At 39.1% G+C, this 72,089-nt stretch overlaps 2 protein-coding genes across 5 annotated transcripts; one reads left to right on the top strand and one right to left on the bottom strand.

The window, feature by feature from the left end:
* The first annotated feature begins 36,317 nt into the window (after positions 1-36,317).
* ZNF641 (zinc finger protein 641) lies at positions 36,318-49,244 on the top strand. 4 transcript variants are annotated; one of them, XM_007502930.2, is made up of 7 exons: positions 36,318-36,741; positions 38,186-38,714; positions 40,548-40,758; positions 41,700-41,791; positions 42,966-43,095; positions 44,842-44,955; positions 45,210-49,244. In XM_007502930.2, exons 2-7 carry the CDS (start codon positions 38,310-38,312, stop codon positions 46,052-46,054), a joined length of 1,797 nt encoding a protein of 598 aa, XP_007502992.1. In that variant the 5' UTR covers positions 36,318-36,741; positions 38,186-38,309; the 3' UTR covers positions 46,055-49,244. The 4 variants fall into 4 exon arrangements, with proteins under 4 accessions (XP_007502992.1, XP_007502993.1, XP_001375345.2 ...); XM_007502931.2 differs by having other exon boundaries at positions 36,348-36,741; positions 38,186-38,710; XM_001375308.3 differs by lacking the exon at positions 36,318-36,741 and adding an exon at positions 36,748-37,061.
* Positions 49,245-54,418: 5,174 nt separating this feature from the next.
* LOC103100764 (testis-specific H1 histone) lies at positions 54,419-55,843 on the bottom strand. Its single transcript, XM_007502929.3, has one exon. It carries the CDS (start codon positions 55,741-55,743, stop codon positions 54,742-54,744), a length of 1,002 nt encoding a protein of 333 aa, XP_007502991.1. The 5' UTR covers positions 55,744-55,843; the 3' UTR covers positions 54,419-54,741.
* Positions 55,844-72,089: the final 16,246 nt, after the last annotated feature.

The following is a 72,089-nucleotide window of genomic DNA, read 5'->3' on the forward strand; positions in this document are numbered from 1 at the left end:
AGCATGTGAAGACTGCTTCAGCGGAACAGATGGAAGAAACCAACAAGAAGGTTCAACGGTTAAGATGGCGATGCAGCAAAACACTGTGGAGTGCTCGGTGCGTGTTGGAGCACAAAAGACAACATGGCCATCCAATGCAGCTGAGGAAGTCTCTAGGCATAACGATTTTTCGTGCCACTGGACCCAGGCTTCCAACGCCGAGAGAGTGGGACTGTCTCTGTGCATCGACTTTTCCTCTTAAATCTCCTTCACACACAAGTATCTTTGTGCACACTCATCTATCCTAACCCTGTCCACCCTCTTCAAGACCTGCGGCGATGGGGGAGTGGTGACACAACAGGTGGAGGTGACCACTGGCAGTTGTAGTCACGATCCTGCATGTAGGCAGCCCATGGACCAGTGGTCGCTCTCCGCAGCATCCTGGGCTACTGAGCAGCCCTCTCTAGGACAGCACTGCTCACCCTAATCAAGGGAGGGGACTAGAAAAGGTGTCCCAAACATTGCCTGCCCTACAAACACCCAGTCAGCACACCGCAGCTGGCGGGTCATCCCTTTAAGAGGTTGAAATAAAAAAAAATACAAAGAAACTCCTACTAGGAGCATGGAACATCAGGACATTACTTGACAGAGAGAATACCCCAAGACCTGAGAGAACAGCTCTAATCGGTAAAGAACTGGCGCGATATAACATCGACATTGCAGCCTTAAGAGAAACACGCTTACCAGAAGAGGGATCACTCAGCAAACCCACCACTGGATACATCTTCTTCTGGAAAGGTAGAGCCTCAAATGAAGACAGAATCCACGGCATTGGCCTGGCTATTAAGACCAGTTTGATCAAACAGCTGCCAGATTTGCCTGTGGGAATCAGCGAGAGGCTCATGAAGATCCGTTTACCTCTCAGCAAAGACCGGTATGCCACAATCATTAGCGCATATGCCCCAACACTGACCAGCACAGAGGAGACCTACTCTGTGCAGTTCTATTCTGACCTGAGCACCATCTTGCACTCAGTGCCCACAAATGACAAGCTGATACTACTGGGAGACTTTAACGCCTGTGTTGGCCAGGACCATGAAAGATGGAAAGGAGTGCTCGGCAAACACTGCGTTGAACAAAAGAACAAAGCCTTTATGGAGTGGAAAAATAACCCAAACTCTGATCCTAAAATGACAGATTCAAGTCCCTCCAAGCCACGGTGCAGTGTGAGATCAGGAAAATGCAAGACCAATGGTAGGAAAAAAAGGCAAAAGAAATCCAGTGCTTTGCTGACATGAAAAACTATAAACAATTTTTCAGTTCCCTCAAGACTGTCTATGGGCCATTAAAATCTGCCACCACCCCCTTGCTATCCTCTGACGGTGACACTCTCATAAAAGGCAAAAAAGGCATCAGCAACAGGTGGAAAGAATACTTCAGCCAGCTCTTCAACCTACCCTCCTCAGTCGACCAAAGGGCCCTTGACCAGATCCCCCAAAACCGCATCATCGAGCAACTTGACGTTCCTCCTTCGTTAGAAGAAATCCAAAAAGCCATTAAACAAATGAATACAGGCAAGGCACCCGGTAAAGATGGGATCCCAACCGAGGTGTACAAGGCCTTAAAAGGAAAGGAGATTCAGGCATTCCATATAGTGCTGACCAGCATATGGGAAGAGGAAGGCATGCCCTCAGAACTCAGAGATGCCTCTATCGTAGTCCTATACAAGAACAAAGGCACATGAGCAGCCTGTGACAACTACAGAGGCATCTCACTACTCTCCACTGCCGGAAAGATCCTTGCCTGTGTTATACTCAACAGACTCCTGTCATCTGTTTCAGAGCAGAACCTGCCTGAATCACAATGTGGCTTCCGACCAGATCGCAGCACCATCGACATGGTCTTCATGGTGAGGCAAATGCAGGAAAAATGCCTTGAGCAGAACCTGAGTCTCTACATTGTCTTCATAGACCTGACAAAGGCGTTCGACACAGTGAACAGGGACGCATTGTGGGTGATCCTCAGCAAGCTTGGTTGCCCAGCAAAATTCGTCAAATTGATCCAGCTCTTTCATGTCGACATGACAGGGGAAGTCCTATCTGGTGGAGAGACTTCCGATCGCTTCAACATCTCCAATGGCGTGAAACAAGGTTGTGTCCTCGCTCTGGTACTATTAAATCTATTCTTCACCCAAGTATTGCAACATGCTGTGATGGATCTAGACCTGGGCGTCTACATCAAATACCAGCTGGATGGCTCACTATTCGACCTTCGCCGCCTGACTGCAAAAACAAAGACAACAGAGAGACTCATCCTGGAAGCTCTCTTCACAGATGACTGTGCTCTCATGGCCCACCAAGAAAACCATCTCCAAACCATTGTGGACAGGTTCTCCACCGCAACAAAACTGTTTGGCCTGACTCTCAGCCTCAGCAAAACAGAGGTGCTGTTCCAACCCGCACCAGGGAGGCCAACTAACCAGCCATGCATAACTATCGACGGCACGCAGCTTTCTAACGTCAATACTTTCAAGTACCTGGGCAGCACCATCGCCAACGACGGGTCCCTAGACCACGAGATCAATGCCAGGATCCAAAAGGCCAGTCAGGCACTCGGGCAGCTGCACTCTAAAGTCCTCCAACACCAAGGTGTAAGCACTGCGACGAAGCTCAAAGTGTATAACTCAGTGGTCCTCAGCTCACTCCTGTATGGTTGCGAGACATGGACACTGTACCAGAAGCACATGAAACAGCTGGAGCAATTCCACCAACGCTCCCTCCGGTCAATCATAAGGATCCAATGGCAGGACCAAATCACCAACCAGGAAGTCCTCGACAGAGCCAACTCCACCAGCATCGAAGTAATGGTCCTCAAAACCCAGCTACGATGGTCTGGACACGTCATTCGCATGAACCCACAGTGAATACCAAGACAGGTATTCTATGGTGAACTGTCAGCTGGATTCAGGAAACAAGGCCGACCAAAGAAAGCTACAAGGATGAGTTAAAGTCAAACTTGAAGTGGGCTGGCATTACACCAAAGCAACTAGAACTTGCTGCCTCTGACAGAAGCAGCTGGCGAACCCACATTCACCATGCCGCCACCACCTTTGAAGATGAGCGACGTTGACATCTTGCTGCTGCGCGTGAACGCCGACACCAGGCCACAACCGCACCTCCCGTAACAACTGGCGTCCCATGCCCCATGTGCCACAGACTCTGCGCCTCAGCCTTTGGACTTCAAAGCCACATGAGGGTACATCAATAGATGATAATGCACAAAGACAATTGTCATTCTCGGCTTCCGAGAGACTACTACTATATTTATGCATACATATATCTATGTACATATTTATGTCTTGGCATTTCATCCTATACAATTTGTCACTGTTCCCTCTAAGTATAATTCTTCTAGCTACCCAGGTGATAATAACAATTTTTAAGAGTTATCAATATCCTTTTTTCTTGTAGGGATACATATCATTTTAACTTATTGGGTCCTTTATGAAAAGTTTGTTTGTTTATTGTTTTGTTTTTGTTCCCCCCCCCCTTTCTTAATTACCTTTTGTTGATTCTCTTGAGTTCTGTGTTTGGGCATCAAATTTTCTTTTCAGGTTTTGTCTTTTATTTGCAAATGCTTGGAATTCTTCTATTTCATTGAATGACCATACTTTCCCCTGTAAGAATATAGTCAGTTTTGCTGGGTAGTTGATTCTTGGTTTTAGACCTAGTTCTGTAAGGATTAAAATTTAGGGGAGAGGGGGAGACTGAGGCAGGTAGGAATTAGTTTCTCTCTGCAAGGAATATATATTTTTTAGAGGTTTATTAAAGGTTAAAGATTAAGAATATACAAGTAAGAAACATGTGCCTAGGCCAGAGGCCTAGACAAAATAACCTCACATCATGGAAGAGACGCCTCTGCTCCAAAAACGGAAGTCCAAAAAGCTGAGCCCTTCAAAAGCCTTTGCTTAAATATCTTCTCGATCTCGGCCCAGGTGAGATTACAAGGCATTCTGGGGAAGTGGAGCAAAGGCTCATGGGGATTGTAGTCCTGTATTCGAGTCTATTTTTTACAGTTCCCTTGCTTTCCAGAATATCATATTCCATGCCTTTCAGTCCTTCAGTATAGATGCAGTCAGATCCTGTGTTCTCCTCACTGTAGTACCATGGTATCTGAATGGCTTCTTCTTAGCAGATTGTAATATTCTTTACTTGGTCTGGTAGTTCTTGAATTTGGCTATAACATTCCTGGGTGTTGTCAGTTGGGGATTAAGTACAGGAAGTGATCTGTGGATTCTTTCAATCTCCACTTTTCCCTCTTGTTATAGAATATTGGGGCAGTTTTCTTGGATAATTTCCTGTAGAATGATATCCAGGCTTTTTCTTTTGTCATGGTCTTCTGGGATACCAATGATTCTTAAGTTGTCTCTCCTGGAACAGTTTTCTAAATCTTCTGTTTTGTGAATGAGATGTTTCATACTTTCCTCAATTTTTTCATTCTTTTGCTTTTGTTTTATAGTGTCCTGCTGTCTTGTGAAGTCACTTGCTTCTAATTGTTGTATTCTGGTTTTTAAAGACTGGATTTCATCCCTGGCTCTTTGGTCAATCTCCTTCTGGTCTGATTTTCTTTGGAGGTCATCTTTCATCTTCTTTGCCTCCTCTTTCATCTCCTTTTCCTCATTTTCAAGCTGATTAATTTTGACTTTCAAGACACTGTTTTCTGTTTCCAGATGACTTAGCTTGCTTTTAAAGTTGTCTTCAGCCTCTCTTAATTGTGTTTTGAATTGTATTTTGAGTTCTTCCAGAGCCTGTATCCAATTCACTGGGTTTTCTGTTTTTTTTTTGTTGTTGTTTTTGTTTTTGCTTTGAGTTCCCTCATCCTTCTCTGTTCAGTTTGCTCTTTGTTCATTGCCTGTATAGAAGCTATCGGTTGTAATTTCTTTTTTCTTTCTCTGTTGTTTGCTCATATTTACCACTTCTTTAGTCCCTGCTGTTGCCTGAGCTCTTGCTCCTCTTATTTTTTTTTTGTTTGTGGTTTTGGGTTTTTCTTTCCACCTTCACCCTTGGAGTTTTGTCAGGAAATCTCTCAGCGCAGTCTGTGGGGAAGGGGTGTTGGAGCTTGAGCTTCCTTTTCCTCTGGAGGCTTTGATGAGATTAAGTCCGACTGGGTTGCTGGATGTGCCCTGGGGCCAAAACCTTGGGAAAGGGAGGCAATATGGAGTATCTCCACTGCTGCAATGATGCCTCTGGCTCTGTGCTCTGCGTTTCTCCTCTATCTGCTTCCCCACTGCCTGTGTTGGATGCTCTGAGCCTGGAACAGCTTTGCCCACAAGGTACTCCCTCCAGACTAGCACCTTTGCCCACCCAGAGGTTCCAGCTGCCACTGGAGGCTTAGTACTCTGGGTGGGGGAGGGGTCCTGGGACCTTCCTTTTTCCTTCCCCTTAAAACACAGTGTTCTCTTTAAAACCAAGCAAGATATAGAAAGAATCACAAAATGTAAAATAAATAATTTTGACTACATCAAACTAAAAAGCTTTTGTACAAACAAAACCAATATAACTAAAATCAGAAGGGAAACAACAAATTGGGAAAAAATCTTCATAGAAACCTCTGACAAAGGTTTAATTACTCATATTTATAAAGAGCTAAATCAATTGTACAAAAAATCAAGCCATTCTCCAATTGATAAATGGGCAAGGGAAATGGATAGGCAGTTATCAGATAAAGAAATCAAAACTATTAACAAGCACATGAAGAAGTGTTCTACATCTCTTATAATCAGAGAGATGCAAATCAAAACAACTCTGAGGTATCACCTCACACCTAGCAGATTGGCTAACATAACAGCAAAGGAAAGTAATGAATGCTGGAGGGGATGTGGCAAAATAGGGACATTAATTCATTGCTGGTGGAGCTGTGAACTGATCCAACCATTCTGGAGGGCAATTTGGAACTATGCCCAAAGGGTGCTAAAAGAATATCTACCCTTTGACCCAGCCATAGCACTGCTGGGTCTGTACCCCAAAGAGATAATGGACACAAAGACTTGTACAAAAATATTCATAGCCGTGCTCTTTGTGGTGGCCCAAAACTGGAAAACGAGGGGATGCCCATCAATTGGGGAATGGCTGAACAAACTGTGGTATATGTTGGTGATGGAGTACTATTGTGCTAAAAGGAATAATAAAGTGGAGAAGTTCCATGGAGACTGGAACAACCTCCAGGAAGTGATGCAGAGCGAGAGGAGCAGAACCAGGAGAACATTGTACACAGAGACAAACACACTGTGGTATCATCGAACGTAATGGACTTCTCCATTGGTGGTGGTGTAATGTCCCTGAACAACTTGCAGGGACCCAGGAGAAAAAAACACCATTCATAAGCAAAGGATAAACTATGGGAGTGGAAACACCGAGAAAAAGCAACTGCCTGAATACAGAGGTTGAGGGGACATGACAGAGGATAGACTCTAAATGAACACTCTAATGCAAATACTATCAACAAAGCAATGGGTTCAAATCAAGAAAACATCTAATGCCCAGTGGACTTACGCGTCGGCTATGGGGGGTGGGGGGGGGAGGAAAAGAAAATGATCTATGTCTTTAACGAATAATGCTTGGAAATGATCAAATAAAATATATTAAAAAAAAAAAACACAGTGTTCTCGAATTCTGGCTTTTGGGGGCATACCTTTTAATTTGAGTCCAGCAGGAGGGTTCCTTGGCTCTGTCTTGTTGTTAGGTTTGATTTTTAGTCCCCTAGGAGTATTTAGTTTGCAATCAGTAAGGAAGGGTTTTCAGAGGTCTGAACATTTGCTACCTCTATGCCGCCATCTTGACTCCTCATTGTGTTCTTATATGCCCCCCTGTGAGTCAAATATTTTGTATCTCATGTTTGCAATGTTAATTTTCAATTCTCTCTCAATCTCTAGTATTCCCCTATGCTTTCTACTGTTTCCTCCCACACTCTCCATAAATTTCAATTCTCCTACCATTAAATGTTTGATTTCCTCCCTATGGTTTCATCCCCATTCTTCCACTTTGTGGTTATATTCACATGTTTCTTTCCTGTGGTTACTTCCACATTCTTCCTCCCTGGCATTTCTTGTATTTTAAATGAAGCTGAGTCCTGACTTCATTGTGTATACCGGTTCCCCTTAGCTATAATTTCTGAGTAATGGGATTTGCACCATAGCTTATGAGGGATTGCATTGTCTTTAAGTCAGATGTTGTTTCTTCCCTGAGTTTGCAATGGTCACAGCACTTGTTCTTATTCCCCTCATTAGCCTACTGTTTCCCATAATTGCTGTTGTACCTTCTACTTTGTGACTTCTGTTATTGATCATTTCCACCCCTACTGTATCCTTGCTCATTTTTGGCCTTCATTGGGCAAAAGCGAAGCACATGACTGATTTTGTTTCATAAGAAACATTTTCTATTGTCATTTTGCCACCTTTGCTGGTACTGTGTGTTTTGTCTTATGAAATATTTAATAGTTGCCAGGTTTTTTATTTCTTCTATCTCTTTCTGTCTCAAAGTTTCCTTGGTCTCATGCAATTTTTTTCCAGCTCTTCATGTTCCCTATCTTGTTCTTCTTGATTTTCAAACAGGTAAGTAGCTGAGTCCCTAACTTCTGATGAGGAAAGAGATTCATATTTGGGACAGTAATTCTGGAAAAAATGTCTAAGATGTTGGGCTCAACCTTTAAGGAATTGTCCTCTAACATGTGCAATGGATTCTTGGGAATCTTGGCTATAAACTAAGATGGCTTCTGCATTCTTGAGAAGTCTGTCAATGAATAGGGAAGGGTGCTATTTTTTCTCCTGTTGCAATCTATCAAATTTCCCCCCATGCATTTGGTCTATCACAAAAAGATATTATTGTTTGTAACAAATCCTCCCTAGCTTTTTAAAGATAACTCATATTTAATGGTCTTGCAAAGTAAAAATCTTCATATACTTCTGGCCAACTGGTAAGACTGTCATCTTCGTGAATTTTCTCAATGAATTTTTCATGTTCTTAAACCATGAAAAGTTTAGAAAGCAGGATCTCTACATCCCTGAAATCAGGTTCATAGAGCCTGAAATCTCTTTTCACACATGTAAATGGATCAGATATAAATTAGGGCATCCCACATTTCAGTGAGTCTAAGTCTTGTGTGGTAAAAGACTTATGCACCTTTTCATGCAGTATCTCTGAGTCTGGTGTCAGTTTGGCAAAATCCCAGAGGTATGATTTTGTGTATTCCACAGAATTTCCTCAGGTTCATAGCTAGTTTGTTTGTCTACCAGGACTTTGTTGTTGCACACTCCCACTTCCCTTGCTATTGTTAAGTTGGATGTCTCAGTGCCCTTGCTTATTTCTATGTAGTCTTTAGCCACCTCCCCAGTCACTGTCTCAGTTCCATTTCCCAGGTTCCCATTCTTTCTCATGCTATGTTCCTGGCATATCTCAGTTATAAGTGGTATTTGAGAGAATAATATGTCTAGCTTGTTGTCAATTATTTTGTTCATTGCCTTCTTTCTCAGGGTTATCCTAATCCCCTTTGTGATGTATGTATATGCTTTCCCAATAGCCACTAGAGCTATATATGCCTGTGGAAGAGTCTGCCATAATGTTGATATCTCAAATGGCAGTTTGTTCCAGTATTTGCTGATGTTAAATACTGCCCCAATTGTATCATTTATCATACCAGTAATGGTACTGTAAATAAAACAGTACCCCCAATATGCTAAGATGGATCCCACCAACATTGTCCAAATTATTTTTTGGATCATTTTGGTTCCTTGTTATGGCTATCCCTCTTTGTTGTTCACACTTGTTCTTCTTTACTTAGGAATCAACATGTTTGATCCTATGTAATGACTGCCTGTGTATTGTCCCTTAAGATGGCTGCCCTGCCCAGAGAGTTCCAACTGTCAAAGAATGGCAGTTGGTGATGGATCCTTCTAACCCCTGGGGTGAGTTGCTGAGGGTTGCATAATGATTTTACAAAGGCTTAGTAAGATTATGAAAACCATTCAATTTGAAGTTATTTTTTCCATCACAATGTTTCTAATGTATTAGATATAATTCACAGAAGAGGAATGAGAAATAATATTGTCTTCAAAAAAGCAATTAAAAAAAGAGGAATATTATTCATAGTTGATAAAAATGTATGGAGGAATCAGTTGACCAAAGCATACTCAATGTTTATGTAGGCTAAATAATCAAAATGCTCCTTAAAGTAAGAAAGACCATAATAAATGGCTGAAGGAATATTCAGTGCTCATGGCAAGGCTGTGCCAGTATAATCAAATGACAATGCTACCAAAGTTATTCATGTTTTTCATGCTATACTAATCAAATTACAAAAGAGATACTTTTCAGAATGCAATAAAATAATAACAAAAATCATTTGAAGGAACAAAAGATTTATACTATTAAAGAGAAATAATGAAAAAGTGTAGTAGTGAATGGGGAATAACACTAAGAAGCAGAAATCACCAAAATCACTTGGTACTCATTCAAAAATAGAAAAATGGGTCTATGGTAGAGTAGACAAGAAAACATCAGGCAGAGTGCAAGTCAATGCTCCAATATTTCATAGTCAAGAAATCTCTTTGTAAGATTTGCTGGTAAGATTTGTTGGTAAGAACTGCTGGAAACAGCAGTCTGGTAGAAGTTAAGCTTAGATAAATATCTTATATTCCTTAATACATTGAAAATAGACATGTAAACTTAATATTAAAGATCATACCATAAACATTTGAAAAGGAGCAGATCATATATATCTTTTCCAGGTATGGATTGAGTTGAATTTTTAACCAAAAGAGGAGAGAGACAATTACAAAAGATAAAATAGATAAATTTGATGACAAGAAATTGAAAAGCCTTTGCACAAATGATATTTATGCATCTAGGATAAAAAGAGAAGGATCTCAAATGGGAACTATTGCATACATTGTCAGATGTTTTTGTGATGTTATGGATTGGTGTGCTGATTTTATACCTACTTTTCCTTTAAAACATTCATTGATATCAATAAGTATTATATTAAAATTCTTTTTAGGAAGCATGGTGATCTGGGAGTGAGGTGGAGGAAGAGATGAAAAAGGAAACTTAGAAGTTATAAAAGCAAAAGGTAGTAATAAACACTTATTTAAAAAATTAAGAAACTAAAACTATCTTTTAACCCTGTTCTGACTCAGAAAATTTTTAAAAAGAAAGCTTAAAAAAATGCTAAACCATAACTTTAATGAGTTTTCAAGTGAATCCAATTCATTATTTTTTATGTAGCTTTAGGTCAAATGAGTTCTACTATGTTTGGAATTTCATACCTCTGTTGTGAGGGTGCAAAGTATGTAGATACCCCGTGCTCTCAACTTTGGCAAGAAAGGACTGATGAATTTTTCATTTGCTTATGTTTTGTGTTACCCTGTTCCACCCCCAGATACATGGAGCAATTACAAAAGGCAGAATTACATTCTTCTCCTTGGAGAAGAACATGATTTTGTTTGTTTTCAGCTTGATTTCTGAGATGGGCTTCTGGATCACCTGTATTAGGCAAATGGTTTGAATTATACTTCAATGGACAACATGTTCTATTTTTTGAAGGAGAACATCTTGTCCTTTTTGACTTTGTAGTCTGAGCTCCTTGAGTGAGAGAAGAGTTTACCCAAGTCCTTTTTGTCCTTTCTGTTGGTGATGGCCACTCAAGGGGTCTGCCTGATTATCAGTACAATAGTCTGTATTTCACATGTATGTTTCATAATTTCTAAATTTGTTCATCATCTTGACCTGAGATTTTCTTAGTTTTTTCTTCTCTTGATATTTTTGCCAATTTCATTCTTCTGTCATTGGGGAAAGGAATGATCTTATTTACATTTGTACCTCACTAGACTGGGAAATGTAGTTTCTTTATACCATGTCCCATTGTTTTCTGGTAGTAAGAGTCCTTAGGAAATTTAGAGGGACTTTGAGTCTGATTAAGGAGAAAAAGGAAAAGAGTAGAGCTCTGGGGTCTGTTGGTATCCATAGTAAAAAGAAGGATAATAATGGCATTTATGCTAGCAAGAACAATTCACATCTGTCTGCCTGTCTCTTTAAGAGGTACAAATCTGTCTATCTATCTAAGATTTATATGTTGGCAGGCGGGAAGAGAATAGGTTAAGGAATCTTTTGGTGATGGGCTCAGAGATCCTTTACATATACATATACTGACGGGATGGACATCATTTGTGTCATCTTGCTCATCCATCTTTGAAGTTCCTTAAGAAACATAGTTTTAATTTTTCCAAAGACAAATTTTGACTAGCAAACAAAGGAACATCCAAAATAAAATAGGAAAAGATGGGTTTGCAGAATTAAGCCGTGCACTGCACAGAGCAGAAATACAAATTAAATGTTTGCTGAAAGAATAGACACACCACTCACATAGGTCAGGGCCACCTGAGTGTCTCAGGGAACAAGGAATGTTGATTTTCTTGTACAGTGAAAATAAAAGTAGATTCTGGGAGCAGTTAAATGGCACAATGGATAGAGTGCCAGGTCTGGAGTCCAGAGGACCTGAGTTCAAGTGTCATCTCAGATACTTCCTAGCTCTATGACCCTGGGCAAGGTACCTAAGCTCTTTGCTTTTTTTTCTTAGAGTTGTTAAGACAGAAGGGCTTCAAGGACTATGAGTTGTTACTAGAGTTATTACTTAGAAAGTAAAGGGTTTTTTTTTAACTGGATTCTGAATAGGAAAACCTGAAGTGCAATTCTAACTCTTCCCTTAAGTATTTGTGTGAACTAGAATAAATCACTTAATCTCCTAAAGTTTCAATTGCAGACTTGGTAAAATCGCAGCAATAATATGATAATGAGGATAAATAAAAATTCTAATACTAGCCTTATCTCACAGTTGATTGTTAGGTTCAAGTGAGCTAATAGAGTCTTAAATTTCTTTGAGAGAATAAATTCAAGGCACAAGGGGAAGGTGGTATATACTATGAACACTGTCATCTCTTTGGTCCATCCCATTTCCGAGGCTATGAGAGAGCTGAAAGTATTCCTAGACTTGGTACTGAAAGTCACAGCTCTGATGGATTTCTCAGATTCTTCTTTTTTTTTTTGCTATAGAATTATATCAATTTTTATTCTTTTTATCTTTATTTTTAAAATTCATTTAAAAAAAAGTTCCAAGCACACTCCCTATCTCGCACCATCTTCTACCCCCTGAGAAGGCAAGCATTATGATATCAGTTTTACAAGTGAAGTCATGGTAAACTTATTTCCTTATTAACCATGTTGAAAAAATAAAAATAAAATGCAAGAAACATAAGGTGAAAAAAATATGCTTCAATATGTATGCTCCAAGTCTTTGCCACTATAAAAAGAGCTACTCTAAGTATTTTTGTATTTATAAGTTCTTTTCCCTTTTCTTTGATCTCCTTGGCTTATAAATTAGTAGTGATATTGTTGGGTCAAAGGCCAAAGCAAAGTTTTATAGCCTTTGGGAAATGATTCCAAATCATTCATATCCTTCTTATAAGCACCATTGCTGACTGAGTTTTTAATCAATAAGAATGAGAGAGGATACTTTTCTTTTCCCATATTTTTTTTATGGCGATTCTGACTTCCACATTCTTCAGACTATAGATGATGGGGTTTAATAATGGTGTCACAGTGCTATACTGCAGGGAGATGACTTGTTCCAGGATGGAGCCAGTAGCAGGGCTCAAATATCGGCCAACACCTGTCACGAAGAACAAAGTCACTACAATCACATGGGAGGAGCAAGTAGAAAAGGCTTTGCTTCTGCCTGAGGCTGAGCTGATCTTCAGGATGGCAGAGATGATTCGGGTATAAGAAAACATGATGGGGAAGAAGCAGCCAAATCCAAAGATAACCAAGGTGGTAAACAAAATCATTTTGTTCAGGAAGAGGTCAGTGCAGGAGAGAGGTAAGAGTTCAGGCATCTCACAGCTGTAGTGGTGGATGAGGAAGGGGCCACAGAAATGCAGCCTCAGCAAAGGCAGAGTGTTGAGCAGGGAGTTGATGACCCCAAGTAGACAAGAACCACAGGCCAAAAAGGCACAGAACTGTTTGTTCATGACTGTCACATAGACCAGAGGGTTGCAGATGGCTGAGTAGCGGTCATAGGCCATGGCTGAGAGGAGAAGGGCTTCAGATGATGCAATGAAAAACACTAGTCCAATCTGTATCATACACCCACTGAAGAAGATGGTTTTCCTCCTGGCCAGGAGTATTTGAATCAACTTTGGCACCATGACTGAAGAATAAAATAGATCAAAAAAAGATAAATTCACCAGGAAGAAGTACATGGGTGTGTGAAGGTGAGAATCCATCTTGATGATTGCCATTATCAGAAGGTTCCCAGCTAAGGTGAGAAAGTAGATCAATAGGAAGAGAAAGCCTAGGATGTAATGGATGTGGAGGCTGCTGGGAAATGGTAGAAGAATGAATTCTGGGTCTGTGGTCAGATTATCTGGCATCATTTTTCTGGAAAATCCCTCCCTGAGAAATAGAAAAGCACATCATCCAACTAACCAACCAATCAACCATGCACCCAACAAATCTTTATTGACCAACTGGTAGGTGTAAACTACATATATATATATACATATATATGTATATATATATGCCTAGGTATGTATATATGTATATAATAAACTATAAATCACTGGATACATCTTCCCTGCCATTTTAGGGGCATAATCTTTTGAGGAGACAAAATGGAGACACAGGAAAAGCTTCTGGAAGAAAAATTAATGCAAAATAGAAATTAAGCATTAACTTGTGTGTTCAAGACTGTACTGCAGAAGTAGAAAGGAATGGAGTACAGTAATGGCTGGAATGGTCAGGAAATATTGACATTATGGAGGAAGTGAGATCATTGGAATTAAATGTTGGTGTATGGTGTAATTGATATCATAGGTCTCTCATTACCACTGAAAAATCTGAAATAGAAAAAATTAAAAGAAGAAAAATGGTTAAAAAATAAAGCAAGTCAAAAGAGAATAAGTGAAATGAAGGAAACTCCTTTACAAAGAAGAAATGTGATGACATAATTAAAAAATGAAAAACTAAAATATCAGAAAAAAATCATATGAAAAAAGAAAGAAGGCATTATATTGTCAGAATTGTCTTCAAATTGAGAAATGATACAATTAAAGAAACTAGCTAAGAGAATGAAGTATCAAATTTAAAAGAAACTTGTAGAAAGTAAAAAAAAATCACAGAAAGAATTCAAGCCAGAATGAAAAAATATTAAAAAAAAAACTATAGAGACAGTGAAGAATATTGCCATTATTGGAATGGACAGGGACTATTGGCATCATGGAAGAGATGATTTGAATTCAATGTGAGAGCATGATATGATAGTAGAACATTTCAAAAAATCCATAAATACAACAAAGAAACCACTGTAGAAATCAAAATCATACACAATGCAGAATAGCTGGAACCAAAATTTTAAAAATAATGGGAAAAGTATCCAAAAAACTAGAAAAAATGGTGATTCAAGAGATGGAACCAGAGGATGAATTATTGCCTGATAATCTTAAGAATACAATAAAATAACAATGTTAATAAACAAATGACTTTCATTGTAGAAAATTTAGAGGAGCAAGAGAATTTAAACCTTATATAGCAACCTCTCTCAATTATTCCCTCAAATTCCATTCATAGTTGTGGTTTGTTCTCCAGAAGTTGCCTATTGCTAAGAGCCCTAAGAATAACCAGTGGGTTGGTACTATTACAACTTTATAGCTTAAAGGCCCCCAGCAGTGTACTTCCCAGCAACAATCAGCCAAAAGACACAATTAACTTTTAACAAAGGTTTTTATTAAGAGCTTAGTAATAACAGTAACTACAAAACATTCCTCCCATAAACTTGGGGCAGATTTCCCCCAAAATGTACACAATGTAAAGAAGTTCAGATATATGCAAGAGATATGGCCAAAATAGTCACAATGGCCATAATGATTGCTTTCAATGCTTTTTCTCTCTTTGTAGCTATTTCATCAAGTTCCCCTTTGTATGCAGCACCTCTTCATATTGTCATCCTGGGCTTGCTTCTCTCCATAGTTCAACTTCTCTTGCCAGGACTAGCTCTCCTTTGAGACTACAGCTAATTTGCATCCCCACTACCAGACAGAAGTTCTTTTTGGAAACTATTTCCTCAAGTAATTTTCTCTAAATTTGGAGTCTGTGTCTCAGCTTCTTGTTTGATGCAGTGTCTTTTAATAGTCCAAAAGCTGCTCTTCAATAGGACATGATGGATAATGAGATTGGATGGATAATGAGGTTGGTTAGTTGATCTTTGTACTCAAAGAGGACCAAGATGACATCAATATGTGGGGGTCAATGTAAAGTGTGTTGGACTGTGGCTGATCAGGCCAATATGAGCTTACTGGCTCTTTCATAAGTTGGGCCAAATAGCCTGCATTTGGCATGGGATGTTTCTAATTTTACGCATTTCATGTTTCTTTCTGTGAGAGCAAATCCTTCTTGTTTCCCTCTAATCCACTATGAACAATTTGCTTTTGGGGCTTCAGTTACACCTTTATACCTGCTTCCAAGTTTGGATTCTGTGCCTTTGGGAATCCTTGAACTTACACCAAAGGTTTAATTTAAAGCATTCTAAAAGTATATCCAATTTTTGGTTGTACAATGAAGCTTCTTCAATTTGGAACTATGCTATAAAAGTCACTAAATTGTTTGTAATCTTCAACCCAGTAACAGCAGTAGGACGCCCATGCCCCAAAGAGATCAAAGCAAAAAGAAAGGGAACCATAGCTAAACAAATAATTATGGTAACTCTTTTTTTGTGATGGCAATGAACTGGGAATAATAAGTACCCTTTGACTGGGGAATGGATACTACTTTGCTCTAAGAAATGGTGAAAGGGATGATTTCCCAGAAACCTAGGAACATTTATATGACATAGAATGTAGTGAGCAGAACCAAAAGAATTTATAAATATATAATATCAAAGTACTAAAAAATGAACATTTTTAATAACTCAAGAACACTGATCAACACAGAGGATAGATAATAAAAAAAATTTAGCCACCTTCTGATAGAGTGTTGATGGACGAAGGATGCAGAATTTGATGTGTTTTCTGAATATTGCCAATGAAGGAATTTACTTTGCTTGTCCAAACATATTTGCTACAAAGGTTTTTTTTTTCCTTTCTCCTCCAAATGAGGGGAATGTAGGAGGGAGAGAAATTATATTTTTGTGAATTGAGAAAACAAGATAAAAAATGTTTTTAAATGATGAGGTTGTTCCCTTTAATCCTATCACAGAAAGATATAACACTTCATACAGGTATCATGGAATGCCTTTTCAAAAACATCATTACCTTTTAAAACACATCAGCACCTCATTAATTTTGTTATTTATTCTTTGCTTTCTGTAATGCAATCAACTTAGGCAAGAAGACACCAGATTCTGCTCCTCTTAAAATTATACTTTTGAAAATCATCAAAGAAAACTTTCAAGAATTAGAAAAAACAAGCACAAAATACAAATGGAAAAGAACAAGTTTCAGTAAACCATTATTGCCATTTTCTAAGACTGAAATAAGGACAAAGTAATTGCAATTTCCAGATGGTAATCAGAAATTCATTAAGAAAATACAATGATCTGAGATGAGTTTTCCAGGAGAACAATGACTATTTAGAGAAAGTGGATTTATTACAAATAAAAGATGAAAAAAACATGTACCAAGAATCCCCACTTATATACTCTATATTGCATGGGTACCAAAGTCAGAAGGGGATATTTGTAGATAGTTATAGTAGCATGAATCTGACTTGAAACTAACCAGTTTATTCTCTAAGTTGAGTAGGAAATATAACTTAAATTGCAAAATTTTAAATTTATACCAAATAACAAATGGTAGTATTGATAGTTAATATTTAAGAAGTGTTTCCAACATTCAAGATACTGTGCTAAGTAATTTAGTTATTATCTCTTTTGATCCTCATGTCAACTTTGGGAGATAAGAACTATTATTATTATTATTATTATCCTCATTTTACTGAGTCAATCAAAGGTTACGTGACTTGCCTAGGGTCACACAGCTAAGTAAGTCTGAAGACAAGTTTGAACGCAAATCCTCCTACCCATTGCTTTTAATTATGCCCAAGCCAAGTAAGTCAAATTCCTCTCATAGCTGGATTTCAATAAGACAAATAACAGAGCCTCACAATGTCCTTGTAGATAAGATGCCAAAATCCAAAGAAATGGTTTGGATGACAATATGATTTGGGACATTTTTGAAGACAGTTCTAGTTCTTTTTTAAGGATGAGGAGGAGTTGGAAATACTTTGAATCAGTAGATGGGGAGAGACTGAAGAAATGGAAAAGGACAGAGGTAAAGCTTTCATGATGAGGAGTTGGCACTGGTGTGAAGGAGATAATGGATGGTAATGATTTAAAGGGGCATAAAAGAAGCTACTCAGCTGAGAGAGTGGCACACAGTATTGTGAGAGCTTGAGAGAAAAGAGGTTTAGTCTAGATGATGTGGGTAATAGCACAGAGAAGGAATAAAGGAGTAGTAAAAGGATTGTCTTGCTATAGTGAGGGACCAGTGAATATTAGATAATATATATTTGTAGATCCAGTCAGCATGGCTGTATGATTTCTTCCATCTTTGTTCAGCCACACCTGAATAGAAAGAGAAGAGCAGATAATAGGGTGGAGGATAACCTAGGGTTGTGTATGAGTAGTGAAAAGACAAAGTAAGGAGGGATTCAAGGGTAGAGGATAATGTAGAGTTGAATTGGCTCATGAAGGTACAACAGTAAGATAAAAAAGAGAGGATCAATACTTGGGGAAGAATGGACCAAACATGGTGCCTTATATAGAATAGAAGCTGAGCTTATGATGTAGAATTCTAATTGCACAATTTGGCAGTCTCAGTAGCATTCTTGAGTTACATGTGAGCAGACTTCATTAAGGACAAACAAGGAGCATAAACGCAGGTATATATGTTGCCCAATGTCGCCCAGATAACATCAATCCTCTGGAGTCACACTGCTCTGTATTGAAGGTATCTTAACTGACCCTCTGATGTTACCTCCACTGAGACAACCATCTTTGCACACACGGAGGTGCTTACTAGATCTCCCTTGTTTTATCTCTAATTCTCTGAGAACCTGTGAGTCAGGGAGAGGCTAACATTCTCCTAAAGGTCTAAGGAAAGCAGCTGCTGCCTTTGTGATCCCACATCTCAACTGTCTTGGCTCCCTGACTTTTAATATCAGGGAACTAAAAAAGGTTATAGATGTAATTGATGAATGGTAATTATCTTTAACAAATTATGAAGAATACAAGAAGTTTATAGGAATATAAAAGATTTATTTGTACAATGAATTTCTATATAAATTATATATTAGAAAAATAAATATAACGAAAAGTAAAGATAAATGTTGATATAATTTTCAGAGAAGAAGGTAGATTATTCAAATTATAGGCTAATGATCTCAACAGACAAAATAGCGTGGTTTATGACCTCTTAAGAAATTGACCATCCATAAACACCAGAATGGGTTGAAGGTTATTAGGTCATTACAGATCAAGCTCAATTACCTTTTTGTGTGGGCTAGTAGCCTGGCAAGTTGGAAGATTATTCTAGATATGGATTTCAATAAGACAAATAACAGAGCCTCACAATGTCTTTGTAGAGAAGATGCAAAAATCCAAAGAAATGGTTTGGAAGACAGTAAGATTTGGGACATTTAGAGCTGGCTGACTGCCTGGCTTTGAAGAAGAATGAGGAATAGATTGACTTCACCCTCATAGTTTTTTTATGCTAAATCTCAAGTCTTTGCTCTGCTCAGCATTTTTACTGATGACTTTGATGAAGATTTGTTTGGCAAATTCTCTAGCTGGTGGATTATCAAAGCTGGTAGTGGTAGTTAATACAATGGATGAAAAAAATTGAGGTCCAAAAAGTACCTGCCAGGTTAGACTGATGAAGAAAATGTATTAGGGTGAAATTTAATACTAATAATTCCTAAAGTTGGTGAGAAAGTACAGAATGACTAGACTTTCCTTTGAAAAAATATGAAGGGACATAAATGCAAGTTCAATGTGATGGCGTAATGTCACATGACTGGCAAAAACATGACTTTAGTCTGCATGAATGGAAGCCCAGTGTTGCAGTCAGATGTCAGTTAGAGAACTGTGGTTAAGTGTATGTACCCCATTTAGAGAAGAACATTGAGAGGCTGGGGTATGTTCCCAGGAAGGTATTGGATAGAGGAGGGATAACCTTTTGAATGCACTGAGGGCATTTAACCTGAAGGAGCCTTCTACTACACTTTCGCTGAGAGTGAGAATAGAGAGGTAGGTAAAGGCACATGCTCTTAAATGTTTATCAAACCGACTTTCTGGGGAAAAAACTGTGCACACAAACTTTTAGAATTTAATCTGCATTACTAACACTTTCCTAGGTCTAGACAATCACCAGAACAGTACATCAAGCCCTGATTTGTAGCCACAGTTTGAGAAGTGTAAATGCTCCCATGGAAAATCTCTCCCAAATTGTTAGAGCTGGCTTTGACACAACCCTGGACAAAAACTGGAGGCTTGTGGAGTATTTGTGGGCAGGCAGATAGATCCAGGGCCACCTGGGAACCACATAAATACCTGTATTTTCTTTTCACCTACTCTTCTCAATCTCTTGAAGCCTGGCTTTCCTCCTCTACTGAAACTTCTTTCTCAGAGGTGTGAGTACAGAAACTCAGTGCCCTTCATTGTTCCTTTAGTTTTTCATTCTTCACTAGCAGGAAGGTTAAAAGTTTTGGAAACCCAGTTCTACTAGAATCTATCCTTAAGACCTTGGGCAAGTGCTTCTGAATTACCTTCAGTGGGTCTCAATTTGCTTATGAGGGAGTTGGACTAAATGCCCTTGAAAATCTTTCTCAGTCTTTAAATTCTATGATCCTCTGAAAGGCTTAATTTACCCTCTGGTTGACAGATTTACATGGGCAACTCTTCCTAGTTTTCCTCAAGTGGCTTTTCCAAGGAAACTAGAAGGACCTAGGAAAGAAAACATCAACTTACCTTGACTCCATGTCATGTGATAGGCAGTGGCCACCATCATCACCACCAACTCCCCACAGGCATTGATTGAGCACCAGGTGGATGCTGGTCAGCCTGAGTCCTCTTTTATCCTTCCTCCTTCTACAGAATGACCTACCTGTCCACTCATATGGCAATCCCCAAGCCCTTGGAGCAATCAAAACATACTTTTCTATTTCTGTCTCCCTTAAATAGTCACAATCTCCTTCAACTTGAATTGCTGGTCTGAATGTTAGAATACTTGACTGCCCAGCTGCCCCTGGGAGAAGGTTTCATCATTATTCTAGAGAGTAATTTAACATTTTTTTTGGATTCAGTCCCAGAATATGGTTTTTTTATTTAGGTTGTTACTTTGGGGATCTTGTCCCTGTAGATTCTTTTGCCTAACAAGTTAAAACTTCCTTTTATGGAAACTATCATTTCAGTTTCATGGCAAGCAAAAACCCTCTGAGGAAGACGTCATCTTATTTAACTCTCTTACTTGGGGTAAGATGGACTTTAAACCCATGTGAGGTCATTGGTGGCTTCCAAATCTTATTTATTAACTATTCACATAATTGCCTTCAGTATGAGAATCTTAGTTCCACAATCATATTCTTTTGGGTCCTTTCTTTTTCGAGACTGTCCAAGCACTTTCCAGCAGATTTTCTCCTCCAGTTCATCAATTTCCAATGGTGCCTCTTAACCACCTCTTCTGCCACATCATCTCATCTTAATAAGAAATATTCTTCATTTCCTTGTCACATATCTTATTCTATCAGGGGTGCTGATCCATCACTCTCAAGCCCCATCATCCCCAACAGTAGCCTTTCTAGGGTTGGGAACCTGTGACCTTCTCCACACCACCCCTGAATTTTGTGCCACTTATTGCAGGTACATAATGGCTAATTAAAATTCTATATTCTATGACTTAGCTATTCTTAACAAGGCAAGGATCCAGGACATCTCTAAGGGACTCAGGGTGAAAAAGGATATCCACGACAATAGAAGGAAAAAAGGTCAGAATGTATATTTAAACTCATATTCTTTACTTTATTTCCTCCCTGTATTTTTCTCTGATTTAAGCATGATGAACAGGGATATATGTATTAAATGATGATATATGTTTAATTATATCATATTACCAGCCTTCTTGGACAAGGGGAAAGTTTGGAGGTAGGGAAAGAAAAATTGCCTCTACATATAATTGAAAAGTTATATAAATACGATTTAAAATAAATACAAATAAAAACTTTAAAATTTTTCTTTATTCTACCAAGTGCTGTTCATACTACCTTCAGTGTTCAAGTTCACACATTTGGCTTAGAAGTTTTTTCACTTCCCTTCTTCCATTAAGATATCAAATACCAATTAATGTTAGTACAATGACATTTGGCATCATGAGCACTGCTTCTGTCCTTCTGTCCACATGGTTTACTAGACATCTTTATTGCTCTTCTCGCCTCTATGTGCTAATCACTTAAATAGTATTTCATTTAATAGTACTGTTTAGACAATTAAACATTAGACAATTTGTACTAATAGACTCTTTAGATTTACTTGTAAAGCCCTTCTGGTCAAATCAACAAGTCCTCAGGCAAATACTTTCTCCTAGTTCTCATTAAATGTTCCCCTTCCCTGGTCAAGTGTCCATGATTCTCATATTCCCAGTCACAGTCCAGAGAAGTAGCTCTTATTCTCTGGCATTTTCTTAGATTTCTGGTCACTTCTCATATCATCCGTTCTCTTCTAATGTTTTTGATTTCCTTTTGAAGTATTTAGTGATGTAAATATTCCCAAAGACTTGAATTTCCAGGGCAAATCTTTGTAATCTCTAGAGATCATTTCCAGATTTTTTTCCTGTAGCTCACTATTCCTCCTAGCACAAAATTAAACTCCCTCAGTTTCATCTTTAAAGTGCTTTATAACTTGTTCCCACCTTACCTTTTAAGACTAATTTCATAATTTAAAAAATTTCATTTAATTTCATTTCAGCACTGAATTCTCTCCTTCCCATCCCTACTCCTCCAAATTGTAAAAATGAATTAAGCAAAACCCATTTCAAATGTTTGTAGTCAAGTAAAACAAACTTCCTTATTAACCATGCCAAAAAAGGCTTCAGTTTGCATTCCAAATTCAAAACTTTTCCCTCTGGAGGAGAGTAGCAGAAAAACCAATCAATCCACATTATAAAGCATCCAGGATATGCCAGACTCTGCATTAAAAGAAAAGAGCAAAAGGCAGTCAACTGCCATCAGAGAGCTTACAATCTTATGAAACCCTATGGCTGTATCCAAAACAATTTCCTCATTAACCAGGTCAAAAATAAGAAAAACAAAAGAGAAGAAAATACGCTTCATTCTGTCCTGTGACTGATAATTCTTTATCAATTCTCCTTCAGTATATCATGTCTCTGAAGGCTCAGTCTACCTGCAAGCAATGATCATTTCTCCACTTATTTCATCTGTCTTTATTTGCATGAAGAGTGTTTTTGTCATTGTGTTTCTATAGTTCTTGTGTGTGTCTTGGCAGGCAGACTTCAAGTAATTTAAACTTGCTGTAGTTATTTTCAATGGAATTACTCTTTCTATCTTTTCCTGCTTTTGTTTCATAATATGCAGAAGTGCTGGTGATTTGTGTGAGTTCATTTCACATTCTCCAGGTTTGCTTAAATTGTTCATTGTTTCAACTGGTTTTTTAGTTTGACTCTAGGAATATTTAAATCATTATACCATTTGCAACAAATGACAGTTTTGTTTCCTCTTCACTTGCTTTTTCCTTTAAATTCTTTTCTCGTAACTAGTATTTCTTACAGTATGAAATAGTAATGGTGATATGGATATCTCTCATCTTACTAGAAAAGTCTGTAGCTTATCTCCATTACAAATAATGCTTGCTCTTGGTTTTAGTTAGATACTATTTATATTAAAAAGTGTCCATTTATTTTTTTTTAAACCCTTGCCTAAAATCTTAGAATCAATACTGTGTATTGTGTAAGGGCTAGGCAATGGGGTTAAGTGACTTGCCCAGGGTCACACAGCTGGGAAGTATCTGAGACCAGTTTTTAACCTAGGACCTCCCATCTCTAGGCCTGACTCTCAATCCACTGAGCTACCCAGCTGCCCCCTTTCTGTTTTTTTTTAACATTATTTTATTTGTTCATTTTCACATATTGTTCATTGGAAACAAAGATAATTTTCTTTTCCTCCCCTCCTCCTACCACTCCTCCCATAGCTGACGCACGATTCCACTGGTTATCACATGTGTCCTTGATTCGAACCCATTTTCATGTTGTTGGTATTTGCATTATAGTGTTCATTTAGAGTCTCTCCTCAGTTATGTCCCCTCCACCCCTGTAGTCAAGCAGTTGCTTTTCATCGGTGTTTTTAATCCCACAATTTGTCCTCTGCTTGTGGATAGTGTTTTTTCTTCTAGATCCCTGCAGAATGTTCAGGGATGTTGTATTGACACTAATGGAGGAGTCCATTACATTTAATTGTACCACAATGTATCAGTCTCTGTGTACAATGTTTTCTTGGTTCTGCTCCTTTCGCTCTGCATCCCTTCCTAGAGGTTGTTCCAGTCTCCATGGAATTCCTCCACTTTATTATTCCTTTTAGCACAGTAGTATGGAGTGCTCAGGGAGAGGTAATATCTCTGGTATGGAGGGCTTGTTGTACCCTCTTAGGGAAGCTCTCCAGCCTCTGAGCCTCACCTGACCTCCAGCTCTCACTTGTGGCTCCCAGTAGCTGCTAGCAGGCGGCAGCGGCCACACCCCGGGCAACGGCTTTGACAGGCCGGCTAAACCTTGTGAGGGTAGCCATCGGGTCATAGACCCCTGGTGAACCAGGGCTTTGCTCACCCAGCATGTGAAGACTGCTTTGGCTGAATAGACGGAAGAAACCAATAAGAAGGTTCAATGGCTGAGATGGCGACACAGCAAAGCACTGTGGAGTGCTTAGGGCATGTTGGAGCACAAAGAACAACACGGCCATCCAATGCATCTGAGGAAGTCTCCAGGTGTGACGATTTTTCGTGCCACTGGACCCAGGCTTCCAATGCCGAGAGAGTGGGACTGTCTCTGTGCATCGACTCTTCCACTTAAATCTCCTTAATGCACAAGTGTCTTTGTGTACACTCATCTATACACCATAGATGAAAACGCACAAAGCCAATCGTCATCCTCGGTTACTGATAGACTACTACCATTCCATCACTAACATATACCAAAACTTGTTTAGCCATTCCCCAATTGAAGGACATCCCCTCATTTTCCAATTTTTGGCCACCACAAAGAGCGCAGCTATAAATATTCTTGTACAAGTCTTCTTCCTTATTATCTCTTTGGGGTACAAACTCAGCAGTGCTATGGCTGGATCAAAGGGCAGACAGTCTTCTATCGCCCTTTGGGCATAGTTCCAAATTGCCCTCCAGAATGGTTGGATCAATTCACAACTTCACTAGCAATGAATTAATGTCACGACTTTGCCACATCCCCTCCAGCATTCATTACTTTCCTTTGCTGTCAAATTAGCCAATCTGCTAGATGTGAGGTGATACCTCAGAATTGTTTTGATTTGCATCTCTCTGATTATAAGAGATTTAGAGCACTTTTTCATGTGCTTATTAATAGTTTTGATTTCTTTGGCTGAAAACTGCCTGTTCATGTCCCTTGCCCATTTATCAATTGGAGAATGGCTTGATTTTTCATACAATTGCTTTAGCTCTTTATAAATTTTAGTAATTAGACCTTTGTCTGAGGTTTTTGTTATGAAGATTGTTTCCCAATTTGTTGCTTCCCTTCTCATTTTGGTTACATTGGTTTTGTTTGTACAAAACCTTTTTAATTTGATGCAATCAAAATTGTTTATTTTACATTTTGTGACTCTATGTCTTGCTTGGTCTGGTTTTTTAAAAGTAGAAATAGTGTTTAATTTTTTGAAAAACTTTTTTTTGCATCTGTTGAAGTAATCATATTTTTGTTAATATAGTTAATTATGCATCTAGTTTTTCTAATACTTAGCCAGACCTGAATTCCTAGCATAAATTCATCTTAGACATAGTAGGATCTTTGTGATATATTGCTGTGGTCTCCTTACTGATTTTTTTATTTAAAAGTTATATACATTAATATTCATTAGGGAAATTGTTCTTTTCTCTGTTTTAATACTCTCTGATTTAGACATTAAAACTATATTTGTGTCAAAGAAGGAATTTAGTAGGACTCCTTCTCTACTTATTTTTTTTTCCTTTCAGTTTATATAGTGGAGGAATTAGTTGTTCTTTAAATGTTTTGTAGAATTCATGTGCAAATCCATCTGGTCTTCTTTCTCATTTCTTCTTTCCCCCTGTTCCCCATCACCATCTCTGAGTGAGAAAATTATTTCATGACTTGTTCAACTTCCTATCTAATATAAGTGTCCTTTTTCCTGTTCGGCTTATCTGGGCAATTTATATTTTGGTAAGTATTCATACTTTTCATTTAGATTGTCAGTTTTATTGTCATAGAATGGGGTATAATAGCTACTAATCATTGTTTTCATTTTTCTTCATTGGCTATGAATTCACCTCTTCATTTCTTATACTTTTGTTTCTCTTCTTTGTTTTTCTTAATCAAATTAACTACATAAAATTTCCCTCATATACTGCTTTGACTGCATCAAATATTTTTCATATCATCTCATAGTTGTTATCTTTAATAAAATTATTGATAGTTTCTATAATGTGTTTTTGACCCAACTGTTATCTAGTATTGTTATTTAGTTTCTAGTTAATTTTTAGTTTTTGCTTCAAAGTTCCTTAATTGAATGTAATTTTTGTTGTATTAAAGTCAGAAAACAGTGCATTTAATATTTTTGCTTTTCTTCATTTGTTTGTGAGTTGTTTTATTCTTTGTTACAGAATCAATTTTTGTGAACGTACTTAGGACTATGGAGAAATGGGCATACTCTTTTCTAGTCCCCTTTAATATTCCCCAAAGGTCTAGATCTATCATATCTAACTTTCTAAAATTCTATCTTCATTCCTGTTTATTTTTTTTGTTTTAATGATCTAGGTCTAACAAGGGATAAATTGAGCCCCTATCCACCCTAGGGAACTTGTTATAAGTACTGTAGTCCCCTTTAGTGAAGTAAGGCAGATTGAGCCTGTGAACTTTAAAAAATTCTCAGACCCTACTTCATAAGATTTGGTTAAGACCATTCCCCATTTGGGCAGTGAAGGTATTTGATCAGGAATGTGAAAACTCTACTTCACCATACTTAAGCATGCCTTAGGGGAAGATAAAGTTGTAAACTCTTTGCTGAACAATGAAAAGTACTTAAATCCATACTTATAGTAAGACAAAAAAGTTCTTAAGCTGTGCCTATTTTTAGATATAATACAAAAGGGTGCTAAGTACCTATAAAGGTCAGGTAACTTGTGAATTTACAAGAGGTAAGAAACTTACTTAGAGGTTTTCTGGTGTGAACTTAATAAAAAATTTAAGCATTCTTAGGTGTGAATTAAGAATGGTCTGTCCTTTGAAAAACGTCTACTATGATTGGTAGATGTAAGAATTTAGGGGAGGTGACATAGGAGAAAATTCCCTTTTAATAGGAGCTCAGATAGAGCTGAAGGGAGATTCTGATTCTGATTCATTCAGATTCAGGATTGAGCTGGTGGAGTCAGCTGAGATGAAACTGGCCTGGTGTAACTAGAATCCTTACTTAGACAGATCTTGTGGTGAGTGATTAAGGACTGACTGATCTTTCTCTTAGGACTTAGGCCTAGGTTGGCCAGGGCTGCCCTGGGCCGGCCTATCCTTTTCTTATTATTTCCTTTTTCTCTCTTTCTTTAATTCCCTCATTGTATGAATTAACATCTCTATAAAACCCAGTTGACTTGGGTATATTTCATAATTGGGAATTTTTCCCTGGCGACCACCTTATATTTGATCTAAAACAAGACACTGTCTTGAACCCATATTTTCTGCGGTCACAATTTAAGGCTCCAACTCTTTTATCTGCCACAATTTATATCTTCCACTATTTTAATTATTACAGTTTATGGCCTCAACTATTTTAACTCTTACAAGCCTTACCACACTATTGGATAACAACATCCATCCACCTCAGTTTATACTTCACTAGAGAGGGGGCAGCTGGGTGGCTCTGTGGATCAAGAGCCAGGCCTAGAGATGGGAGGCCCTAGGTTCAAATCTGGCCTCAGACACTTCCTAGCTGTATGACTCTGGGCAATTCATTTAACCACCATTGCTTAGCCCTTACCACTCCTGCCTTAGAACCAATTGCTTCTAAGACAGAAGGTAAGGGTTTAAAAAAATTCTCTGGAGACCTATCTTAATTTATAAATTATTTAATGTATTTATAAGTTATCATATAATTATTTCTTAAATAATAAAAAATGGGCAAAGAAAGAAAAGGCATCAGCCACCTATGACTGGCCACTCTCTTAGCTGCCTCCCTTCTTGAGCTGGCTGCAGTCCCGAACCAGACTACATGCCTCCTCAGTCCAGGATTCTAAGGAAAAGGCCCCTAACTTCCTCCCTCTTATTCCAACTTTGGATTTTAAAATTAATAATCAATAACTAAATGTTATATTTTATAAAGTTTTATAAGTAATAAATAAAATAAAAGAACTGTCTGACTTCAGCCTGGTCACAGGTCCAAGAGAGGAAAAGGGAGGAGTAACAGCCACTTAAATACAATCATGCAAAATGTGGGGATGCAGGAAAAGGGAATTTTGGGAAATACTAAGGGACTTCTGGGAGATGAAGTCCTAAAGCTCAAAATCTCCATTTATACACAACTTAATGCTTTTCATGATGTCTCTTTCCCAAGCATCTTTGATGGGTGGCCTCTGGCCTCCATCCCAGGTCTTCCAAACACCAGGAGTCATGGGATGTTTAGAATGGCTGAACAGCAGAGGTGTCCACTTTTCTCTGCCTAACTTTGCCTCACTCACTTAGTTTCACTATCTAAGAGGCTTATTTACAGATAAACAAGGAACTTTATCCCCATCTCAATTTAGCATGGGGGGAAGAAGCATGTTTCAGCTTGAATCTTAAGTTCAATTTTTTTCCCCTTTAAAAATCCAAAGGTTGTCTTAGGGTGCCAAAAGGGTACAGATCAATATTAAATTTCCACCACAACTGTAGGTGACTTCTTATTGTCTCAGTTTCTCTCACATGTAACTTACTTCACGGGATCATTGTCTCTAATGTGATAATGCATGTAAACTTTCAACTTTAAAGTGTCATGCAATTAATTCCCCAATGTTATTGCTTTTTCCTCAAGAAGTTTCCTCTATCTTTTGAAGGCTCCCAACAACTAAGAAAATGGAATAGAAAAGCTAGCTTATAATACTACAAATACCATTTTTCAAAGAGTTAAATAATATGCTCATATTCAGATTGACATTGGGAATATACAATTTCCAAGCCCTAGAAAATAATGAATCTCAACTCCCCTTACTCCCATATTTTCTGTTATGGAAAAAAAAAATCCCCATATCCTCTACAAAAGTACAGAATAAATACCAGTATTAACTAGGGTTAGCTCTTCTAGTGAATTTTTGGGTGACTGAGAAGAGCCTTTGGTTGCTCAGATTCAGTCCTTAGAGAAGACTAGTTTCTTCAGTTCCAGTTCTTTTTTGTTTTCCTTTCCTATTGCTTTTTCACTCTTTTCAGATTTGTCATCTACAGGGGTCACAGATTTTCTATTCCTAGGGCCTTTCTTGACCCCTGTGGCCTTTCCTTTATTTGTTTTTCCCTTTCTTCTTGGCTTAGACTTGGTAACTAGAGTCCTATGAGTTCAGTTATAGACTTAAACACCCTAGAATTCATTCTGAGCTCAGCTGAATAATTCATATTATGAATAAAGGAGCAATTCAGAGTTTTTGCTGCTTTTGAGAATGCCATTCACTCCAACCCTCCAGGGAGTCAAAGATGCACAGGGCCCAGATTTTAGGATGCCAGAAGGGGGTTGGAAGGCTCCCCGAGAGTGCCACTAAGTGCCTTGGAAGAAACCATAGAAGTACAAGTTGCTGTGACTCCAGATGTGAGACAAGCTGGCCAGCATTGAGCGGATTGGTTTTGCTGCTTCGTCAAGCTGAAACCAATATAAAGCGTTTAAAACTTAAACTTATTAAATAGAGTTTTGATTTACATCTGACTCCAAGACTTGCTACTGTCAGCCAATTTTTTCTAGACCTCCTCTCAGTTCATAAGAACTTCAACTGAAAAACAGCTAGTCCTTATAAACAACAAAGCAGAGACTAAAAGATACTTTTTTTCAAAAATATACCTAACAGTCTAGTTTTTCTACAACTGCCAGCCATTGCTAAGGAGCCAAACAGCTAGGCTTCAGAATTTTAAAATGATGGAACTTCTGAAGTTCCAATGAACTGATCCCTAGGCAGTGCTGTTTTGTAACACAGGCACAGGCAGACAGCAAGCTAAAGCCAGCAAAGCCACCAGATAGGCAGGCTTTTGGGAGCAAACTGTTGCTCAATTTTTTCAACCTGGCAGCTATTTCAGCATTTCTCATGTATATTGTCCCACTCTACATCCAGGGACTAGGGTTACTTCAGTGTGGGTGATGGAAGTTATGTCCATCACTTTACTCGAGGTGGTGTCTTATATACCATTGATGATATCTATACTAATATTGATGATTTTACTGATGGAAATGCTTCTAGTGATTTTCAAACAATGGAAAGGATTTGTGATTAGGAAAATTGCTTCTAATGAGTTGAATCTAAAGGTTATCTATCTTGAAAATGTGTTAAAGAGACTGCAAGCAGAGAAAGAAGACAAGGATAACACACTAGGTGCACCTAAACTTGAGAGAGAAATCAAGGCACTTGAAAATAATCCAGTAAATTTATTTCCTGAGAGAGGTGCCAGTGTACACTGCTGAGCATGAAATAGTTAATCTGCAGTTATACAAGGGATTCAGTCAAACTGATATAGATGCTTTTAAGAAAGGGACACCAAGTTTTGCAGAAGAACTTATTGCTATAGTGAAGAAGTTTAAGAAAATTGTAAAACAATATGTTTTACAAATTATGTGGACTTTGATCCCAGATGAGCTTTTAACAAAATGAGAAAAACAAAAAATCATTACAGAGACAAACCAGAACCCAAACATAGCTGACTGGCCCCAGGAAGATCCCAATTGGGAGGTGAATTCATTTGCTGGATATAGAGAATTGGTCAGAGCACAGGAAGCAATAATCCAAACCAGAGACTGGGGACATGGTCCAAGTTTTAAAAAATCAGGCAGGAAATGGAAGAGATACCATCCACTTTCATGGAAAGAGTCATTGATTTGGCAGAGAGATTGCAGGTTTGGATATTTGCAGAGACAGGGATGTCAGTCATATTAGGAGACAGTTTGTGAAAAATGCATGCCCCATCATGGTCCATGATTATTTTAAGAGTAACAGTCCCCACTGGGATGAAATGCAGCTAGAAGAACTGAGATGGGTGGCAACTTATGTTTATCAGAATGATAAAGATAATCAGGAGGATGAAAAGAATGAGATAATAGAGGACCTAAAAAGAGAAGTTAAGGAATTAAAACAAAAATTTAACAAAACAGACCTGCAAGATAAAATAGTGGCAGTGGTTAGAGAATATAGATCACCCAGATCAATCTGTAACTCACCAAGGGGGTTTAACAATCAAGCCCCTTGTTGTTACTTGAGTGGGAGGCCAGGTCATATGATGTGTGATTGTCACTCATGGGGACAGGTATTTAGACAAAACTTTAGGAATTATGTTTTTTATTATTGTTTTTCCTTGCATGTGCAATATAGTACCTGAGTTTTATTTTTTCTCTCCTTTTTGTATTTGAACACTTGTCAACAGTATTGAAAAGATTTTTCTTTAATTTTTTAGTAATATAAGTTTAAAATACATTTGTTCTAATGCATACCCAAAAAGCTTTAGACTACACAAATGATGCCATTTATTGTTTTAAAAAATTATGGAACTTTGCTTAATGATTTTGACTGATTCCAGGATAAGGGAATACAAAAAGGGTCATTGCACAGTATCAAAGAAGCACAAAGCTAAACTGCATAGTGCCAATTGAGCATCAGGTCAAAGAGACCAACCAATCCCAATGGGATTGATGAAATTTTGAGACAAGACAAGAGGACTTGAACTTGTTTGGGGTTTGAAGTTGTGGCTGTTTTGACATATGTCAAAGGCAGATCTTCCTTGTCCCACATTCTACCAAGCATCTCAAATTTGGCTCCTACCTGACTCCTATAATCTAGTCCCTATTCTGTCTTTCATTGTGTGGCAAAACTTTCTGTAGACCTGGCTGCTGATTGGGTAATGCATAATTGCTTAAATCATTTTAATTAGGCCCTGATTCAAGGACCTGTTATAAATTTATTTTTCATTTATTTAGAATTTTTACACATAAGATTTTGATAGTCTATATTTCATCCACAAATTATCTTTTTTATTTGGATTTTTTGATTTTGATTTCTCTTGCTAATTGATTCATATACCTCATGACTCAGCTATGCATTCCTAAGTGATCCTTGTGTTTTTCAACACCTTCTTCAGGGGAGAATGTATTATTATTATTATTCTAAATTGCAAAGTTTAAATTCTTTTTGAGAGTAATTTTAGGATAAAAACACTCTACCTCTCCGAATCCAGAAAGTGAACTGTTTAGAGAAGGCATCATTAAAATGTCTGCACAGACCACACGCTGCATCAGAAGATCCATAGTGAACTTTGGGATGGGGTGATTTGAACTGTGCAGGATTGAGTGCATTTGTTTTGTATGTATACTCTTATGCCAAAGGGGACTGCCCCCTAACTGGCTTTTTGTTAATATGCCTAGAAAAATGTTGATTTTGCTTTCTCTCTTTTCTATTTCCCTCTTATCTCTAACTATTGGAGTTTTCTTCTTAGAAGGTGAAATATTGTATCAATCTGTAGTTAGAAATTTTTAGGGGTACAAGATGATTATGTTAAAATGATCAATGGGGAGACTAGTCTCCCAATGATCATTAGGGGTATTGTGAAGATTAAAATTAACTCTCATGATTATGAAGATTAAAATGATAACCCCTGCCTATTTTTAGATTTAATCACCAAAAGTATAAACACCCTACTTTAAAAGTTGAGTATGGAGATCTGCCCATTTTTAGATCTAATCATCAAAAGTGTAAACATCCCACTTAATCATTAAGTGGAAGGTCTGTGACCCACGTGTGCAATACTGGGTGACAAATCAGAATTACACTAACTTCCCCTGGGCAATCTTAAAGCAAAGCTTCAACTGTGATCGGTAGATGTAAAATTAGGGGAAGACACAGGAAGTGATGCAAAAGAAGTGTCTTTAAAAGGAGTTGTCACTTCCTGTGAGAGACAATTCCTCATTCTTTGGAAGTGGAGACTGGAGACAATTCTTCATTCTTTGGAGTGGAGGCTGAACCGGAGACCCTGTTCCTGGTGAGGCTGTTCTAAAATCTCTTCCTTTGAACTGACATGTGGTAAGTGAAAAGCTGACTCTTAACTGCTGGATTTTCTAAGAAAACTAACCTCAGGAGAGACTTACCTCTTGAGAGAGACTTCCCTAGGTCTTCAGCTTTTCCAAAGCCTAAGGACTAACTTTCCCTGCCTGGGTTGAGCCAGGGGCCGGGAGTAAATTATTTAGTGCTTATGATTTTCTTATTTCAATCTTTCTACATTTTGTGAATAAATCTTTTTGGAATAAATTAAATTCCCAGTGACCACACTCTTAAATAATCCAGTCCAACCCTTTTAAAATTAACCCCTTTTTCCATGGAGACTGGAACAACCTCCAGGAAGTGATGCAGAGCGAGAGGAGCAGAACCAGGAGAACATTGTACACAGAGACTAATACACTGTGGTATAATCGAACGCAATGGACTTCTCCATTAGTGGCGGTGTAATGTCCCTGAACAACTTGCAGGGATCCAGGAGAAAAAAACACCAGTCATAAGCAAAGGATAAACTATGGGAGTGGAAACACCGAGAAAAAGCAACTGCCTGAATACAGAGGTTGAGGGGACATGACAGAGGAAAGACTCTAAATGAACACTCTAATGCAAATACTATCAACAAAGCAATGGGTTCAAATCAAGAAAACATCTAATGCCCAGTGGATTTATGCATCGGCTATGGGGGGTGGGGGGGAGGAAAAGAAAATGATCTATGTCTTTAACGAATAATGCTTGGAAATGATCAAATAAAATATATTTTTAAAAAAATTAACCCCTTTTCCCCCTTACATTACCAATAAATCTGTTAGTTTTTATAACAATTGACTAGGAAGACTTGGCCCAGTGTGGTAAGGCACAGATTGCTTTACTACACTAAAAGGAGACTGAGGTAATATCCATACACCTCAGTGTACCCACTATTTCTATCCACTATGTCAATAGTCAATAGAACTAAAATATTTGATGCTCTTTATCCTACCCCTCCCCCAACCTCCCATTCTTCTTTGTTTTAAAGTCGAAGACAAAAGTATCATGTTCCATTTGGGTTTATATGGAAGGAAGAGTAAGTAAGCCAAGTTTCACTATTCTTGTCCTGGAAGGGTATATAGTTAGTATCTTTATGAACTATGTATGTTGATACCAAATTACCACCCCTAAAGCCTAGAACCAATAGGTTGATTCCTGACTTTCAGTAGAATTTTTCACCTCACTGATTGAATTTTCCAATCCAATTTCTTAGTTTTCAATTTAGGGTAAGCAAAGAAGTTTAGAATGGGAGGCAACTAAAAAAAAAAAGGAGAACTAATAATTTGGACTTTATACAATAATTTAATTGGGTGGGTACTATAGTTGTAATTACTCCAATCTTCATAATGCAGAAATTAAGACTTTAAGGAGATAAATGATTCCTCTATGGATCACAAATCTAGTTGGCTATAGAGGCCAGGAATTTGAACCTAGGGCTTCCTAATTCTCAACTAAACACACTACTACATTTACAATAACAAGAGAAGTTCTAGAAACAAATTGAATAGCATAGGACTGGGCTGTTTTTAAAACAGGCTTAAAGACTGGAGGGAGTGATGTTTGAGGCATGAGGGAATCCACCTGACCAATTAGCTCTGATGTGACAGGTGGAGCATTCCAGTAAAGAGACAGTTCAATTTCTAGAATAAGGATTCAGAATGCCAATCAAGTGAAGACTTCCTTTCTCAGCTTAGATAGTATCCTACAGTTTTGAACCAGGAGGTTGAGTCCATTGCCTTGTGTTTATTTCACCAATGTAATGAAAATTAAGGGTCCTGCACAAGTCCTTGATGTGCCATATGAGACCTTTGGCAAGTCAATGGAAGGGGCAGAGGACAGCTCAGAAAATCTATGTCATATTTTCACTAATATATACATTTCATTTCATGTTCATTTGAAAATTTAGCCTCAAGTTTCATCTATATTAGGGATGAGGTGGGGAAGAAAGAGGTCCAGGATGATTGTCTGTGGCAGTAAGTCTACTTTCAGATCTCTGCTCTGGAATTTTTGAGTATGTGATTGGTTGAATTTCTCTCCATCTATTTTGAAAGGTTGACTTAATAAGAAAGACATTGAGGAAGAGAAAGCAGATTTTTGTTGAAATATGGGGCAGCTGGGTAGTTCAGTGGATTGAGAGTCAGGTCTAGAGATTGGAGGTCTGAGTTCAAATCTGCCCTCAAACATTTCCTGGCTGACCCTGGGCAAGTCACTTAACCCCCATTGTTTAGCCCTTAACACTCTTCTACCTTAGAATCAGTACATAGTACTGATTTCTCTCCATCTATTTTGAAAGGTTGACTTAATAAGAAAGACATTGAGGAAGAGAAAGCAGATTTTTGTTGAAATATGGGGCAGCTGGGTAGTTCAGTGGATTGAGAGTCAGGTCTAGAGATTGGAGGTCTGAGTTCAAATCTGCATATATCATAATAAATAAATCATAAATCAGTACATAGTACTGATTCTAAGATAAGAGTTTGAATATATATATATATATATACATATATATATACATATATAGTGTATATATGTGCATATGATTTTTAAAAAAAGAAGGATGTAGGGAATCCTGTCTATGATTCCAAATGCTAAGATGCTATCTGGATTCAGGTAAACATTTATCCTTTAAATTATATTGGGGGGCAATGAGGTGGCTCAGTGGATTAAGAGCCAAGGCCTAGAGATGGGAGGTTCTGACATTTTCTGACTGCGTGACCCCTGGAGGAGTCACTTAATCCCCATTGTCTACCTTTTATCATTCTTTTGCCTTGGAACCAATACATAGTATTGATTCTAAAACAGAAAGTAAGGGTTATTAAATATTAAATATGTTTATATATTGAAATAATAATTAGAAGCATCCTTCCTCTGGGAAAGCAAATGCATGAAAGTGTAGTTTGGGTGTGGTACCCTCCCAGGCATTTTTGGTATTGTCTGTGTGAGTAGTATCTGATATGGTACTTGATACTTCTTTTTATGTCTAGGATAATTCACTCTTGAAGGTTTAGGTGGGTACCCAGAGAAAAGAGCTTGTTACTAGTGAGTGATGCTTGTATGAGGGAATATACTTCTACTGTTTGCCACTGTAGCTCCTGAGCTCCTTAGGCATTCCTTCGTATTATTAAACAAGGCAAAGGCAAGAAAAATCAAAAGGTCTACCCATAAATCCAGGCCATATTCTCCAGCCAATCCATAATGTCCATTGGAAGAGGAGAGAGGTAAGCACAGCCTTAACAAAAATTGATCAAGGAGGCACATAAACAGTGTGCCTGGGGGCAATTTATGACTGAAAGCCTAAATGTCATTTGTTTCTTTTAGGGCTCTACCTACACTACACATAGATATCTCTGGCTCCACTTCGGGAGCATTCCATTCTGTTACCAGACAAAATCATTTCTTAGTTACTTTGTTAACTTCTTTTAATAAAGTCGCAACGTTACCCTTTTAGTGAAACAGCAGTTCTAAAACTGGAGTCAATAGGTTTTCAGAACGGATGCCTCGGGACAATTTCGGTGCCAAGCACTTCTCTTAAGCTCAAAAACTGCAAAGCTCTTCAGATCGATTTTTTCAAAATTGCATTTGCCTCTCGCAAAGCAATCATTTCCCTGAGAGGTTTTAGCCTTTTGCAAGCACAGCCAGCTTTTTCTATAGCGGGATTCTGCTTTCTCTTTTGAACTGCCAAGAGTGACAGAATTCTCCCAATCAAGTGAGGCTGGTTCTGCGCTCTGAGGTTGGCTGAAAGGCTGATTCATTGTCCTTGATGGATTAAAGTGACAAAAGCATCATCAATCCAACTGGCTGGCCAAAGAGAATTTTGCAAAACCAAGGAAAGGTGACCTGACTACTCCTGTGAACAGTAGCCAAAGGACAATCAGTTATGCCCGTTTGGGTATTTGGATCTGGATGAAGTTGTTTCATCAGTGGGTGATTCATCTCCTATTTGTCTTTTAAATCCGAGAGAGGCAAGGTATAAAAAAGGAGTGTGGGGGGAGGGGCGCCAGCACTCCCCGGAAGCTCTTCCCAGGTGGGTGAAACCGAGGCGCTCAAAGCCCACAGAGATGCCAAAACGTCCAGGCTCCTAGAGAGGTCGCCACGCCCCGGGTCACCGAGCCCCGGAAGTGGGCGGGATTTCCGTGCTGGCTGGACTCTTCGCCAGCTCCATCTGTAGGAAACCCGGGAAAGGTAGGGGCGGGCTGGAGGCTCCGGGGATAGGAGCCCTGGCCCTCAGGCCGCAACCTGTTCCTCTTCTTCCCCGTGGGGCGTGTGGTGGAGGAGAAACAGCCTGGCCCGGTCTCATTGCCTGGCCTGGCCCGCTTTCCGCCCTTCCCTTGTCACCCCCCTCTCTTTCCGAGTTGGTTCGTTCTCCTCTTTCTGCCCATTGCTCCCCTTCTCTGTACATACTCCTGCCCAGGTCTAGGGATGCTTGGCTCTGGGAGCACCTTCTGACCTCGTTTACCATCCCCGCGCCCCACCCCCACTGAACCCCGACTCTCCCGGCCGAGGTGAGAGTGGAAAATGGAGGGAGAAGTCAAGGCAGAAACACTCGAAGGCCTGGGGAGGGTCGCGAGACCGGGGCTCGTGGGGAGCTAGGAGACAGGACTATAGGCATTTATTTATTGTGCGCCTGCTGTGTTCCAGCGCTGGGCATGCAAAGGCAGCTCTAATGGGAAATGGCTGGCCAGCAAATATGTACACACCTAGACTGAGTACATCACCTACACCCCACCCCCTGACCCCCTCGAGAAAGAGTAATCACCAGAATCAAGGGGGCATGGGAGAGAGTTTTGGGAGAAGGTTCAAGTCTAGCTGAATCTTGAAGGAAGCTAGGGGATGAAGATGAGGAGGGAGCGATGGAAGGGCACGGAGCATGGTGGGTTGCATGTTGGGTGTAAAATGCCTGGAAAGGTGGACGATGGGTAGGGAGCACCATCCAATGGTATTGTTTTAGCAGTAATTTAAATTCTTTATAACACACACACACACACACACACACACACACAAACACCTACAGCACAGACTTGGACTAAAGTTTTGTAAAACATGAACTTCCTTTGGAAGTTGTGTGTCAAATGCCATCCTGTAACAAGATAAAATAGAATTATTTTTTTCCTTCATAGGGTCAGAGACTTGTGATCTAGAAAGCTTAGATAACTTTTTACATAAACCCTGAACTGAGATATTGAATGACCAGAATATCATCAAAGAAGAGAAAGGGGGCATATTGGAAAGATATTACAAAGATGAAGTGGATGGAATTGGCAATGGTTTGGATAGGCTGGGATTTACAGAAATGGAAAATGGTACTTAGGTTGTAAGCCTGAGTGTCTTGGGAGGATAATGATCCCTTTCCCAATAAGAGAAATTAGGAAGGTGGAGGAGATGAAGAAAGAAGATAATTAATTCTGTTTTGGAAATACTAAGTTTTAAATATCTGTAGATTATACAGTTCAAGATGTACAGCAGGCCCTTGGAGATCTGAGAATGAATTATCCTGACTAGAGTGGTAAAGGCAGAATAAGTCAATTTGAGAATCATCAGAATAGAGATGATAATTAAATCCTTGGGAACCTCAGTGTTCTTATATGCTTCATTTCTATAACTTTGGTGTATTTCTTTTCTCTTCTAGCATTCCATAGGGGGAAAGCACCTCTTTCCCAGTTTCCTGTATAGGAGAAAAAGGTAGAAGAGGGGGATCTGGAGCTTAAACCTTAGATGGAGTGAAACTTTTCAAGAACCCAAAGAACCCATATATGACTTCAACCTTAAGCTCTCCAGTGCCAGCACCTGAGGAGATTCTTCAAAGGTCCTTGATGATAAAGGTCATGGAAGACTCTATATGGGAACAGGAAGCCTCTCCAGAATTAGAAGACTCTGGCCCTGAGAGCTTTCGACAGCGTTTTCGATGGTTCCACTACCAGGAGGCATCGGGCCCCCGGGAAGCTCATAACAAGCTTAGAGAGCTCTGCCACAGGTGGCTTAGGCCTGAGCTTTACACTAAGGAGCAGATCCTGGAATTATTGGTGCTTGAGCAGTTCCTGACCATTTTACCTGGAGAAATACAGACTCATGTTCGAGAGAGATGTCCAAAGAGTGGGGAGGAGGCAGTGGCTCTAGTGGAAAGTTTGCAGAAGGAACCAAGGAGACCCAGGCGGTGGGTGAGAAGGAGAAATCATGTTCTATGTGTAAAAGACAGGAAGACTAGGGGTTGAGATTGAGGGGAGGAGAAAAACAAAATGGGAATGTATATTTCTTTTGGGTTTTCTTCACTTAGAGTGGCAGCAGGGAGGCAAAGAGGAATATATACAGGATATTTCTTATATAGGAATCAATCTGGGATCTTTGCATTAGACCTCAGGTGGTCTAGATTTGAGAAGGGAACTTTTGTTCTGCATTATTCTGCATTCTGCATCTAAGACCTTAGAAGGTCTCGGACTTATCCTACTAAGTATTAAGAGGAGTATAATAAATGAAATTAGCCCATGTCATTACTTATCCTGGCCTACTGGGTATTTAGGAAGATTACGAAGTATTTGCTCAGGAGATAAACAGGTTGAAATAAGAGGCCTTGTCAGTATAATTACTCAGGTATTGTCCTGTTCTTTGGGAGTTTCTTCACTGTCTTCTGTTGCCCAGGAGTGAATTGAAAATCATAGAATCATGAATTTACTGAGCAGAAATCATCCCTGTCTTCAGGCAAGAATGTACCTGTCTATGTCTAAAAACTTCATCATAAAAATTCTTTAAAGATAATCCCATTCTCTTCTGATATATCCTTTTATATATTTGAAAACAGATATGAATCAATATTCTCTTCTCCATAAAAAATATCCCTTAAGTCTTTATAATCTCTGATCTTTGGTTCTGCTTTGCATCCTTTACTTTTGGTGCTTTCCTCTGGAGCCACTTCATTTTCGCTGTACTCAAAGAATATGATTTTCTAATGAGGCATACTTAATATTAAGAAAATAGAAGGATCAATTCCTGGATATTACATATCACACTTCATTTATTTGCACTAACATAATGTAAATTAAATTCATTGTTCTTACTTTGTGATCTATTTTTAGCATTGACATGTTTCTGTGGAAAATGAGTCTCTGTGGTCCTTACTAATTTTTTACATTTATATCTTCCACTTTTCCATACTGAATTTTACTTTGCCTCTAATCAGTATTTCCTCATAGCTGTTAGAGTTTTATTTCTGCCTCTTAAAGTATAGAGTTTTCTCTCTAATTTACTGGAATTTCCTAATTTCTTCATTTGGATCAGAAGTGTTGAACTTGTATTAATCTAGAGTTCCAAGTGCTCCTGAGAAAGATTAAAATATAATTGGGAAATTTTTGATGGAATAAATAAAATACAGCACAACAAAAACAATGTTAATGTGTGGTTTTCTACATCAATTTGGGAGTAGCAGGAATCCCTTTCTATTTGAATTTGATACCATTGATCCAAAGCCTCATGAAGTTGTCTCTGGCTTGAGATCCAAAAGGAGGGAATTGTCTAAGACTCACCTATTCTTAAGGCCATTAATGATAATTTGACATGAGATGAAATTCATTTATTAAATTAGACCTAAACTTGTCACTATATTAAAAGGAAATTAAATTAGTCTGATTCTTCACAAAACTGTATTGCTTAGTGTCCATTTTAAGTGTTTCAAATCATTACATTTCCCTTATCTTTTCAATTGGTTTTGGTTCATGGAGTGTTTTTTTTTTTTACTACTTAAAAATATAGCTGTTAACTTTGTCCTTTCCAGTCTCCAGAAAGACATTTATTCTCTTGTTAGTTATCCAAAATCATAATTTGAAACTTTGCTCTAACATCTGCAAATATATTGGGTCCCCAGGAAACCTAGCAAGGAACTTAACCAGTGAGTACATCTAGATTTAAAAATTCCTTTCCAACTAATTTTTTCCTGCTTGCCTTCATAGAAGCTAATTTCTGTATCTCTCTAGAAATGCCATCCTTTTCTATTTTTCCAGGTGACAGTCTGTGTTCATGGACAGGAAGTGCTCTCAGAACAGTCTACCACCTTGGGCACATTGAGGGAATCAGTAAATATTCCACTGGAGAGAACAGAGCCCCAGGCTGAAGAAGAAGGCCAGGAAGAGGGACTCCAAAGCCCTAAACTAGGACCATTAGAGGACTCCTGTTCTGATTCTGAAGAAGAATCACAGCCCATTCAAGAGAGAGGTGAGAGTCAGCAGTACACTGTGGGGAAGGTACCAACTGGAATATTCAAAGACTTATTCAAGAGGTAAAAGAAAAATTGTCCCAAATGGCTATAACCAATGCCCAGAACCTGTTCTTCCTGAGCTAGGGTTACCATAGGGCAGGGTTCTTAATCTGGTGTCTATGAACTTGGTTTTTATCATGCCTATATGCATATGCGTACACATATATGTAGGTAATAGATAGAATAGGCATATATTGATAACTATTTGAATATACTTAGTTTCCTTTTTTTATGCACTTAAAAACGTTCTGAGAAGGAGTTCATGACACATAAGAAGTTAAGAATTCTTGCTGTTTGGGTAGAACATTCCTTTTCTCCTCTATCTGTATCTATTCAGGTTCTCTGCCACATTAATTATTATATATAGGTGAAAAATTGATACAGAATGGATTAGCCTGTCTGTAGAATAGTAATACAAATAATATGCAAATAATATTCGGGGGGGGGGGAACTGGGTGGCTCAAGGATTGAGGTCCTAGATTCAAGTCTGGCCTCAGACACTTCCCAACTGTATGACCCTGGGCAAGTCACTTAACCTCCATTGCCTAGCCCTTACCAATACACAGTATTGATTCTAAGATGGAAGGTAAGGGTTTAAAAAAATATTCAGACTGAATTAAAACCCCCTTCTTCCAGTTTATGTGAGAGGGATCTACTAAGGTCATGAACTGGCTAATTTAAAGGCTTACCAAGCTGAAAAAGGAAACTACTGTCTGTGTAATATCCTGGATCAGAGTGTTATAGAATTAAAAAATGGAATAATCCTTCATTCTTCTAATTCCTTAGCATTGAAAGCAGACTTTTCTGGGGGGTTGGGGTGGGGGGTGAGACGGGTTAGTCTCAATGAGAAGGGCAATCCTTGGTTGGTCTCTAATGGCTCCTTTCTCCCTTCCCCCAGCTCTGCCTACTCCCCTGGTTCCTGTCCTTCCCCAGGAGGGGAGCACCAGACACTGGGAGATGGCAGCTGCACTTCCTGGGGCTGGATTACAGGTGGGCTGTGGTTTCCTCTTTTCCCACCAATGCCACAGCACTGCCTTAATATAGAGTTGCCCCACCCTGCTTTCCCTTTGGAGCTTCTGTTCATCCATCTCTGCTTCTACTTCCTAAGAAGCTTTTATCATTATGGTTATTCTTTAGATTTCCTTTCTACTGGTGGTAATCTCCCCAAAGTACTGAACAGATATTATCCCTGTCCATGGAGTTAAATAATCCCGACTAGAAATATTGATGTAGAGGTAATAAAAAGATGGGAAACCCTTAGGGGAAAGGAAATATTTTAGTGGATGGCCTTATTGAGGATGTTACAGTGATCATACTTGTCTGAAGGGTGCCTAATGACACAATAGGGATCTTCAAGTGGATCCAGAACATTCTGGAAGAAAGTCTTGGTAGTGGCTTGGGAGTATATGAAGTGGATAGGTGTAACTGGACTAATCAAAAAGTGTCAAATTATGGGAAATAAGAAAGATGAAGAAGGTAGATAGGGATAGATTTAAGGAGTAAAGACATTAAAATCAAAGCCCATGGGGAAACCGTTGGGAAAATGTTATAAAAAGTGTGACATGGTGGAAAGTGTGATGGAGTGGAAAGGAAGTCTGACTCTGAAGGAGTTCAGTCCCAGGCACTAACATATAACTGGCTTTTCAACCCTAGGTAAGACATGTAACTTCTGTGTCCCCAGGCACTTTTCTTAAGTTGCAGTGGCTAATCTTAATTGGTAGAAGGAATTTCCTCCATTGGAATTTCTATATCAGTGAAATCATAGGCCCCAGTCCATAAAATTTAAAAAAAAAACGTTGAAGTAATAGCTAGGGAAGGTTATTTTGCTTGTGCCATTCTGAAATGATAAGAAAAGGGGAAGAGAAGATAATGGGCAATAATTGGTCCCAAACAGGGTTTTCTAAGGCAAAAGCAGGGCAGATATAAAATATGACATGAAAATAGTTAACATTTCTATGGGAAAGGAGGAGTGGGAGGTTTCCCCAGCAAAGTTCTTGAGAAATTTCCCCCAGAGACAATAGACTTTTATTCTTCCTTATTCTCTAACCTTCTGCTTATCATTCCATCCTTCTTATACTCAAAAACTTATGGGATTCCTCTCATTGACTGCCACATTTGTACCCAGGCTGAATTATCTGACTAGAAGTTTCATGTATTATTTCAGGGTCTGGTGACAATCAAGGACGTGTCACTATGCTTCTCTCAGGAAGAGTGGCGGAGCCTGGACCCATCTCAGACAGACTTTTATGGAGAATACATCATGGAAGAAAACTGTGGAATAGTGGTCTCTTTGAGTAAGCACTAGCCTCCCCTATTAAACAGGCTGTCAGAGGGCTTCACTCAGCACAGAGAATTAATTCCAAGAGATTAGAGCTGCCTGTTACCACTCCTGAGGAAGACAAATCTGTTGGGGCTTTTTTTCAATGCAAGGAGTCTATCTGGGATCCCACCAAAGAAAAACCTACTGTTAAAAATCTGAGGTGCTTAGAAATGAAGATTCTTTAAAAAACTAAACAAAAAAGTCCACAACAAAATTATTCTGGTCTTTAGGGGAAAGGGGTGGAAGGAAGAAAGCCTAATGTGTTCCTGTCTGAGACCATCATGAGGCAACATCAGGGAAAAGTTGAGTCTATTGGATTCCATATCAAAGACTGCCACAGTGGGACAGAAGAAAGTGAAATACTGATACCAAGGCTAATTAAGTGACAGGATAATCTAAAAAGGCAGTGAGGCTACTTTGAAATAAGTCATTTCCCAAATAATAAATAATATCTTTTGATATCACCAGGCAGTTTTTTGATAAAGAAAGCAAAGTTGTCCTATGAAAAAGTGCTCTAAGTCATCATTGATTAGAGAAATGCAAATTAAAACATCTCAGACATCATCTCATACCCATCAAATTGGATAAAATGATAGAAGGGGGAAATGCCAAATGTTGGCAGGGATATGGAAAAATTGGGTTGCTAATTCACTGTTAGTAGAACTTTGAACTGATCCAACCATTTTGGAAAGCAAACTGGAATTGTGCCTAAAAAATTATAAAACTGTACCCTTTGGTCCAGCAATACCACTATTAGGTCTGTTTCCTAAGGTGATCCGGTATCTAGCCAGCCTCTTTCCCTTTTCCCATGAATATAGACACACTGTGCCTGCCTTTCAAGTTGTTTTCAGTAGAAGAGTCTCTTGACTTTTTCTCCTTGTTGGGTTTGGTTTTCTGTTTTCTTTGAAGTGTGATATAAATATTGGTTTGGAAGGATCGTTGGAGAGGTTGGGCTTTAGGTGCTCCTAAGCCGCCATGTTGGCCCTCACCTCTCTCAACCTTCTCTCTCTTAATCATAGTTTAAATTCATTCTCCCTGTGGAGTCTGTTTGGACCTAGCACACCTGAAATCTTTTGCAAATGTTAGCCTCTCAAAATGCCTCTTGGTTATGACTCAGAGCTCCCCGAAGGTTTGATTTCCTCCTAAGATGATCAGGGAAAAAGGAAAAGGAAACTAAAAACTGAGGGGAATGGCTAAACAAATCATGGTAAATAATTGTGATAGACTACTACTGCATTAAAGAAAGGTCGATATTAGAAAAACATTGAAAAACTTGTAAGGAATAAATAAAAAGTGAAATGAGCAGGACCAAGAGAATGTTGTACATAACAGTATTGTTTGAAGAATAATAATGTTCACCTCCAGAGAAAGAACTGATAAATGGAAGTATGCAAGATATGGTTTTATATACACACATCATATATATATATTTACCAAATGATACCTTCTCTTGTGCAGAGTGGGGAAAAAGGGAGGGAGATAGCTTGGAACTTAAAATGTCGCAAAAGAAATTAGGAGGGAAGAGAAGCACTGTGGTTGTAAGCAGAAGACAACTAGCTAAAGATTTAGCCAGACGATAGGAGGAAATAAAAGAGTGTATCAAGACCCTGAGTGAGCCTAATTTTCATTCACCACTACAGAGAATGAAGGGTGCATTTATTTTATTATCTCTGTAACTATCAGTGAACTACTTGATATCTTCATTTCTGTCTTTCACCAGAGTTTCCAATTCCTAAAGTGGATATGATCTCCCAACTAGAAGGGGAAGAGCAATGGGTCCCAGACCCCACTCAGGACTTAGAAGAAAGGGACATCCCAAGAATCACTTATCCAGGTAAGAGCAAAGGGGTTCAATCAGAGAGATTCCATCCCACTTACACCTTTTGGCAGAAGCTTTAGGCCTTTCCAGAGACCTGCAACAGATGCTTGAACTTTTGGATCCAGGCAAGGTCCTAGGACTAAACCAGCTTTCTCCACTCTTGTGGGAGGGTTTGGCTGCCAGCATAGAGCCTTGTATATGACTCAGGTTATGGGGTGACCCTGTGAAGCCCTCTTTTCATGTTTGGATTCTCATTTTTTCTCCAACAGGAGATAGAAGTGAGTATGACGGAAACAGCCCTGAGCTGGAGCCGGGATCGCACGGTACATTATCCAGCATGTCTGAGGATGCTTTTCTCTGGAGCTCAGAAAGGGAAGGGGCCTGGGAGACTATGCCAAATAATGCCATGAGAAAGAAACGGAGCCCATCTGCTCCTCGGAAAAACAATTTCCCCAACATTCTCTGTGATATCGGGGCAGATTCCTTGTTAAGCTCCCACACATGCCTTCAGTGTGGGAAACACTTTGTTTGGGGTTCTAGCCTTGCTCAACATCAGCAAACACACACAAGTGAGAAGCCTTATAACTGCTCCAGGTGTGATAAGAGCTTTGGATGGAGACATCACTTGGCTCGACACTTGCAAACTCACATCCATGAGAACCTCAGCAGGTTCCCTGTAACTGGCAAGAAATTCCAGTGCATTTCTCACTTGGCCAGTCCCCAAAAGGTTCATGTCCAAGGGAAGAAACTCCCTAAGGCCAAAAAGGTAGAAGAGGTCCCTCAAGCCAGGAAGCAGTCATGTATTCCATCAGGGTTGAGGTGCCATGTGTGTAGTGAGTGTGGGAGGAGTTTTGGAAGAAGGCACCACCTAGTAAGGCACTGGCTAATTCACACTGGGGAGAAGCCCTTCCACTGTCCTTACTGTGAGAAGAGCTTTGGCCAGAAACACCATCTGGATAGACACCTCCTGACCCATCAGGGGAGTCTCCGAAGGACTTGGAACAGAGTGACATCTCTTTTAAAACCTCACTCTGCCTCCACTAGGGCAAGCCTGTCAGGATCCTCCCAGCTGCTGCCAGGGGATCTCCTAAAAGGGTTGTCCCTTCCCTTGTGATCCTTGTCCTCACTGTTTGAATGGATTAGGCAGTAAGAGGAGGAAAGCAGGAGGACCAAAGGGACGATGACCCCTACACCCATTTAGAAAGTTAAGGATGGTATTGTCAGTCTGCTCTCTTCACTATTCTACTTTGACCTCATTAGGATTGTTTTCCTTTCAGAAAAATAGAAATGAAGTCCTCATATCATTCCCCATGTGATAGGATTATAATGTTCCTTTACCCTTGGAAACCTAAGTAGGGCCTAGAGATGAAGAAGCATTTTATTACCTTCTCTTGACTATTGATATGTCTCTATATGTGTGTATGCACAGGTGCTTGCAGAAATTTTCTAACTGTGAACCTTGTTGCATAGTAGGTTTTTGCAGAGTTCTAGAAACAAGGAATTTGTCATTAATTGAAAGAACCCTGATGTTTGGAAAGATTAGCCAAATCCAAATCAAGTTCAAATATAAGGGCTAGATGATGAGGTAAGGTAGAAAGCTTGTCCCAGGTGCAACAATCAAGGCCCTGTTGTGGGTGGTTACCTTTGTTTATCGGTACTTCTAGTTACTCTACAACTTCTAGGAACAGCCACCTTGCTCTCTTAGCTGAGGTTTTCTGAATAGAAGGAGATGTCCCTTTTAGTAGATTTTAGGGGAAGGTGCAGAACAGATGTGTGCTGTGTGGGCATTATTTAAAGTCCTGAGCAGTAATTGAGGATAACAGACTACTAGCCCATTGTTCTCATTATTGATCGACTTGGACTTACCCCACCAAAGGAAGGAAGACTTCGTGAAGACCATCCTCTTGATTCTGATAGCAGAACTTCAGGAGAAATAATTGTAGATGAACTCTGAATTGGTCTCTGCTTTCTGACTCGGGAGATTTCTAGGGATTCCATGCAATTTGACACTAACTTCAGAGCTCTAAGATGATTGTATTATAGTACTTACTGGATTGGTGAGTTGTTTGGTAGTTGTTTTTGTTCATTTAAATCTGTTCTTTTTTGTAATCTCACAATGTAAAAGCTTATAAAAGCACATGGGGGTAAGAGGGAAGGGAGAAAAAGGGATATATACTATGAGGGAAGAGGGTTGGGAAGAATTAAGATGTATTATTTTGATGTATTTTGGACCAGATTCTTCTCCATGACAATTTTTTTTAGCAACTGGGAAAACTAACCAGATAGTCATCAGGAAATGAGATGAAACTATCTACTTCCATGAACATTCTATTGCTCATGAAAGACTGAGTTGATAAGAACATCAGTCTTCTGGACTGTGCAGATGGAAATTTTGCCACACCTGAGTTACTTTCCCAGCATCCTTTTAAGTTACGGCCTCATTTTACATAAGGATGCTTGGGAAATAAATTTGGCTGTGACTCACAAGTTGTAGGGCTCTTTTTTTGGGAGCTTGTGCTTTTGGTAAAGTGCTGCAGGTGTGAGTCTCTGGCTCTCTTTGCTCTGCTCACTTGACTGAAAGAACCCATTTTCTTTTCCCTTTTTGATTTATTATTAAAATCCTATGTATTTTTAAATACTAGGAGTATTTATTCATTTTTACTCCTACAAATTTTTGGCAACCACAAAAGGGATACCAGAACTAGAGGAAATCAGATTTCTTCTCCCGCCATGGTTTTCCCTCTCCCCTTTTCCTTCTCCCTTTGGGAAACCCTTCACAGCTTTCTCAGGCTCATTGCCAACTCCTGCCCACCAGGAGAGCCGGGTAGCTGGGTCTCTCCCTCACAGAGGCTTTTCCTGCCATCTCCTTCTGCTGTTACTGCTGCTTGATGTTGCTGCTACTGGTAGGCTTTAAACTCCCTGCCCCAAACCCTAGCCCAGTTGAGGGGGAGCCACTGGTTATAGAAACATAGATCTAGAACTGGAAAGGACCTCAGAAACCAAATCTAACCACTTCATTTTAGAGTTGAAGAAATTGAGACCTTTGGAAGTAGTGACCTAATCGAGGTCATACAAGGTAGTAATCGTCTAAGTAGAGATTTAAACCCAGGTTCTGATTCCAGTCTAAGTAGGAACCAGATCTGTGACTGATGAATACATAAAATCTTTGGTTAACAGACTCAATAAAATCTGTGGAAAAGGCTTAGTCATGGGGATAAATACAGACTGATTTGATATAAATAAGTCTTAAAATCCTGTGGATAGGGGGCAGCTAGGTAACTCAGTGTATTGAGAACCAGGCCTAGAGATAGGGGGTCCTAGGTTCAAATTTGGCCTCGTTCACTTCCTAGCTGTGTGATGACCCTGGGCAAGTCACTTAATCCCCATGGCCTAGTCATTACCACTCGTCTGCCTTGGTACCAATATATAGAATTAATTCTAAAGCAGAAGGTAAAGGTTAAAAAAAGCCCTCTGGAAGAGCCTGAATCTATGACTGCTGATGAAAGATCCTTTTTTTTTTTGCTTAGACTATAACTAGGTAAATCCAGTTTTGATAAATATGTTTGAGCTTTTATATTCTATATGAAAGATGCTTAGAAATCATTCATGTGCATTTTACAAATAATGGAAATGAACAAACCCATTTGATCCTTGATTTTGGGGGCTCCCCTATCAGTGCAGATCATAGTCCCTCAGTGCTTTAAATGAGAGTTGCATAAGTTGCTTTTTTATAAAAACTCTTTCTTGGTGACCTCCATCCTCTTTTAACAGTGAGGCTGATTTTAATTAGCCTCTGGTAGGACCAGAAGTCTTGAGGACTGTGCTATCCCAGCTTTCAAGAATCTTGTTACCATATCTAAAGAAACAACAGGAGGAGGGTTTTTATGGAGATTAAAAACAGTAAGTTCAGGAAGTCCTAAATGATACCTATTACCACCAATTAAAGGGATCTACAAAGTATAAAGAAACATTGTGCATGTCACTTTCCCCAACTTATGGTCCCTTTTATTTACTTCATGTTCCCTCAATTCCCATCCCTACTCCAAATCAAATTACCAGCAGTTAGGGGAATGCTAATTCCATGCTCTTATGAGCTATTTCCTTATTAAATCTGGAGAATAGGATTTCCATTAAGCCTTTGACTATGGAGGGTGTGACGTTTTTACTTTTTTTTGTTTGGTCTTGTTTTTATTTTTTCTGAACAATACATGTATTATCATGCAAAAAGCTTCCATATTGGTCGTTGTTTTAAGAGCATCCTCATAAAAAACCAAAAATCCCAAATAAAACCATAAATACACTCATGTGAAAGATTGTATGTCTTGATTCACATCCATCCGACTCCAACAGTTCTTTCTCTGGAGAGGATAGCATCCCCCTTCAGAAAGACTTTCAGAATTGTCCCAGATTATTGTATTGCTAAGAGTAGCAAAGTTATCATAGTTGATTGTCGTATAATAGTGCTGTTACTGGGTATGATGTTTTCCCAATTTTGCTTATTTCACTCTGCATCAGTTCATGTAGATCTTCAGCTTTTTTCTGAAATAATCCTGCTTATGATTTCGTATAGCCCAATAGAATTTCATCACCAACATGTACCACAATTCGTTCAATCATTCCCCAATTGATGACATCCCCTCAATTTCCAATTCGTTGCTACCACAAAAAGAGAAGCTATAAATATTTTTTTACAAATAGGTCATTTCCCCTTTTTTATTACCTTTGGGATCAAAGGGTATTCTCAGTGTTATGGCCCTTTGGGCATATTTCCAAATTGCCCTCAAGTATGGTTGGATCAGTTCACAACTATACCAACAGTGCATTAGTGTCCCAATCTTGCCACATCCCCTCCAACATTTATCACTTTACTGTCATATTGGCCAATCTGATAGATGTGAGGTGGTACCTCAGTGTTGTTTAATTTGCATTTCTATAATCAAGAGTGATTTAGAACATTTTAATATGATTATTAATAGCTTTAATTTCTTCATCTGAAAATTGCTTGTTCATATTCTTTGACCATTTGTCTACTGGGGAATGGCTTATTACTAAGTAAATATTTTACTTAGTTCTCTATAGATTTGAGAAATTTAGACCTTTATCAATTCGTTATAAAGGTTTTTTCCCCCCCCAGTTTGTTGTTCCCCTTCTGATCTTGGTTACACTGGTTTTCTCTTCACTTTCAATTGAGTCCTTCAAATTTATTCTTGCTAGAGAATTAGTCTCCTAGCCTGTAATCAGGACCTGAACACTGCTGTCACTCTTTCTAGAATATGCGCCTGTATATATTTTAAATGGAAAAAAACCCAGATCCTGATGAGTCATTGTTGTGGATTCCTATTCTTAAACCCTAACTTATTTAGGATTGTTTATAAGACTGGAGTCTTAAGAAAAGGACCCAGAGAGGATATGGAAAGTTCAAGTGAAAGGATTCTGCTCTCCAATGAAGAAATTGAACTATAACCAGTTTTTTTCTCCCATCTTCTTTCATGTCCTCAAAACAGGGTGGGTGCCCTCTTGAAAACTTCTGCCAAATAGGAAGAAAATTTAAGAGAAAAAAGCCAACACTAAAGACAGTTACAGGCAAGGATTAAGTAAAATGACCTGCTGGGAAATGATTCTGGGAAAGAGGGGACAATGGGGATCTCTAAATATAAGTAAAATCTTTCAATATAAGCTAGTGTTCTGAGTTTAAGTGTTTTTTCTTCTTTCACTCCACAAAAAGGTGAGGTGCAGGAGTGAGGATTGCTTTGACACAGGCTCAGTTCCCACTGCCTTAACCATATATCTCAGGAACTGGTCAGGTGTGGTTACCACTATCGGTTGCTCCAACGGTTAACTAGTTTACCCCTGTGAGAATTTAACACTAGTGTTATCCCTTTCTTTTCCTTAGTCCCCAAAGATCAGCCTGGGATTTTAAAAGGATAGTATGGGTTGGATTGGATTGATCCGGGTTGGATTGGATTGATCCGGGTTGGATTCAACTGTAACCGGTTACACCCCTGCTTGAATGAAGACAGTGGGAGAAAAGAGCAGACTTACATGTGGGGTCACTGGAGGGAAGAACAGCCTCTTGCCTAGAGTTGAGGTCGGAGCCTTCCGATCAGAGGGACTCCGAAAAGTGATGTCACAAATAGTGTAAATGAGCCTAGGAAAAGGAAGCAGGGCTCTTTTGACTTGGGACCATAGAGAAGAGCTGGTTTGGTGGCTGGTGGGGTGGAGGCAGGTCTTGACATCTGGCCAAAAATCTGATGCAGCCAGCTGTGAAGGGAACAGCTGGCCACATGTGGCTGGTGCTTCTTTCTCCAGCCTGCTTTTTATTAATTAGTAGTTTATTCTTAACACCCCAGAACCTTTATCCAGCACTCCTGTACTCCTTAAACTGAGGCTGGATCATCAGAAGATCATTGTCCTGCCACAAATACCACGTTCCTCCTTTTGGAGGGGTTTTGGTCTCCCAGAGATGGGTTGTCCAACTGAGTTTTGAAAAGGAAACTTCCAATCTCAGGAACTCCACCTTTAAAAGACAAGTTATAGGTTGAATTTAGTGAGCTCCTTTGTTACCCATTTCCCCACTGAATACAGTCCTCCCCACTTCCATTTTTGCCTTTAGCTTTCATTCGGGGCACAATTTGGGGAATTATCTCTGCTGCCAGATTGAAGAACCAGGGCTGTCAGATCCAGGAGTTCAGAGTATGTGTTTTGTCTGCCTGTATGCAAATATTTACTCATTTAGACACCTAAAAAAAAGGAGAGGGCAGTGTTTTAGTAAGATTGAGTTCCTGGAAGTTGGGGTGAGATGCTAGGGCCATCCTGGAGTGGTATTTGATGGCTAATCCTCATATTCACTGAAGTTCCCCACAGGGATTGGCTGTGCCAGAATGAAGCAGGTTGAGACAACTCCCCAGCCTATGTCCCTAGTCCCTCTCAGAGATAGGATGAGGCTGCTAAGAAGTGTTTATCCATGAAAATTCCTGACACTGAAGAAGTGTTATTCCCCAAAGCTTACCTGTATGTGCCTTAAGCCTTGGCAAGTAAAGCAACTAGAGGAAGGTCAGGACGTGGTTTTTGCTGTGGAATGTGTGAAGGTAGGATAAATAGGCCTACATTCCTCTCTTTGGGATCAGAGTTAAGATACATAAAAATGAGTATGAGCATTGCTCTTGTGTTCAAAGAAACCGCAATGTTTAGAAATCTAACTTCTCCAAAGTTAACTTGCTTCTAGATTCCGTGATCATTGGAATTGGGTCTACACACAAAGCCTTTGTAACACTGAGAGGAGAGGATGGATTTTCAATGCAGCAGGGTGCTATCGGACTTGCATATCTCACACTTCAGGCTGTAATATAGAAGAGCATGGCAACTTGGATTGGGGAGGAACATCTGTGGAAGAGAATTTGAGTGGGAGGAGCTATGGAGAAATACCTAGATCTGTGAGACCAGGGTCGTTCCTGTAATGCCAAGCTACTTGGGCATTTTAGGTACCTCAGTAATGGGAGCACACTGTTATTAATCTGAACTTCTAGGGCAGTAATAGCAAACCTTTTAGTGATGGAGTGGGGGGAGGCATCCCCCCCCAACAAGTGCCATGCCACCCCCCTACCTTTACCCTGGGCAGGGGAGGAAGCACTCCCATTAAGAGTATGTATGCTAGGCAGAGGGGCAGGTGATAAGAGGTACCTGTGGAGAGGGGGAGGAGAGTGATTTCAGTGTTCATCTCCCCTCTGTGAGCTGTGCTTCCCTCAAACCTAGCTCCTCCCCAACCCCACCAGAATCATCTTCACCACAGACTCAACAGGCTGCTGCTGTCTGTACTGCATCCTCACTCATCATTCAAGTCCTCACCCCATTGCCTTACCCCAGACAGGGGAGGGAGGAAGTGCTCCTATTGGGCTGTTGAGCAAAAAGGTCAGGTGATGTTAGGCATGTCCTCAGGCACATGGAGATGGGGAGAGAAACAACTCTGCCCAGAGTCCCTCTGATTTTCTAGGAACAAACTATGGGGGGTGACTGCAGGCATGCCCATAGGGAGAGCTCTATGTGCCCTTTTCGGCACATGTGCCATAGGTTCACCATCACTGTTCTAGGGCCTCTAGTGATTTCACCCCTCACCTCCCACCCCCAAACTTAGAGATAGCTGAAGGAGCTCTAAATATTGAGAGACCCACCATTGAATACTGTTTTCATTTGACCTAGGTTAGCTATTATGACAACTTCTGGGTCACTCTTTTGACTACTTCCTTGTTTTCACTGTTTACAGTCTACTTTAGACTTTCTTTAGTTTGAGAAACTCAACCTCCTGAAGGTTTGCTAGACTGTTGTTCTTTGCTCCCTTTGTTTCTTTTGCTGCTGGCTTTCCTCTTTTCTTGAACTATGGGTAAGGACTAAGACTACACATGTACACTTATTTCGTATTGGGAAAACCACCTTCCATTCCAGTCTCATTCCAAGTCTCCTCTTCCTGTTTTGGATGGGATAACTTTACCCCTTTCCTTTACCAAATATACTTGGGAGTTTTGTTACAAATGGATATTGTCAAATTGTAAATCACCTTCTCATGAGTTTTGTGAATCAAACCTCCAGAGTCTGTTTGAGCTCTCATAAAGTATTAAAAAAATTTTTTTATGAACCTATAGCACTCAGATCTAAGACTATGGCCCTCAAAAATGGAGTCACTCCTAGAGATACCCTGAAACATTCTCATATTACATACAATCCCTACTCTTCTCTATCCTATTATATCTGTTGGATCTCTAAATCCTTATAAGGTCATCTCAGCTGAGGTTCTCTTGGTTTTCTGTCATTGGAATCTTGATTACTATGTCTCCACTGGTCTTTGACATAGTCACTATTCTCTGGTTATCACTATCCCTACACCTTACCCTTTGGATGATAACATATTAAAATTTTTTTTCTTTGTGTCCCACACCTTCAGTGCATAAATACATTATTACAGATAGTTTTGGGTTCTTAAGTTTGTTAAATGAACACCTCTCTGTAGCTTCGTAACTCCTCTCTGGGAGTAGACTTTCCACTCTGTTGTCTGGTTATCATATTCACCTTTATTTATTCTCATTTGGGAATCTACAATATACTTATTGACATGCTAAAGACCCCCCCCATGTCTTCATATTGAATATTGAAAGTAATGAAGACTCCATAATCTTGTATTTTAAAATATGGTCAATTTGATGTCCCCATCTACTATGGAGGAGAGATGTTTTGTGAGAGAGTGCCATATAAGTAGAATTTCAACCCAGATATTTCTGTATGTGTGAGAACTGTCCAGCTTTTTTGCCTATACAATGGATAATGTTATGCCTAATTTTCTTATTTCTCGTAAAGCCAGCCCAGTGTGCATCAAAGGAAGCCAAGAGTATGTAAAATGTGGTGACCTCCCCTCCATCCCTGAGTCTTTTAGCCATGGTGAATTGGTTCCTTCCCTTCATTAAAACAAAAACAAACAAACAAACAAACAAAAACTTTAAAAATGTATTATCACTCTTTCCCCTCTTCTTGAATTTTTTCTTCTTCTATACAACTTAAAATAAGCAAGGAAAGCTGATCCTAGATGTCAGGAGACACTCACCTACACCCTCTTTGACCTCATCCTTTTTTCTTCCTCTTCCCTGCATCCCACTCCCAGAGCATAAAAGGAAATAAAGACAACAAAGACAATGGGAAAAGGTATAGTAAATACTTCCTGTCCATATCACTCAGTGAGTGCATAGATTGTTCCAAGAGGAGTCTCTGAGTGGGAGTGAGAGCCTAGGTCAGGGGCTGTAGATTCCTCTCCATACACTAACGGCGTGCATCTATCCTTAGTATGCTTTTTTTCCTTTGGAGGGAATTCTTTCCAGGAGAAACTTTGTAGGATTGCCTTGCACTTTTTGGGCTATAACTCCGGCCAGGGTCGTTTGGGTTATGCTTCAATGGCTTCTCAGAGTCAACATTCTCTTCCTTCTCCTTCTCCTTGGTCTTCTCCTTAGTCTTCTCTTTCTTGTCTTCTTTCGCTGTCGCTTTCTTGTGCTCCAAGATCTTCATTCTCTTCTCTTTCTTTTCCTTTAACGTTTCCATGGATTTCATCTCCATCTCCTCCTCCATCTTCAGCTTCTTCATCTTCTGCCGCCTCGCCTTGCGCCTTATCTCTTCCCTCGTTTTCTTTGATTCCTTTAGCTTTGAGGTATAGGAGGAGATCTCCATATTCTCCGGAGTCTCCTTCACTTGCTCCATGGAGATTTTCTTCTCGGGTGTATAAGGAGCCTCGGTCACCTTAGTAGCCTCAGCCGTGTTGGGCGACTTCGGCCTCTCGGAGGACTCCGGCCTCTTGATGGTCTCCGGATCCAATGAGTCTATCGGGTTGGTTTGGGAACCCTGCTCAGGCGCCTTCTTGTAACGGCCACTGAACAGGGACGCCAAGCGCTTCTTGTGCACTTCCTTGATTTTCGTGGCTGGTTTTCTAGGGCGTTTCTTGATTGGCTTCAGACTCTTCCAGACTCTGAAGTAGCCTTCGGCCTTGCTGCCGCTCACCCGAAGCAAGGTGCCTCTACCCGACGCTGCCTGGGGCGTCTCGGAAGAATGGCGGCTGCATTTCCGGCGCACTTGGTAGCCAGCGTTGCCAAACTCCTTCTTGAGTACAGTGAGAGTCAATCCTTTGTGGGCAGCAATGGCCCGCAGCAGGAGCTGAGAAACTCGGAGCACCGACCGCCGACGATGCCTCACTTGGGTGTCCAGCGTCTTTTCCGAAGATTCAAGGACTAGCTCTTTAGAAAGGCCACCAGGGTCAGCGGCTGCCTCAGTCATGGTGACCCCTGCTCCCGCCACCGCGGGGCAGTTGGTTTGAGACTTCCCCACCCTGCTTGGCCTCGGAGGGGAGAGGGAGAAGTGACTTACGTCACAGAGGGCTGGCACTACACTTGCGCAGAGTGGGAGATGGGGGAGAGGGCAGGTCGAGGGCGAAAACAACCAATCAGGTGTACGTATACACACATCAGCCCCACTAGGTGTTGGGAGCCATGCCAGGGGCTGGGGAAGAAGTTCAGTCCCTGTTTTCAAATAGCGTATTACAGTATGTTGTATTAGCTGAGGAATGGAACATGTCCATACAAAGTCATGACAGACAAAATAGATGCATCAATGTGAGGGGCATCCTTGAGAATAGCGGTTCTTACCTTGGGCTTATTGGCCTTTTGTTTGAATTGGTGGGATTTCAATAAAATTGGTTTTCTTTGTTCAATAGAATTGGTTTTCTTTTCTTTTGTACATTAAGAAACATTTTGCGAAGGACTTCACTTAACTGCCAAAGCATCCGTGAGACACACACAAAAGGGTTAAGAATCACTGATTTGGAAAGTTGTGCTTAATAACTAATCAAAGTAGGTTCCAATGAGTTGGGAAATGCCTGAGGCAATTAGGATATTCAAATGGAATGGAATATTATTATTCCTTATAAAAAGATGAAAGGGATGGATTCAGAGGAACCGGGGAAGATGTTTATGAAATCATGCAGAACCAGGAGAATCATTTATACCAAGACTAAAACACTGGAGAGGAAAACAACTATGAAAGACTTACTAATCTGAGGAATGCAATAAATAATCACAACCCTCATGTTCTCCATTCTCTAAAAGGGAGGTGAAGTACAGAGTGAGACATTTTCAGGCCCAGCCAATGGGTGGATTTATTTTGTTTGATTTTATTTATTTGTTATGAGTGTAAAAAGAGGTTGAATTGGACCACGAGGACCATTTTAGGAAGTATTATTGACAGCTTATCAATATTCTTGTTCCCTAGGTGCAGTCTGCCTCAGTTTCTTCATTTGTAAAATGGGGATGATAATAATAGCACCTACATTGCAGGGTTGTTGTAAGAATGCAATAATATTTGTAAAAGATCTGCAAATTTTAAATCACTATATAAATGCTAACAGTTATTATTACTAATGGGATGAATAATTAGCATCACAATGCAACAGGAAAGAGCTTTGAACTTGAAGTCAGTTCTAGATTCTGGTTGTGATCTTTTCACTAACTAGCTATAAAAACTGATATGATATGAAATGGAGAAATTGAGATACAAGGGATACAAGAATCTCTAAGAACTATTCTAATAAGATCTACTCTCCTCTAATTTAGTAATTGTTTTTGAATAACAAAAACTAATTATCTTGCCAACTTTATTAATCAATTCATGGCTACCCTATTTTGGAATTCTGGGAAAGGTGTCTCTTAAATTAGATAGAATTTACCAATGAATCATGGCCATCTATCTTTCTAGAAGAAGCTCAGGTGAATCTGAGAGTATCTTAGCTAATCAGAACTTTTCATTTTTCAGGGGGAAAAATGATGGGCAGCAGAAGGGTGATGAACATGTATGTGCAATACATCTTTTCCCTTCCCATCCCTTCCTTTCCCTCTTTTAAAAAATTATATTTAATACATATTAACAAATAAACATTTAAATATATAAAGATAAAGGGGATTGTATATGAAATGGTGAATTTCTAGTATACATAAGGTTTGTATAGAGCTTGTCGGATTTTTTCATAATTAAAACTTTACACAATTCATTCTGATTATGTATTCCCTCCTGAATTTCCTTCTTCTGTTTATTTTTAGATGATTCTTTGGTGTCATTTTTCTTTTTTTAGCAGCACTGTCATTACATTCCCCCCATCCAAAAAAAGAAGAATTCTCCCTCGTAGCAAATAAGTATAGTCATGAAAAACAAATCTAAACATTGGATGTGTCTGAGGACGTAAGTCTCATTCTGCACCTTTGGTCCATCACCCCTCTGTCAAGAGCACGAAGAAACATAGTTTCATCATCAGTCTTTTAGAACTTTACATTACATTAATCAGAGTTCTTGTCATTCCTAGTTATTTTTCTTCACAATATTTGCTACTTCTGCTCATATTCACTTCTTCAGTTCATACAAGTCTTCCCAGGTTTCTTTGAACCCATCCCTCTCCTCATTTGCTAAGGAGCAATAATATTCCATTCTATTTATATGCCATGATTTGTTTTGCCTTGTCTTGATCGATGGGCAGGCACCATTCCCAGTTCTTTGCTACAATAAAAAAGGCTTCTAAAGTGCTTTTGTACATATGATTCCTTTCCTTTGGTCTCTTTGAGATGCAAATATTAATAGCACCTAGCTCACAAGGTTATATTTATATTTTAAATGTAACATATTAATGTCGATAGTATTGTTTCTTTTGACTTACATTTAAATGAATGATTGTTCAAGATCCCAAAATACATTGTTGTGAGTGGCTAGTTGGGTACACATTATGTGTCTTGTGAGTAGTTGGTTAGTTTTGTAGACAGAATGGGGGCTTGAGCTAGATTAATTAACCGAGACCTGAGAAAAGATGAATGTGATTATCGTGTCCCACTCTTTGTGACCCTATGGACCACAGCACTCCAATACCATCCGTGGAGTTTTCTTGGCAAAGATACTGACTGCTTTGCCATTTCCTTCTCCAGAGGATTCAGGCAAACAGATATGAAGTAACTTGTCAACGGTCATACAAACCAGTAAGTATTGTGATAAGGAATTTAGAGGAAGAAAATCAGGCTGGCGGCAAAGGGGAATGGAATGGGATGCTCTTACACCATCAGGGGTAAACCTGTTTAGAGTTCTGGGAGGGAGGGGTCTGGGAATTCCAGCTGGGGGAGTCAGGCTTGAGGGCTGAAGCCAGCTCTGAGCTCCTGGTAATCTCCAACCTTCCCCCAAACCATTCCTGCTCCGTTTCTGTCATCAACTGAAGCTGCTGCCTTATTCCTCTCTACTACTACATACGAAGAGCTAACCTGAGAGGGGAAGACGTTTAAACTGCTTAAGAGAGCCTCTAGGGGGGATTTCCTCTCAGAGGTGAACCAGACCACTTTGACTCAGGGTTTCCTGAACTACAAGCCTATTAATTCCTGAGTGGGTTTTAGCTAGCGTTAGACATTTAGCAAAGGGATTCATAGTTAGAGAGCAAAAGAGAGTAGGCTTAGCCTGGCTAAGCAAAGAAGAGTCTTCACTGAGAAGACAGAAAGGGATGTCAAGGTAGCCATATTTAGAGACACGGATTTCTCCTCAACCCACCTCCCTAATAGTCTTTCCTAACATCTTCCTAAATAAACCCCTGTTATCCTAACATGCAGTCAGATCTATCTGGATTGGCCTAGGCTGCAGGTGACACCATCCTTGCTTTCAGCCAGTGGAGAGAACAGCCCAGTCTGGCAAGGTCTGGCAAGGTCTGGCAAACCCTTGCAACCCATTACAACCATTATTGCAGGGTCTCTCTGCCACATAATTGTGTTATCCTTCCCACCAGATTATACCTTTACTCTCTGCCTCAGAGGGGGTTTCACAAAATCCTGATCAACCCTCTGTTTTAATACTACAAGGTCTCCAATCCTTTTAACAGCTTCTGAGATGGAATTTGAACTTAGGTCTTCCTGACTCCAGGCCCATCTTAGCCATCCATCTACCTGCTCATTCTGGACTATTCTGGGAACTTTGACTTGCTAGTGTGAGAAAGCAAGGTTGGCCTGCCACATTGTGGTCACCGAATCCAGAGAGAAGTAGGGTTTTGATGCATCTAGGTGAGAAGTGTGACTTCCCCCAAATACATGTGATCATGTTGGCGTATTCATAATGTCCTTTTTTTCTGCACGCCCTTCTGTACACTATATTGGCTAATTTACTTTGTGAGGGCTTTAGAATATACCACCTCATTCCTTTGATATCCCACTTCTCCTTACCACAAACCTTCGAGGTCACTAAGATTGGCAAATGGTACCTGATGGTCTATAGTGGCAGTAGTGTCAAACTTAAACAGAAAGAAGTCTCTGCAGACTGTGTATTCTCACACCAGAAATTTGTCCAATCTGCAATAAAACCACTGAGGCAGAGCTCTGAGTCAATAACTATTTATTAAAAAGAACCTCATCCTTTCAACAAATAGGATTTCAGACCTTCCTCATGGTCCAAGACCCCTACATCCCTCAGGGTACAGCTTTTATACCATTCAAGGCCCATATGCCTGGGCAGTCCACTACTGCCACAGTTGGGGATAGCGACTAGAAAGAGATCCCTCTTCCTGAAGTTATTGATATCCTTCACTACAATGATGACATGTTGACCAGAGGCCCTAGATCATATGAGGTTGAGTTTTGGGGAATACAATAGATGGAGAGAATTCTGATGATTTCTGATACAATCCAGACAACCTACTCATATTATTATTTTTTTAAATCTTTTTTATTTTTAAAATATTTTTCCATGTTTCCATATTTCATTTTCTTTCTTCCCCTCTTCTCTCCCCACCCTTGAATCCAATAGGCACTTCTACTGGGTTATACAAATGTTATCACTTAATACCTATTTCCATATTATTCATTTTTGCAATAGAGCAATCTTTTAAAACCAAAACCCCAAATCATATATCAGTGTAAACAAATGAAAAGTCATTTGTTTTTCTTCTGTGTTTCTACTTCCACAGTTCTTTCTCTTGATGTGCATGGCATTCTTTCTCATAAGCCCCTTGGGATTGTCTTGTATTAGCAAAGTCCATTACATTGTATTGTTCCACAATGTTTCACTTTTTGTGTACAATGTTCTCTTGGTTCTGCTTATTTCACTATGCATCAGTTCATGGAGATTCTTCCAGCTCATATGGAAATCCTCCAGATCATCAGTCTTTATAGCACAATAGTTTTCCATCACCATCAGATACCATGATTTGTTCAGCTATTCCCCAATTGAGGAACACCCCCTCATTTTCTAAGTTTTTGCTACCACAAAGAGTGTGGCTATGAATATTTTTGTACAAACATTTTTCATTATTTAGGGTACAAACCTACTAGTGGTATTGCTGGATTAAAGGGTTTGCAATTTTTTAAAGCCCTTTGGGCATAGTTCCAAATTGCCTTCCAGTATGGTTGGATCAATTCACAACTTCACTAGCAATGCATTTGTGTCCCAATTTTGCCACAACCCCTCCAACATTTATTATTTTCCTTTACTGTCATATTGGCCAATCTGCTGGGTGAGAGATGGTACTACAGCATTGTTTTAATTTGAATTTCTCTAATTATGAGAGACTTAAAACACTTTTTCATGTGTTTATTGATAGTTTTGATTTCTTTATCTGAAAACTGCTTATTCAGGTCCCTTAACCATTTGTCAATTGAGGAATGGCTTGATTTTTTAGTACAATATCTTAGTTCCTTATAAATTTGAGAAATTAGACCTTTTTCAGAGGTTTTTGTTACAAAACTTTTCCCCCAGTTTGTTGCTTCCCTTCTAATTTTGGTTGCATTAGTTTTGTTTGTACAAAAAGTTTTTTCATTTAATGTAATCAAAATTATTCATTTTACATTTTGTAATGTGCTCTATCTCTTGTTTGGTCTAATTCTTTCCTTTCCCATATTTCTTCTTTTAAGTTCAGATTTATTGGATTTTTTTTTTTTAAGAAACCATATTTCCTACTCAGGTATCCTTATGGGCCTATTTATTTATTGAGTCTTTTCCAAGTCTGCCTCTTTTGAGTAGGGCCCTGAACAAGCCTGGAAGGGCTAAAGCAGATCCTCCAGCAGACTCTCCTCCTGGACCTTATGACCTCATGGTTTAGAAAGGTGATCAGCACCTACTTTTTAGAGATATCTAGGTAGTGCCATAAATAGAATACTGGGCCTGGAGCCAGGAAGATTTGAATTCAAATCCAATCTCAGATATTTAACTAGCTGTATGGACACTAGGCAAATTACTTAAATTCTGTCTCCGTTTTCTCAACTATAAATGGGGATCATAATAGCTCCTACCTCATAGGATGTGAGGATCAAATGTTGTAATATTTTTTAAAGGATTTAGCACAGTGCAGGAGCTTGAGGGGACCAGGAACCTGTCCACAAGTCACCTCCCAAGTTTGGGGTTTTTTTTTCTGGGTATAGAATTCACATTTAGAAAGCTCTGTAAACAGGTGCCCTATCCAGCAAACCCATTTAACTCCAAGGTAGTACCAAGAGACAACCTTCATATCAAATGTAGGCAACTAGATACAGTAGATTTAGAACTAGATTAGAACTAGGTTTAGGCCACGAGTGTTAGAGAGGGTTGGATTTGAAGTCAAGATGAGATGACCAAGATGACCTGACTTGAGCTTAATTTAGCTTCATTCCTCATGTAAAATGGAAATAATAATAGAACCTGCTCCCTCAAATATTGTTAATCTAGGGTAAATAATTTTTTAGGTTCGGTCTGTGTTTCTTCTCGCTATTCCTTAACTGGGCAGTGCCCAAGGCTTAATTCCCTATCAAATGAAATTCCACAAAGATAGCATGAATAACAAAAAGAAATCAGAGGACTCCAGATGAAAACACAACTCTGGGTGGATGAGCTATCCCTCTGAGAGCAAGACAGCTCACATGGACCAAGAGGAAGAGTCCCAGATCTCTCCCTAAGGGAAAAATGCCTAAAGACTAGTGTAGCAAGTTCAGAATAAGCACATGATTTAAACCTCTATAAATTCCTTCCTTCCCAGGATCTCTCCTTCTCTTCAGGGACTTCTCCCCTGATTCAGAACATAGGAAACAAGAGTTTTCTCTTTCAAAGATAGAAGCCAGAAGACAAAGATTTCTCTTCTCTTTCACCAATGCTGGGAGGAAGCAATTAGTAATCTGTCTCCATCATTGACCCAGTCTTATTCAAATAGATGTTGTCATAGGTTAAAGTCCATTATATTCATTTTGTTTCCTGGTTTTTGTTTTTTTATTACTAGAATGTGTCCCCAAGTGTCCCTGTCACCACCCTCCCACATCACAAAGACATCATAGGGAGAGATAGGCATATTCGTACAAATTACATCTTTCCACCTCTCAGTTCACTCTCAGTAGGTAACAATTTGTTCTTCTAGGATTAATTCTGTAGCTATGTATGATGTTCTCATGGTTCTACTCATTTCTATTTCATTTTCCCATAGAATTCTTTCTGTTTTTTTTTTTTAACTAGCCCGCTCACCATTTGTTGTGATGAACATATTCATGCATTACAATTTATTTAGCCATTCTATGGACATTTACAATGTTTTCAGGTCTTTAGTCTGCAGTAAAGTGCATTAGGGTGGTTTTTTGTTTGTTTGTCTTTGAGCTTTTTGAGGTAAATGCTTACTAGTGGAACTCCTGAATCAAAGTTTATCACTTTATTTGCATAAGTCCAAATTGCCTTCCAGAATAGTTGTACCAATTCCCAGATCCACCAACAATGTATTAACGGGGCAATGATTTTTCCAAAGGATATGTATATTGGGAGTAGTCTAGTGGCTAAGCGGATTGGCAGCCAAACCTGGAGTCAGGGGTCCTGGGTTCAAATATGACCCCAGACACTTCCCTGATTAAGTCACTTGATCCCAATTGCCTAGCCCATACTGCTCTTTTGCTTCGGCACCAATACTTAGTATTAATACGAAGAAGGAAGGTAAAGTTTTTTGTTTTTGTTTTTTTTTAAGGACAGACTGACCGCTGGTTATCAAGGCAATGCTAATAACCACGGAACATGGTGGAGATGAGCGGAACTGACTAAGTGTCTAGCCTGTCCACGGCCTCATCCCTGCAATTTCAGGCCTCCGGAACGTGTCTAGGAAGTGCGGAGGATTTCACCTTTAGCCTCGTATTTCAGAATGTTCGATCCTCTAGGTCGGGGCGGGGTGGGGTAGGAGACCAGTAGTTGCATTGCCTTTCCTTTTACTTCCGGTCCGAAGCGGAACCTAGATATTTCTGGGAAATGTAGTATGCCGGCACATGCGCAGTCGAACGAAAATAATGCTCGGTTCTGCGGTGGCCTGGGACAATTGGAGGGTAAACGAGCGAGTAAAAACCTGGATGCTAGGACAAGGGCGAAGGCCCTGATTTAGGCAGCGGAAGTGTACAGTGGAGGCAAAGATGTGCCCGAGTGAGCATGCTTTCATCCACTGTTACCCATTTGTGGAGGCGAGCCACAGGAAGACGGGGTGAAACAAGCAAGAAGCTTTGTAGGCATCTCTAGGGAAAGGGAATGGAGGTGTGGCAATATTACCATGGTAACCACAGGGCGCCCCCGAGGCCTCTGGGAAATGTAGTTCTACCCGACTGTGTGAAGGAACATTCTCCTTTGGACTTGGAAGTGGGAGGGGTGGAGCATCTGCCTAACTCTACTGAGCTAGTTGAGAACCAGGCTTAGAGTCGGGAGGTTTGCACTGAGACATTTTCCTGACCTCTGTGACCCTCAGCCACTCACTTAACCCCAATTGCCTTCTGCTTTAGAACCAATATACAGAATTGATTCCAAGTTTGAAGGTATGGGTTAAAAAACAAAATGGAAAGAGTGGGCATTCTGAGGAAATGGGGTGGAGGAGACAAACTAGTTCTGCTCTCTCCTATGTATCCCCCCACCTCTTAAAGATGGGCAGAATGTCAGCTATAAATAGAGGTGCTGGTTTCATAGTAGAGGGGTTTGGTTATATAAAGCAAAAGAAGGTGGGGAGTTCTTTTTAGATAGGATTTGGAACAGAAAGGTGGAAAATCCATCCTCTTCGGTGGAATTATTCCTGATCCTGATTTCCCAAGATGCCATCTGTTTTAATAGTTGCACTTCACCCTGGTGTTTCTTCTGAAGCCAGACATTTCCTTAACTTGAGAATCGAAACAGGAGAGAAAGAAAAAAGTTAGAAATTATTTAATGAAAAGATTTTGATGTTATTTATTCTGTAAAAAGAGTGAAAAAAATACATAGCCTTTGAACACACAGAATTGTGGGTAATAGGATTATGCTTGTGCTTAGGAAGTAAGAATGTTCTGCCCTTAAGTCCCTCTGAGCATGATTCCTAACAAAACTAGGTTGTATGTATGTACGTGTTTTCAAAAGAGACTGCAGGAAATGTGCCTTTTACAGCTCTCTAGATTTCCGAGCAGAGTAAAGTAAGACCAGAAAGTGAAGCTATGTCCCAAGCTACCTGATGATGCTTCTGGCCTTGAGTCCAGTTCCTGGCAAGCAGAAAAAACCAGGTTGAAGAAAGATTCAAGACACAAGATTCTATCCCAAAAGTGGACAAGTCTAGGAGATATCCCATCTGCTTTGTAGATAACAAAAAATATCTGTGTTGTAGCCAACTTCTGGAACTTTCCTGATTGAGGCCAAAGATTCACACCAAAGAACAAATGCTGGAGGTTTTGGTCCTTATGCAGTTATTTTTGAGTGTACTGGCTGGAGAGGAGACATCCTAGGTTTAGCCACAGCATCCAGAGACTGGTAGAGAGACAACATCTATCCTAAAAGATTGATAGTCACACAATGAACAAGGAGAGGGAATCCTGGTCTTGGGAGGCACATGCAGAGAGACTTTATGGGGTTTTATGTCCTTGTTTTTGAAAGGGTGCAGATGACTTTATTCCTCTTGAATCAATGTTTCTAGGGACCATGGAATTTTTTGCCAAGAGAAGTTCTGTTTTGGTGTATGAGAGCCTAGTACCGTATGATGAGGGTTAGAAGGCAATGTTGATTTTCCTCCACCTTCCTTGTTTTATTATTTCCCCCCTCTGGATATGTATGCACTTATCCTTGCCAGTTCCTCTTCCCTTCCCCTGCCTCCTCCTTCTTCCAAGGGAAGATGGCCATGTTCTACTTGGAGGAAGTCACTTTTGAGATTATGGCTAAGTAAGAAGAGTCACAGCTTCTGCATCTCTCTCAGAAAGAGCTCTACCAAGGTATCTCGCAGGAGAACCAAGAGGATGTCATTAGATCACTCGATGAGGACCCAGTGGACTTTTTGTCTTTAAATTGGTTTTCTTCTTCATAAGAATAAGTTGAATGTGATGGTCACTAGAGTTAGTGAGGGGAGCATGGTGCTTTACCAAACTGCCTTGAGAGTGATTCTTATGGGTTGAGGTATGAGGTAGAAGGAAATTGATAGGTAAGTCTAGAGGAAAGAGAAAAAAGTGTGAGACCTCTGTGGTTATAACATGGTTGTAAAAGGGCCTGAATTCTAGAGCGAGTTGGGCAACCAAAAGTTAAGCATCTCCACTCCTTAGTATGCTGTAAGCCCCAATGTTCCTTCCCAGAATTTCCTTTTCTTTAATCTCAGTTACTCTCCTTAGGGTTAAATCTTTTTTTTTTAAATTAAAAAAAAGTTCTTTTTATTTTATTTAAAAAAAATTTTTTTCCATTTGAATTTAGTTAGTCATTAGAACATTATACCTTAGTTACAATAATCACATTATTTCCCTCCCTCACCTCCACCCAACCTTCCCACAGCCAATGGGCAATTTCATTGGGTATTACTTGTGTCCTTTCCATTTGGGGTTAAATCTTAACTTGCCAGGGTGGCCAGGTTCTTTTTCTCCCTATTTCCTTAGCAATAATAACTCATGATGATAAAATGCTTTAATAATTATAAATCATTTTCCTTACAACAATCCTATGAGGGCAGTTAACATAAGCATTCTTTTCTATACTTTACAGATAGAAGTTCAGAGAATTTAAGCTCATGGTCATATAAGTACTAAAACTGGGATTCAGACTGAGGTTGTCTGCCTCCAAGATAGGGATACTTTACGTGATAAAATACTGTCTCTCAGTAATTACCCAAATGTGAAAGAGGGTAATTCTATCAAATCTTTCAAATCCCATAGCTTTCCTGAGTGTCCCAGGTATTGACTTAAAGAATGCCTTTAAAATCCAAAGGTTGTCTTGGAGTGCCAAAAAAGGGCACACATTAATATTAAATTTCTACAACAATCACACGTGACTTCTTATTGATTCAGTTTCTCCCACATGTAACCTACCTCACAGGATCATTGTTTCAAATGAGGTAATGCATGTACACTTTCAACTTTAAGGTGTCATGCAATAATTCCCCAATTTTATTGCTTTCTCCTCAGGAAGTTTCCTTTGTCTTGTGAAGGATCCCAACAACTAAGAAAATGGAATAGAAAAGCTAGTTTGTAATATGACAAATTCAGGCATGAACTCCATTTTTCAAAATAATTAAATGATGAACCCTTTCTTATTCAGATGGAATTCGAAAGAGAAGGAGGAAATCACAACAATCAAAGATAGTCCCTGCTTTTGGGCCACCAGGAAAGTGGGTGAATGATTGAATTTGCTCTTTCTGATTCATTTTTAGGATTTGAAGACAGTAATACTGACATTTCTTGTTTAATTCTCATAATGAATGTACCCAATGGGAATTCAGTAAATAAAATTTTGAATTGGAAAATCTGGTCAATCAGGGATGAATAGAGGGGAAAACAGGGCTCAGCACTTTCATAAAAATGTGTTAATTATTCAGCATACCTTTCACTAATCTCTTGTTGAATAATATAGAACGTTCTTATCTTCCTATTAGTAAATTTCTACTTCGTCCTATAGAAATCAAAAAGGAGAATGTTAAGGAGAATCTTGAAAGGGAAGATTTCAAGGATCAGGAACCTCAAAATGCCTTTATAGATGCTCAGAGTTCAGAAGCAGAAGGCTGGAAGGATGATATAAGAAGCTCTGAAGATAGAAATGATGCCTATATTTCTTTTGCAAAGTCTCAAGAAGGAAGAAAACATTTTATCTTATTATTCTTATCATGGAGAGAAGATTTTTCCAAATACTCTACCTTAGAAGATACTTGAGGGTACCTCATAGTAAATGTACTCAGTGTGGGCAAAGTTTCCGTCAGAAATCAGAGATTCATCTTCAGAGGACACAAATGGAAGAGAAAGCCATGGAGGAGGGTCCTATATGTAGAAAGGGCTTCTGATGGAAAACCCAGGTTTCTCCCCATTAGAGAATCTGGGGGAAGTGAATATTTGTACCCCTTTTTGACTCCTAAAATAAACTTTTGATTTTAAAGCTCAAAAGGTTTGATTTTAGACTGAAATTATAAACTGACTTGGATGGTGTCCTCCTTCCTTTTGACTAGATCTTTTGTCTTTGGACTATGGAGTGAGGAAGGTGTGTGGGTTGGCTCAGCCTGGGAGCAGACAGCTGGAAAAACCAATCTCTCTGATTCTTTCTGTCTCTGTCTCGATATTTAATAAATAATAATTATAAAATTAAGATATAGACTCCAGAGAATTTTAATCGTTACAAGTCTATGCAGAAAAGAAGTCCTATAGTTGACCTCTCTAGGGGAAAAGCTTTAGGTGAAGGCTGAATCTTGGTGATCATTGGAGAACTCATGCAGGAGAAAGACCTTTTAAATATCCTAGCTATGGAAAAGGCTTCAATCAGAATTCGTCTTTCTGTCCATCAGAGAGTACATATAGCCTTACAAATGCATAAAGCGAGGATAATAATATCACTTACCTTGTAAGAGTTATTAGGATAAAATGAGAATATTTTTAAAGATGCTTTACAAATCTTAAAGTGCTATGTAAGTACTAGCCAATGAGGATGATGATGTTAGAGCATGGGGCTTCAGCTAGGGAAGCTTCAAGACTGAGCTTCTGGCTGCCACTTTTGGTGTTTCTTCTCTAAAAGTCATCTTTGAGATGGGCATGTCAGGATTAAAGGCAACTTTGTAAGTCTGAGAGGTTCAGAGGTTAGGATCTTGGTGGGTGCCAGCTGAAGTTCAGAAGTCCCCAGAAACTTCTCTGAAGGTACTGGAGGAGGATCCCATCACCTGGCTTGCTGAAGCAAGCATTTATAGGGTAATTTTATAAATAAATAAATTATTATAAATTAATAAAATTATTATAAATTAAATAAATCGGGCATTTATAGGGTAAAATTGAGGTCAAATGTAAAATCATCATCTGTCACAGCGAATGCTTTATGTTTTGACAGTTTTTAATCCTTAACCTCTCTCCAGAGTAGAACAGTGGGCCAATTGTCATACTACTGAAAGAGCCTTTTAGATGAAACCATCCTTGAGATTTAATTAGTCTAGGAGCTAAGATTCAAAATGTTCAAGTAGCTTCCTGATCACCTAAATAGAAGAGTTCACTCCTTCAGGCTTGACATGTACTTCTGACGGTCATATTTCCACTGCCAACATGGAGGTAGGAGAGCAGTGTTCAACTAAACCAAACCTGTCTATTTGTTTTAGCATCCTCCATGCTATTGTGAACTAAATTTCTTTTTGTTAAATGCTACCTGATCTATACTTATTTCATTTCATTCTTGACCCTGAGTCAGGCTTGGCTCAGAGCAACTCATATGAAATTATTGTGAGAATTTATTTTTCATATGCTATATTTCTATTTAAAGATAGTTGATTAAAGAGAATTTTTGTGTATTCCTGGGGCTCTGGGTCAGAGACTGTTTTTTACACCTTCTTTATCCCTAGGAATCCCGATGAATGTCTTCTTTTTAACATAATTTGATCAGTAGAAAAGTGAGAGAAGGATTCTTTTCCTGTCTACTTTACCTCCATCCCATAGGGATGGACATGGGAGAGGTTAGAGTTTTAGGTCACTGAAGCTAAAGCTTTGCAGTCATTCCAGCTTTTAATATATATGTGTGTATATATGTTATATATATATATATCTGAAATGAAGACAATTCATAACTCTGATTGGGTTGGGGGTGTGGAGGGGAAACTTTCTAAGGGGGAAACTTTTCAAACTGAGAATTTGTTCTAATTTGGTTATTTTTGCATTGAAAAGGTTTGAGCTAACATGTGATAATTTATTAATTTGGCTCTTACTATTATTGTAAATTATAGAAAAGGATATTAATGACTAGTCTTGAGAAATGCTGCTGTGTTATTTGGTTCTGTGTAACTGTTTCTATTTTTTGGTCTATATGTTATTAAAATTGTTTCAGAGAATTGCGTACACAAAACTAGGAAAGTAAAAGATTTTGTGTAAGTTATTAACTTTTGTTTAACATCATTTGTATGCTAAAAGCAATATTCAGTGGAATACATAACCTCTGAGATATAGATTGCAAAGAATGTAGAAGTCAAGAAAATAGAGGTTTAAGATATTGTTACATTATGAACTAAATTTTAAAGGACATTATACATATACAGTTGAAATGTGTAACGTTATTTTTTCAGCCCTATTGATCTTTCGTTGTAATGTTCTGTAGCATTTTGATTCTAAATTCTAATTTTGAAACATTAAGCTTTATCTTGGATTTATTTAGCTATTTATGGAAGTGGTAAAATAATTTGTTATAGTTATTGTATACCATAAATAATGTTAAAACACATCAGATAAAAAACACATCAGATATTTAATTGGCTATATAATTTTTTTGAAATTTTTATTTAATTAGTTGATTTAGAATATTTTTCCATGGTTACAAGATTCACATTCTTTCCCTCCCCTCCACCAAATGCCCTCCCATAGCTGGTGCACAATTCCACTGGGTTTTACATGTGTCATTGATCAAGACCTATTTTCATATTATTAATATTTGCACTAGGGTGATCTTTTAGAGTCTACATCCCCAATCATATCCCCATCAACCCATGTGATCAAGCAGTTGTTTTTCTTCTGTGTTTCTACTCCCAGTTCTTTCTCTGATTGTGGATAGGGTTCCTTCTCATAAGTCCCTCTGAATAGTTCTGAATCATTTCATTGCTGCTAGTGGAGAAGTCCATTACATTTGATTGTACCACAGTGTATCAGTCTTTGTGTACAATGTTCTCCTGGTTCTGCTCCTTTCACTCTGTATCACTTCCTGGAGGTTGTTCTAGTTCACATGGAATTCCTCCAGTTTATTATTCCTTTGAGCACTATTTAATAGAATTCCATCATCAGCAGATACAACAATTTGTTCAATCATTCTCCAATTGGAGGGCATCCCCTCATTTTCCAATTTTTTGCCACTACCAAAATTTTGGCTATATTTTTAAAGGAAAAAATTGAAGAGATCTATTTAAATTTCCTCATTTATTTAAATTCATTACATCAATTAAAAAATTCCTATCTCCTTCTCCATTATAGCCATTCCATAATTAGAAGGAAAGTTAATGCCAAGAGAGGGTTATTAAGAATTTCTTATACAAATATTTGATTGAGAATCATGAAATCTTTTTTTGTACAGTGGAATTATTTAATAAGAGTTATGATCTGATTTTGTAACTTTACTTTGAAATAGATTAATTTGATGGCATTTAGCTAAAATAAGCTTAATATCTTATGTATTAGACTGCTACCAAGTAGCAAGTTTGTTTAACTTAACCTACATTCAATGAGGTTTGCTATTAGTAATTATTATTATTTTTTTGCTATTAGTAATTATTGATCAGGAAATGACTTAGTTATAATGTAATATGATCTTATTTACAGTGAGAAAATGTTTGCACCTATCTCCTAGGGTTATTAGGGAAAATGCTTAAGCTCTGAGATCACATTTTAAGAAGTAGGTTTTTTCTCAGTTAAAGTAATGAATTGTATGAATTAAACCTTATATAATAAGTAAATTTTATCTCAAATAATTTGGAAAGTCATATAATTATATTTATTAACTACTGGAATATATATTTGAAACTATTCACAGTGAAAATTAAGATCGTAATTATTCTGATGAGAGATCATTGGTATACCCTGATTTTTATTGACATGAAAAGAACAATTATTTTTGGCCTAAGCTATAAATGATGAAGACTTTGCTTTTGAGCAAACATTTTTTTGAGGGGGTAGAGTTTTGATCTACTGCTATTCTAACTTTTTAGGGGTAAGAGTCTGACCCTCCATTAAGGCTCCTTCCTTAAAGGGAACTGCCATATGCTTCTGCAGTCTGAGTTCTTCTAACCCTAACCTTGTGAAGGTGAAGGAAGGATTCCCTTGACTTGGTTTGCTCATTAGGATGCTTTCATTTGAAAATGAATGTTTCTCACCTGGTTAAATCCAGAGTCTGGCCTTGGTATCTTAGAAATGGAAGAATGGAGCTTAATTATGATTTACCTAAAGCCAAACGAAGCTCAAACCTGGCATCATATACTGATGCCATCCTTATACTGACATCTGACAGACCCATTTTGATGCTGTTTTTATTATATCCCTCCTTCTTCTTCTCAGCAAATTCCTCTTAATCAGGGCAATTGATTGGTGAAATATACAAACACTATATTAAAGTGTTATCTAATAGCCTAAAGCTCAAATATTTAGGCTAATAGTTTGTAAGATCAAAACTGTTCAATTGGAAATGGTCATTTTTTAACACCCCTGTACACAAAT

This window comes from Monodelphis domestica, chromosome 5 (genome assembly GCF_027887165.1).
Source record: "Monodelphis domestica isolate mMonDom1 chromosome 5, mMonDom1.pri, whole genome shotgun sequence".
NCBI lineage: Eukaryota > Metazoa > Chordata > Mammalia > Didelphimorphia > Didelphidae > Monodelphis > Monodelphis domestica.

Coding starts and splice junctions, on each gene's coding strand:
- ZNF641 (XM_007502930.2), top strand. CDS start 38,310: ATGACTTCAACCTTAAGCTCTCCAGTGCCAGCACCTGAGGAGATTCTT. Junction 40,759..41,699: donor ACAGCCCATTCAAGAGAGAG/GTGAGAGTCAGC, acceptor CCCTTCCCCCAG/CTCTGCCTACTCCCCTGGTT. Junction 44,956..45,209: donor CCCAAGAATCACTTATCCAG/GTAAGAGCAAAG, acceptor TTTCTCCAACAG/GAGATAGAAGTGAGTATGAC.
- LOC103100764 (XM_007502929.3), bottom strand. CDS start 55,743: ATGACTGAGGCAGCCGCTGACCCTGGTGGCCTTTCTAAAGAGCTAGTC.